Below are 72,089 nucleotides of genomic sequence, written 5' to 3'. Positions count from 1 at the left end.
GTCTTGGTATCGAGCCTGTTTATGTTATATTGAGACCAGTCTATAATACTGAACCCGTACGTGATCACAGGTATTGCAAGCTGGTTTATAGCCGTCATTCTGTTTTTAGGGGTTAGTTCAGAATGCACATATGGATATCTAAATCAGAACTTTTGGCAAATGCTGAGTCATACACTTGACAAGTATAAGATTTTTCACTTTTTCACTTTTTTTGTTTTATTTTACTTCAGTCGAAGTTCTCAAAAATCAAGGGGCCCACTACCTGGGGCTAGCACTTGAACTCTATATGAGATACATAGATATTCGAATGTTCCATTTAAGTTCTTAATTTCTCAAAAACTGAGTTAGTAAAGAAGTTAAGAACATAATTTTCCTCTCCCCATTTAACCATTTTTATACGTTGTAGTATATATTTGCTTTTGGTATCTTGGTCTTACTGGATTCCAGGACAAGAATTTATCTAGTCTGGTGGAGTATCCAACTTCGTGCTATTACTTGAAGTAACATCACTTGGAGAAAGTGCACCCTTCCTCGTAAAAGCTAATGTGGGTTAGCCATAGTGAAGATATCTTATTTGGGCAGCAAATACTATGTGATTTTGAATATTTGGTCAGGGTTTACTTCGAAAGGAGGAAATATAAAGAGAGTATTAAATTCCCGAGTGGTCTGGTATTTCTCCATGAGAGAGTTGAGGTTAGGTTTTGCAGTTATTTCATGGAGGTGTCGAGGTCATCCTTCATACAACTGGTATTCCCGAATTGTCACCGAGCTGTTAGTAACAAGCTTAATGTTGCTTAACTTCAGTGATGCAAATGGATGTTAATGTGATCATGCCATGTTTTTTCGCTTTTTGTCTCATTTTACTTTATTAAAACCCCATAAATATAGGAGCAGTTTTTTGAGGCAATTTTCAATCCTGATTTTCTCTACATCAGAAACATCGAATAAGTAAAGCGCACCAACGTTAATTTGTTTCTTAATTATTTTATAGTTAATTTTTATTGTGGTCTTTGCTTAACATTGGATTCTAGGATACGAATTCATTGACTCTAAGTATTCAATTAAGTATTGTTCCTTGAGCTAACATCGCTAAAAGTTGGACGGTTTTTCATATAAACCAGTGTTTACTGTGTTGAGTGGATCTTATTTGGGTGTCAAATTCAGTGTTAATTTATACATTTGATCAGGATTTATTTTTAGGGAAAATTATCATAATTTCAAGTTGTCCCCAAAACTCTTGTCCATAAAGACCATCGACAATCGATGATAATATCTAGTAATTCATATTTTCTCTTTTTTTGTTTTTTTTCTTGTTATAAGCTGGCTATGGGGCAATCACACCAGATGCTAACACTCATTTTATTGACTGCAGTTAAGATTTCTTTTGAGGATCCCTTACTGTCCCCTTAAGTGCAATTGTCTGGATCTCTCTTGCACTTGGTTCACCAGGAATACTGGTTAGATAGGTTCTTTATAAGCACTCTGGCACCTATATTCACTGAGATTATTGATGTTTCCCTTAGATTCCAGTTTCTCTTCATATTATACATGCCTTCTCGATTTTGGTTTGTTTCTCTCTTTCAGACCTCCATCATTAGGGACACTCACTTCAACCAAGGTTGTCATTCTCTCCCTTATTCTATATTACTTCATCAGGTTTGACAGCAGCATTTTAAGGAAAGTCGCTGTGGGTCATAATTTATGGTGTATACCTCATTTATAACAGTTCTTTCTGGTTGATGTTCCCAAGACTCGCTGCTACATTGGATTGTGTGTTTGGATGTGATATTTTATTAAAAGTTTTGTGAAAATCCTGAGATGCACACTTCACATGCATAATATCTTTTACAAGTGTGTGTTTGTGTTTGTGTGTGTGTGTCTGTGCATGATGGGTTTTTAAAAATAATTTTTGTAAAAGATGTGCTATACATTTCATGAACATAAGGTTTTTCGCCTTTCTGAAAGTGTTTGTATATACCCTACAATTGAATATTGAGTTTATTTCATTATTAATTGTTTACATTAAATGAAAAAACAGAATTTTTATTTCGTATATAAAATCCTTTTGTGTTAATCCATAACCCTGTAAATAAAAAATATATTGATGCATAATATATCAACAAGAATATTACCATTTTATTACATTTGGAAACATTATCATTAATTTTATTCATAAATTCATTATGCTTTTATGTTAATATTTAACACTGACACATGACACTGACACATGAAACTGACACATGAAACTGACACATGACACTGACTAAAATCTGATATTCCGGCTGTTTATACAGGAACTAAACATACATACTAAAGAAATATTATAAAGTCGATATAATATCAAAAATCCTACAAAAAATCTTTCAGAAACTTGTAGAGGACTAGGACATATAAATCCTAATCCCGTTACAAAAGAAAATAATGAAACGAATGGAATTGAAGGAAACAAAAACTCAATTGATGGATAAGATAAATGTGTTGTTTATTTACTGTTGAAAGAATGAATGTTTTAGATATAACATGTGTTCATGTCCGCGCAGGTGTAACCATCGTTTGTTGCAGGACTGGTGGTGTAGAAAGAAAAGGAAATGCGTGTTCATCTCACTATCGTTTGTTCGCGCGTGGGAAGAGAAGTGAGTAATATAGTAGAAATGAGAATGATAGTCCAGCGTGTAGACAAAGACAAAGGATAGAGGGTTGACATCAGTTAGCAGTCAGCTACGCGAAGGTATTCTCAGGGACAAGTTGTATATATAGAAAGAGAAAGAGTGAGAATATCAATCCAGTTCATGGAGAGAGAAAGCGTATAAAGTGTACGTACGGTCTGGTAGCTTTTTGTCCCACATAGTAGCATGTGGCATGAGGCACTCGCGTGCACATGCCTGCCGAAATGGCGGAGGCTAGTGCGCCAACCACTCACCTCGGAAGGCGAGATGGAAAAGGAAGATGCTGCTTATTGCTCTTGCTTTTAAACTTGTTTCCGATGGTCTTTTGCGCATGTGTGGATTTCCTTTGAAAGGGAACTGACGTGTATGTGAGTACATGTGTGTATACACGTGAATGTGAGTACATGTGTGTATACACGTGTGTGGACGTGGGCGTGTATGTTTGTGTGCGCGTATGTATATGATAAGTAATATAGCTTGAGATGTGAACTCGTGTTTTTATGTGAGACTAGAAAAGGCTCGCGCAAACTTAATGACCAAATATTAATATTTTAAAGAAGAATCGTCTATTTCTCTATTTTTAATATTCAACGAAATGTTATTTCCAATTATATATATATATATATAGATATAATTTTTAATCAGGTTTTCAAAACCAAGCTTTTACAGTATAGTAATTAAAAGTATTATGTCACTTGATTAAAAATGGATTTCTAGCAATGTTGAATCTAAAATTGATCCTTACATTTATAAATTATTTTCCAATAATCCACGTCTGTTCGATTCTGTGTGCTACAAATAGATTTCTAAATTGGGGCCCAATGCCAGCAAGTAGAGATTATGTTAACTAGCATGAATTTCGGAAGTGTTATATTAAGGAACAGCTTATAAATGAAGATGGATCCAATGCACATGGTGTGATTAATCAGAGGTCAGCTCCCTAGAAAAAAAACATGCTAGGATCAGTTGCCGACGATTGCATGAGAAATGATCATGGCAAAGTTCACAAGTAGGAAGTGGCCAGACCACACGTGATGACAATGTATAACTGTCTGTCCATCGACCACTTTAAGTTAAGTAGAATATGAAGCAAGAAAAATATTTTTTACCATTCTTTTATAAGGAATTAATTTTAGTCTCTCCCCTAGGAAGGAAGCTCTCAAATTATCAAGAAGTCTCCCTGTGTTTTATTTGTGTGAGTTAAACAGCCAGTAGACGATGAAACCATAAAGATGGATAAATAAAGATGGATAAATAAAGATGGGAAGAATAAAGACTTATGTAAAAAAGACTTTTATTAGTTCGTTTCATTATCACTCACTAGCAATAACCACGAGTGCAGAAATACACATGCATGTGTGTGAAGACAACGCGTTTGTTAAGAACGTATTTTTATTGTCTGTTGACATGTTTAAAAATTAGTAACAATTTAACAAGGTCTATCTTATCACTTTTAATAACCTAAATATATCCAAAGCTATTTTTAGCATAATGCTGCAAAGGAATGTAAAACGTTGTTTTAGTTTAATACACGTGCACGGCTGCATGACATGTAAAAAAGAGACATGAAAAATGAACTCCGTATGATTTTTAATACCAAAATGAACATTTTTATGTTATAAAATGATGTTGCTTTATTGTGTTATTAAAAGAAAAAGAAATTAAGCAGTGACAATGTCAAAGAATGTGATTTACATGACCCTTGAAATAAGAAAAAATGGGTGCAAAAGTCTATAAATGGGCCACAACAAATCTTTTATACAATAAAAATCTGAAAAAAAAACTTTATAATGTACGTACTTATCACTGCATGAAGATGTCATATTCCAAAAATTACGTAAATCGATCAAGTAGTTTTTTTTATTTAAGAAAATCAAATATTATCGGAGGTTTAATTGAAGATTTGGCACGCGCCATCTTGTTTGAGAGATAACGCCACTAACGACCCCTGGCGGAAATATGGGTCAACAAGGGCAGTACATGCAGACCATCGAATATTTTATCAATCAAGTACTTTTTTTTTGTTGAAGAAAATCAAATTTTACGATTTCTAGGGATAATAAATAAATAAATTGACTTCTTTTAATAAAGAATGTGTCTTTTAATAAAGATAATGCGGAGGGCAGACCATCGACTATTTTTTTTAAATTTTTTTTTTTAATGTTGAAAACCCTTTTGGGGGGGGGAGGGAAACAAATTTTACGATTTTTAGGGATAATAAATAAATAAATTGACTTCTTTTAATAAAGAGAATGTGGAAAACACTAGTTTTTTTTTGTTCGTCTGAAAACAGACTTTAATAAACGAAGTACTTTTTTCTTATTTATATTATTCCTTAATTGGAATTCATTTTTGAGATGAGCATTAAATATATTAATTTATTTTTATTTCGGACTATTATTCTCATCTTTATTAGTTGTTGTTTTTCATCTTTTATTGGTTTGTTTATTCACAACGTTTCGGCCAACTATTCCTCTGGTCAAAACGTTGTGAATAAAACAAACCAATAAAAGATGAAAAACAACAACTAATAAAGATGAGAATAATAGTCCGAAATGAAAATAAATTAATATATACTTTTTTCTTTTGATAAAGAGAATGTGTCTTTGGGTTCAGGTGGAATTTATATTTTGTTACGCGGTTCATTATTTCAGATTTTCTTTTGTTTAATTTGTTCGCTTTTCTGTTATGAAAATAATACACTAAAAATTGTTTCATCTTTCTGTTAAATAAATAATTATAAATATATAAAAATGTATATTTTGTTTGTTTACTTTATTTAATCAAGTGCTTGGTTTCAATATTAAAATATTTTTATATTAATTACATATTTTTTACTTGAAAATTTTAATACTTTTTATTTTAAAACTAATAATTCGTAATATTCGTGATTTGACGGTGTAAAATACTGATGTGAGCCTTCTAGAGTTGTCGAACTTTGCCGGGACTTAACTGCAAGACTGCCGAAATGCGAGTATTAATGAAAGTCCATCATTCACTTCTTTGCTCATATTTAATGTAAAAAAATAAAAAATTAAAAGGCTTGTTTGAACTCGAAAAAATCTTATTAGAAAAAGGGTGCTGACTGACTGCTGCTGCTTCAATGTAGAGTTCTCAAATTTTGGCCGCATTTTCGCATCGCGAAAGACTAGCTCTGCTAGACAGCTACGGCTGGTGTCGTACAAAAATATCCCCCTTTTATGGATCGACGAAAACTAATTAACGTTTACTTTTGACAATTTATACAAGTTTTTATTCAAAGCAAAAAAAACAAATACCAAAAAAAAACCCAAAAAAACAAACTAAAAATTCAGAAAAGGGTCACATTGTTTACTCGCAGAAATATTTTTCTTCTTCTAATGAGTAGCAACTTATTAAGGATAAAACACACTCGAGGATAAGGGTCAATGAGGGATTTTTTAAAATAAAGTGCATATTATTGGATAAGTTTGTTTTTTTTGCTCATAATGTTGCAGGGTCAGGTTGAAAGAGGGTTAATGTGTAGCGAGCTGCTACTACGAGACTAGGCTGTATTCTCACCTTAGTTCTCTCTTTCTCCCTACTCTTTTCTCTTTTCCTTCCTTTCTTCTTATACGTCATCAGAGGTTCCAGCCAATGAAAAGCGAGAACGGTTTACGTAGGACATTCGAGTGAAGAAAACGTCCTCACTTCCACCGCGACTAGAGACAGAACACACGCCTCACTCCTCAGCTCCCGTTAGGTAGCCAAGAGGAGCATTGAACATTAATATAGACTTTACAAAATGCACTGTCTTTCTTTGTAACCCGAGTTTCGGGAAAACACACATATATATTGGATATATAAAACCTCATAAATTCATAACAAAGTTGTGTTACACGTCCTCATTTTTATAAGAAGACAATGTCTTCTTTTACCAGTATTTCTTTCTATTTCAGCGCTCCAGTTCTCCCTGTTATCGGAGGCGCCCCGAAGTGGGGAGCCTACCGAAATGGTGACCTCTAATTAGTACCCATGTTAATGTATGGTAATAATACCACAAATGGCTTCAGATTTCACCTTTTATATACTCTGTCACGTGATTGGACAAGCCAGGGAGAAAATGGATTTCAAGTCTCGAAGCCGTGAGAAGTACTTTTGCCTGTTTTTAGTGTCAGTTGCTACACACTTATCGTCGATTGTTTTATTCTTGATTAATTGCGACTCACTCATTAGAAGAAAAAAAAAAACTAATTTTATTTCTACGACGAAACAACGTGCACCTTTTCGGAATAAGTTTTTTTGTTGTTTTGTTATAGAAAAACAAACCAACCTTATCCTCGAGTAACATATTTAAATTAATTTTCAATAAACAATGATTATATTATTTATCTTGCAAAACAAAAGTTACTATTCTGCAAAAAACAGAAAACGGATCAAGTAAAGAATAGATACCCTGTAGCAGACGACGCCACCTGGCGGTGACAAGCGCACATTTCAACTAACACCGGTGATTCGACCTTGACATTGGCACAAGCACATGGTGTCGGTTGTTTGTAAAAACGTCAAATAACAAACATGCTCGAATATTCGCCAACAATTTTTTTTAAAATATATTTACAAAACTCTTGAAGATTTAAAAGAAAAAAATATATATTTATAAAACATTTTTTTTTAAGTAAGTAACAAAACGAACGTATTTAAATAAAAGATATTTAAATAAATGGGTGTCTTTCTGTTTCGGATTTTTTCGACCAAGATTGATTTTTATGTATCGTGTTTTTTTTCGGGGGTGGGGGTCTGTGTGTGTTTTTAAGACAATTTATTATTATTTTTTTATTACATTTTTACTCCAAACAAGGCACATTGCCACTTTCTCGAAAAGAAAACAACTCGTCTTTTTTTTTTTTAATAAAACTTTAATTTTAAAATTTCGATGTTTGAAAAACAGTCCACAATATATATTTCATTATAAAAGTTTTATTTTTGTTTGATAAAAAGAATAAAACAGTTAATAAATAAAAAAAAAAACTTTAAAAAAACAACAACAGTCCATTAAGTTCAAATAAAGACCGTTTGAATAAAACTTATAAAAAAGGTTCATTCTATACGGTTTTGGCCATTTTTTTTTTTTTTTTGTGCGTTTTTAATTCAATATTTATTTACAGTATGTCGGTGGTCAGTGAAGGAGAAATCCTTTTAGGCCGAGGCAATTTTTATGCATAATAAAATCACAAGTATAAACAATCGAGATAAAAAATATATTATTTTATTCACATATCTTTTTATAACTTTTATTTTTATAAAGATGGAATGTAGTATCACAAGATAGAAATCTTTTTATAATTTTTATTTTTATTAAAAAAAACGCACTCAGAAAGACAGTACACCCATTTATTCAAATATCTTTTATTTAAAAAAAAAATCTTGCTTTCGAATATTCGTAAAAATTTAATGTTTCAAAATATTATTTGAAAAATATATTAATTGTCGCTGAAGTTAATGTTTTAAAGAATAATTAAATAAATATTTAATTGTCTTAAAAACGCACACAGAACTCCACTAGCAGTATCAGAATTTTTGTAGGAATTTTTGACACCCCTAACACGAAACTGCGAATACGATATAAAAATCTCGTAATTTCTCTGTTAAAAGTGGGTTATTTATTTTCTTTATGGATTATACTTCCAAAATAAACTATTACAGTTGTTTTAAAAGTAATAAAAATATTTTTATTTTTTTTTAAAACAGTAATGAATTTTCCGAACTCAATATTTTTCAATTTTTAAACTCAATATTTTTAAATTTTAAAAATCTATCAAAATTTTTCTATTGATTCTATTTTTACGATATTTTCAGGGTCAATGTGAAATTTTATGTTCTTTCCAATAAACCGAATATAATATTTTAGACAAACGTTTTTTTTAAATTCACGCCCCCCCATTTTCACGCCCCCCCATTTTCACGCCCCCCCCATTTCAACTTTCTCTTAAAAAGTAAATAATTAATTTATGTTTAATAGGTTTATATATCACAAATTGAAGAGAAAAGGTCAATAAATAATATATTCAAATTTAAAACAAAAAAAAAAATCAGTTTTTTAGAAATTTACCTGTAAAGTCCGAAGTTTAAAACCTTATTTTATAAGAACACATTTTTTCTTTTTGTCTTTTTTTTTTTTTAATGAAACCTTGGTCCTTGCTCCTTTAATTGAAAAAAAAATTAGGGCTTGAATTACATTTTTCGAGGAGTTATAAGCTTAGAAAGATAGGGGGTCGAATAATTTACGCCTCTCATTTTGAAATGTCTATTAAAAAGTAAATAATTAATTTATGTTTAATAGGTTTATATATCACAAATTGAAGAGAAAAGGTCAATAAATAATATATTCAAATTTAAAACAAAAAAAAAATCAGTTTTTTAGAAATTTACCTGTAAAGTCCGAAGTTTAAAACCTTTTTAAAAAAAAAAAAGCACATTGTTTTTTTTTGTTTTTTTTTTAAATAAAACCTTGGTCCTTACTCCTTTAATTGAAAAAAAAAAATTAGGGCTTGAATTACATTTTTCGAGGAGTTATAAGCTTGGAAAGATGGGGTGGAATTATTCACTATTTTCACGAAATTTCTGACACTGCTAGAACTCCACCCCCACAAAACACAGTACATAAAAATCAATCTTGGTCGCAAAAATCCGAAACAGAAAGAGACACCCACTTATTAAAATATCTTTTATTTAAATACGTTCGTTTTGTTACTTACTTAAAAAAAAATGTTTTGTAAATATATACTTTTTCTTTTAAATCTTTAAAAGTTTTCTAAATATATTTAAAAAACAAAAAAATTGCTGGCGAATATTCGAGCATGTTTGCTATTTGACGTGTTTAAAAACAACCGACGCCATGTGCTTGTGCCAATGTCAAGGTCGAATCACCGGTGTTAGTTGAAATGTGCGCCTGGCACCGCCAGGCGTCGTCGTCTGCTACGGGGGTATCTATTCTTTACTTGGTCCCAGAAAACTAACTGATAAAATTTGGCAGGAATTTTGATTGCTAACTGCTTCAATCTAATTCCAAAACTATAGAGAGAGTAAACACAGAATATTTGGTATTTTTTAGGGTAGAAATTTAAAATCTTGTGTTTTTCTTTTTTGAAGATTTTTTGTTTTCAAGTAAGCAGTTTTTGAAAATTTCAGATGGCAAAGTTAAAAATCTAGCGATTGTCTGGAGATTTTATTTCTCTTATCTAGTGATTTTTGAAAATTTCAGATGGCAAAGTTAAAAATCTAGAGATTTTTAGGAGATTTTGTTTCTCTGATCTAGTGATTTTTGAAAATTTCAGCTGACAAAGTAGCGATTGTCTGAAGATTTTATGGTGGATGGTGAAACAAGACCAGTCATGGCAGAACTGTGCTAGATTTTCTAAAATGACGGGTTTAATAGGAATTTTTTCACATTGGACTTGAAAACGACCATGTTATAGTCAGCTGTGAAGTAAACCCAAGGTATTGCATTCTACAGACGAAAAGTTCTAGGAAATAAACTTTTTTCATGGAATTTTCGTTTAATTTTAGGCATAGATAGGGGGTTTGGGAAGTTGTTGGTAGTTTTTGCAACTAAGCATGTATGTGCTGTGAACGTTTTTACAGGAGGGACCATAAATTGAAGTTCAGTCGAGCACCAACCATAAAAATAGTGATAGAGAAGAGACAGACTCACAACGTCTCTTCTGTGAGAGAAAGGAAGCAGAGAGACAGCTAGCTCATGTTAACTTTAAACAAACAATGTGTCGTGGGGGCAAGAAAAACTACCTTCCCCCACTCCACCGTTTTTAAGCACGCATCATCTCTAGCATGAGCGATGGAAGAGAGGAGAATGGACGAATAGCCTCCCCTAAAGGCAAGGTCAGCTGCTGACCTACTTATGCCTCCTTTTCCCCCACATTCCGCGCTGTGAATGGAAATACACATAAAAAATTAATCCTTTACGATTAATAGCTAAATGATTGTCTTTTTGTTTCAGACGGAATGAACTTAGATACAACTCTCTAACTTCTAAACTAAGTTTGATTTGTAAACATTTGGAATTAATGACTTTCATTTATCCATTTTTCGAGACGACCTCACTGGTAACACCCTGTCTCCACAAAGAAAGCGCCTCTCGGCCAAAAAAAGTTAATCCGGCTAGGGAGCTACGAGTCCCCTGAATTGGAGATCCACTCACACTAGCCGACGGATCTCATGCAGTAGCAGCAGCGGTCAGGAAACACCCGAGAACCAGAACCAGTGCCGAAGCAGCGACAGCAGTAATTCAAAGAGCCCTTTTCAGGGCTAGGTTCCTACGAAAGACCTACCACTTTGTTTACTCTGTTAGCCCTCCTCAGAACCACTCCAGGACCAGCGCCGATGCAGCTACAGCAGTATTCAAAGAGTCCTTTTCAGGGCTAGGTTCCTACGAAAGACCTACCCCTTTGTTTACTCTGTTAGCACCTCCTGCCTGCAGCCTCCAGCTTCCTGCATCTCCTGCCTGCAGCCTCAGCTTCCTGCACTGCACCTGCATCTCCTGCCTGCAGCCTCAGCCTCAGCTTCCTGCACTGCACCTGCATCTCCTGCCTGCAGCCTCAGCTTCCTGCACTGCACCTGCATCTCCTGCCTCAGCTTCCTGCACTGCACCCGCATCTCCTGCCTGCAGCCTCAGCTTCCTGCACCGCTCCCTCGCACCTCTGGTCCGCTACCTCACTCGCACCTCTGGTCCGCTACCTCGCTCGCACCTCTGGTCCGCTACCTCGCACCTCTGGTCCGCTACCTTGCGCCTCTGCACCGCTACCTCGCTCGCACCTCTGGTCCGCTGCCTCGCTCGCACCTCTGGTCCGCTACCTCCTTTGCACCTCTGGTCCGCTACCTCGCTTGCACCTCTGGTCCACTACCTCGCACCTCTGGTCCGCTACCTCGCTTGCACCTCTGGTCCGCTACCTGGCTCCCTACCGGTCGTCCGTTCCTAGACACTGATCCCTCCATTCTCAGTGTCGTCCGTTCCAAACACTGACCCTCGAGCTTTCAGTGTTCACCCTGCGCTCCGGATCGCCCTGACGCCCAGCTGACCATTCCATACCCAGCGAGCATCCTTTGAACCACACTACGTTCAGAATACCAGTCCGGACCTCCAGACCTTGCCTCCAGTGACGTGCGACCTTCCAGGCGACCAGCACCCGGATTGAACAATTTTTGTTTCTATTCAAAATAAAAGGCGAACCCTCGTCTTTAACCAAACAACCTGTGTCTGTCATTCTTCTTTGCCTTTTTGCTGTTTACCTTTTGCCTGTGTCTATTTTGTTAGTTGTTCGGTCGATTGTCTCTGGACGACCGGCCCCCGCAACAAATGATTGGGATCACGTTATAGCCAATCCATGCGATCCTTAATAAAATAGACAACTTCATTGATCAATTGACATATTTTATCATGATTTTCAATGTATTTTTATAGTAGTTAGAGTGCGGGTCGAAACGGGGGTAGTTATTAGTAGTGGGATGATTTCAAAAATTTTCTTGATTCCGATTCTGTTCTTAATTTCTGATTCCGATTCGATTCCGATTTTGTTTAATATTTATAAAATTTTTTTTTTTTTTTCGTAAATTTTAAAATTATTACATAAACCCTCGGGTAATTTCCGGGTATATTTTTTTCTCAAATGTTTTCCTTGTAATGTATTGCAAATTGAAAGACAACAAAAGGTTTATTTTGATTTTAAACAAAGCCAAAATTTATCAGTTCGTCATTAATATACAACATGCTACTTGAAAGTTTTCGTAAACAGTTAAAAAATAGTCAGCAATTGCTAGGTAAAATGAGAAAACGATGTAAGAACAAAATATTAACGCTCCCTGTTTGTGTTACGAACGAATATCTAAATAATAATGTTACTACTTGGAAAACCATTTTTAACATGGAGAGGGTGTTGGGCTTCGTTAACTATTATGTCTCTTCCTTCTATGAAAGCTTAAATTTTATTTTAATTCTATAAATTTGGTGAGTTGATTTGCTTTGCTGTAATAAAACAAAAACGAAAACGAGATGCAAACAATAACAATTAGCGGGACCTGTGGAAATTCCACAGGGAACTCATTCATATGTAATATATTGATGTTGGCATTCATGGCGTAAATAGAGATGTTCTTATATTATTGTAACTCTTGTTAAAACTGCAAAAGTATTTATCTAAGCTAGCAAGGACGCTCGGCATAGCCCGGTCGTAAAGTATGCTTAAATATGATATTTTAATTCTTGCAGATTTTGTATATATTATTATAGAGTTAATGTTCTATCGATTTTTATATATTATAAAGTTGCGATTTCAAAAAAAATAAAAAATATATCCGTATGACTTTGGTGCATCAGCTTGAGTTCCTTCAGTTATAATCGAAACTGAAACCAAAATTTATGAAGAATTCTTGGTAAAATTATTTATTAAAAAAAAATCACTGGAGTTCCATCAGCTATAATCGAAATCGAAACCAAAACTTATGAAGAATTCTTGGTAAAATTATTTATAAGAAATGAGAATCCATAATTAAACAATAGTCACTCAGATGTAATCGTGACACACAAAATAAATAACACACACGCTATCGTATTAATATATAGTATTGTTAAAAGTCACAAAAACAATGCTCTTTTTCTACTACTAACCCTAAGTACGGGTGGCAATACAAAAATATAGCAATTACATGTGATTTTATGATTTTGCTGATCAGCCTTTGAATTAGTTTTAATAATTACTTAACTGCTTAAAAAGTTATAATGTACCGAAATGGGATGAGTTTACATTATATTTATATGCACAACTGAACCCCCATTCTAAATTCTAAAATAACGTTTCAGTTTGCTCACACATAAGCTGTGATATTGAATAGACAAGTGACCTCTAGAATATTTATTTGCTTACAATAAAAACTAATAAAAACGAATTAAATTAGGTTTGGAGAGTCTGAGGATTTCCTTGTGTCAAAAAAGGTGCCATAATACTTTAATCATTTCAGAAGAAGCCGATGTACATCCTAATGTACAGCTGGCGCCAAGAAAATTAAAATCTCCTACCCCGCCCAGAGCATTTAAAATTTGTTAATAATCATATGAACTCCCTTGGATGAGGGCAAAGACATTTTAGCGAATAGATGCAAAACGATTACAAAAGCAATAGGGAAGTTATAAATGACCAATAAATAAAATAAATTAAACTCTGCTAATCAATGTTAAATCTGTAGATGATATTTGCATTCTGAAAGTCAGCGTGATAATAATGTTTGGGAATAGCAAAATGAGGTGAGGTATACAATACATGTGACATAGCGAGTCTAAAATTGCCTGCATGACCAGAAATATCATTGGAATGGACCAGTTCTCAGTGAAAAACTCACCAGGCAGGTGAAGAGAAGTTTAAAACACCATTTTACCTTGGGTAGCATTCAAGTCTTCTTTAATAATGAACCAACATCATAAAAGAACAAGTGGTAAATGTTCACTCCATCTATGTTGTTTTGGTTGGGTGACTAGAACAGACTTAAGCTGGTGATGAAAACGTTCTACTATGCAGCTAGTTGAAGGATGGTAGTCAGTAGTCACGATATGCAAAATTCCAAACAATTGACAAAGATTCTTAGAGGAATATGAGGAACATTGTGACCCCCCCCCTGTATGTTGTAACAGTGATGAGCATAAGGAAAATAGAGATCTGATTCTCTAGGAATGAACTACAGATTTCAATGAAATGTTCTGCAAGGGAACAGCTACTGGCCAATGAGTAAAACAATCTACAATAGTGAGGATGTAATGGTGACGAGTGGAAACAGATAGAGGATCTAACATGTCAAGATGAATATGTGCACAACAAGCATCGGGACTCGTAAAATTTCCAGGGTTGGACTTAGTGTGACGATGTATTTTGGTAGTCTGACAGGAAATACATGTCTGTGTCCATTGGCATATGTCTGTATTCAGATTCATAGGACCCAAAACAATAGCCATTATCAATTTGACTGTTGCACGTTTTCCAGGGTATATCAAATTGTGAAAATGCAGGAAAATTCTCTTCCAGCAAGAAAGAGACGAGTAAGTTCTCAGATGTGCAACAAACATTTCGCACCAGATAAGTTTGTCCAAAAATAGAATTGGTACTTTTTCAGTGGAATAGTAGAAGTTCATAGATATGAAGTTGAACAGTGATGAAATTCATGTTCAACTTCATGTCACTGTTCAACTTCATATCACTGTTCAACTTATGAATCACTATCCTGTGCGAGGCAACGTAATCATAGTCCAGTTATTGATTTAAGCTGTTGAAATCACAAAAAAGGTAGAGTGCATCAGCTACAACATTAAAATCACTGGTAAATATTGAATATCCACAGAATATTGCATAACAAAATCCATCTGCTGTAATTCTCTCAGAATATGTTTCTCCGAAAAAAATGATGTAAGGGAAGCAATCAAAGATTCGTGAAAAAAGTGAATTGTCTTCCTTGCAACATTTACTGCTAAATAATGCAAGTAATTCAAGTATTTTTTACACTGTAATACCCTTGAAATTTCTAGACTTAGCAGAAAAAAAGGATAATGGTCGCATTAGACGATCCACTAGCTGACGGAGTAGAGCTACAACAGCAACATCAAAAGCATTGGTTGAAAAAAGAAACTAAGATGTTGGGTTAGAATTGATGAATGAAAGTTAGGTAAAATGTGCCAGAGCCATTTTGGAAGCATGAAAAGATATCAGGACTTTGTCTGCGAGAGACAAAATTTTTGTGTGTGTGTCCATTGAGTCGGTATGCTCAGACTGGTGATGTGAACAGTTAGGAATAAAACTATGGTAGTAGTTCACAAGTCCAACGTTACGACATAGTTAACACAAAGAGCAATTGCTTTGCACAATGAATTTTCGTAAATTTGCGATAAATTAATATTCTCGACATGAGGACACATTTTTTGTTTTTTTGCTTAATATGTCTTTTGCTTATAACAACATTTTTTTGCTTAAAACAACGTATTTTTTTAAAACAACATATTTTTTGCTTAAATCAACATATTTTTTTGCTTAAAACAACATATTTTTTGCTTAAAACAACATATATTTTTGCTTAAAACAACATATTTTTGCTTAAAACAACATATTTTTTGGCTTAAAACAACACATTTTTTTGCTTAAAACATATTTTTTCATTTAAATAACATATTCTTTGCTTATAACATTTTTTTGCTTAAAAACCCTTTTTGTTTACCTAAAACAACATATTTTTTGCTTAAAAGAAAGTATTTTTTGCTTAAAAGAAAGTATTTTTGCTTAAAACAACATTTTTTTCCTTAAAACAACATTTTTTTGCTTAAAACAACACATTTTTTAATAAAACAACATTCTTTTGCTTAACAACATATTTTTAAAAATCGATCTATCTGTAAAAGTATTACAGTTACTTTTTGTTGTGAATCACCTGAAACCAGATGTAACCCTTTTGGACGTTGACTTTCTCTGAAATAAAACTGCTTGAACCTTCACTCATATCATTCAGCTCTGATTCCTTAACCAAATACAAACAACCATCATGGTGGCAGTGGTGTTTCCTTTATCTATCATTTTCCAGGAATTAAGATTATGCACATGAATTGATTGAAAAATATGTACAGGATTACAAGTACAATATAAAATAATGGACCATGCAGAAAAAAATACACGCAACGCCATTTTGTTTTTGTACAGTAAATTTTATTCATATATCGATTGCATTATCTTTATCACACATCTTTCAAATTGTCTCTATCGAACATTTAACTTAAATTTATTAAAAAAAAGGGGAAAAAACAACAAAAAAAAAATATCTTATTGCACATCTTCTGCTAACAATGAACTGGTCTGACCCAGATCTTAGTGAAGCCATGGCACTTTTTAAGCAAAGAATGACTTTATATATAGAAAATGAAATGATAGTAGGAGAGACAAAACAAACCAGAAAAATATGCCATGGCATAGAGGACCTACTGAAGATGCAAGGCTACTTATATCGGGTAATATACAGACCAGGTAGCGAAATGATCCTCGCTGACATTCTAAGTCGATTGCCAACCCCCAAAACAGCAAATCAGTTGAGCTAGATGAGAAAATGAATATCATAAACGCTGGCGTCAATGAGAATCAGACCACCTGAACCATCAACTTCTCATTGGAAAAGCAGAAAAGGCTCCAAAATGAAACGGCGAAGATCCAACTATTCATCCTAATTTGATATTTTATCCCTTTGAAGTCTTAGAAATTCTTGTGATTAGTCTCGTCTTTTTCCCAATAAAACCAACCACATCTACTGCTTCTTTTTTCTTTTCTTCTTTCTCTCCGAGTCCTCACATATCGACAACAGACAGAGCAGACCTTCTGTCTTTGGGAGGTGAGTACGTTAGAAGAATTACTACTACACTCCTCCCTGATCCTGTAATCACACATGGAACACTCAGGGGGGAGAGGAGGCTTTTGCACTTTTTTGCGACAGCCCAATCATTGTGTTTTCATCAGGAATAGTACTCACACTGTCATCGGATGAGCTATCATCTTCATCTACACTGGGTGTCTGCTCGCCCAACGTCTCATTGATGGTTAGAAATGTCTCACTTTCTTATGAACTTGAAATGGCTAGGTCAATTTTTATGAAATTTCACACAAGATACTGTATGTACCTGGTAGTGACTTAGATAGGTTTTGTATCGGAACGTCTTTGATAAGTATTGATAATCAAAATAATCCAATGAAAGTCGATTTTGACCAAAGTTAACACCTTACACAGCCTAACATCACAATTTGAAAAGTTTTACTACCACACAAAAGGTCTGACATAAAATCAACAGTCGGGTTCGTTCATATGACAGGGGTTCATCTGAAATGACTGTTTCTGTTTAAAGCCCAATTTCACAATGATACTTGACTTTTTTGTTTTAAACATAAATTCAAACCATTATCACCGCACAACAGTAATGCCAGGTGTTATATTGGTTTTGTAGGTTAACTTTGTTGTTACTGTGACATTTTCATACTTCGCTAGCGAGCATTTTCATATTTGTTTATGATTGGAGACTGGCGGGAAACAAGCTCAGCATCGGTGCAGACATATGGGTGTCTCGCTTTCATTACTTTACCTCACTATTTATTCATTGTTGTATATGTACATTGTTCATATGTCACCGTCTTTACAATATGTCTCAGGAGCGTTATGTTCTTTTGTATTGCAGGCTGTACCTTGGGTTTAAGTTGAGTAACGTTTGGTCTGCACAACCAAGTTTCCTTACCCTACAACAATTTACTCAACTTACGACCAACCATGGAGAAAGTGCTCCAGCCCATGCGGTTAGACATCGACCCCAGCGCTCCGTCAGCAGCGAAGGAGTGGCGCCACTGGTACAGAACCTTCAAGAACTTCATTGAGGAGTGCGGGGACAAGGCTGCAGATACGTTCCGGACGTTGGTCAACTGTGTGACCCATAATGTATTTGAGTACATTGAAGACTGTGAAGACTATGATTCTGCCATCTCTACTCTGCAAAAATTATATGTAAAAACTCCCAATGAAATCTTTGCTAGACACCTCTTAGCAACTAAGCAGCAGAAGCCGGGTGAATCCCTTGACGAGTTTCTCAGAGAACTCCGTAAGTTAAGCAAGGATTGTAACTTTAAGGCTGTGAGTGCGGAAAAGTACCGTGAGGAATCAACCTGCGATGCTTTTATCAATGGCATTGCCTCAGCCCTGATACGCCAACGCCTCCTTGAAAGTGACACTCTTGATCTGCAGGCTGCTTACAACAGAGCCTACACACTAGACCTGGCTCAGCGTAATGCTCCATGGACTGCTCACACTGCTGCTGTAATTGCTTCACGGACCTCGGAAGGTTCTTCGGTGACTACTACTGAGGAGGGTGGAGCTCAGGAAGTGCTGGCATCTGAGAAATCAGCAGTGGCTGCAACCTGTAGTAATACCAAAAGGTGCTTCTTTTGTGGTGGTTCTTACTATGGACAGAATCGTGTGAGGCTACTTGTAACGAATGTGCCAAAAAGGGGCATTTTGCCCGGGTGTGTAAGTCAGGCAAGTTCAAGTCAAGGGTGTCCTTAGGCTTAATGGCCACAACTTTCGGCTCCACCTCTCATATTTTGGCCACTAATGTTCCCCAGGGTCTCTCGAAGGCTGCTGCCTCGGCAACCATTGGTGGTCGGAGGGTGAGTGCTCTCGTGGATTCTTACAGCATGGACAGCTACATTGATGAGCGGGTTGCCCGGGAGTTAGGGCTGAAAGTGCACAAAACAAGTAGGGGTATCTGTTTGGCCCAGAAATCTCTGACAACTAGTTCTCCAGGATTTGTAATAGCAGACCTTCAACTCAACCCTAATAATCAATACTATTCAGGTATACGACTAGGAATAATGAAAGATCTTTGTTCAGACTTGATCCTTGGTCAGGATTTCCAGCAGATGCATTTGAGTGTAAAGTTCGAGTATGTAGGACCCAGGCCTGAGTTGACTCTGAAGGGAGACAATGCATACTGTGCTCTTGATACAGCATCATTAGATGAGCCCTCTCTGTTCCCTAATTTATCACCTAATTGCAAGCCGATTGCTTCCAGGTCAAGACGCTTCTGTAAGGAAGAGCAAGAATTTATTGGGGAAGAAGTAAACAAATTACTCAAAGAAGACATAATTGAGACTAGTTTGTCCCCTTGGAGAGCTCAAGTTGTAGTCGTGAAGGATCCCACATACAGACACAAGAAACGAATGTGTATTGACTACTCACAGACAATCAGTACACAGAACTGGATGCGTACCCCCTTCCAAGAATTGACGAGATGGTCAACAACTTGGCAAAATACAGTGTATTCTCTACTTTCGACCTGAAAAGTGCTTACCATCAGATACCATTAAAGGAGGCCGAGAGGAAATACACTGCCTTTGAAGCCAATGGTTGCCTATACCAGTTTTGCAGGTGCCGTTTGGAGTCACAAATAGGTGTAGCCATTTTTCAGCGGGCTATGGACAAGTTAATCAAGGATGAACACTTGCAAGATACCTTCCCATACCTTGATAATATTACTATTGCTGGTCACAAGCAAGAGGAGCACGGCCAAAATGGGCAACGCTTTTTGAAGGTTGTCAGTCAGAGGAACATAATCCTTAATGAGTCAAAAACTATAAAATCTATGAACTCCATCAATGTTCTTGGGTACTGTGTGGGGGAGGGAGTCATAAGGCCAGATTCTGAGAGACTTCGTCCTTTACAGGAGCTTCCAGCACCATCAAATGCTGGATCTTTAAAAAAGGACACTAGGAATGTTTGCCTAGTATGCTAAATGGATTCAAAGCTTCTCGCAGAAAATACAACCGTTTTCCACTTGATGAAAAAGCACTACAAGCATTTAATGAGCTCAAAGGTGAACTAGAGGCGGCCACTCTTCACTCTGTGGATGAAAACCTGTCACCGGGCTAGTTATATTTATAGACAATAATGAAAAGAATAAGTAGGAATTATTATCAGAGGTGTGGAGAAATGCGTGACTTACCTGGATAGACCACGTGCAGGTCGGTCACCAAAAATAAATGAAAAGAAAGAAAAGAAATGGTCAAGACTCTTATTTATAGAGTAGTGATCACGTGAGTTAGAAGAATATGCAAATAGAGGTGAACGATTTTGCGATATAAAAAGCCTGTGTTGTTAAGAGGAGGGGCAGACTGTTGGCAGAAGTCAGTGCTGTCAGACGTGCTTTAGAGTTTTGTTATTATATGCTGTGTTCGATTGTTGGGAGAGAGAAAAGAGAAGAGGAGGAACCAAGAAGACATTCTGCAGATACTTGACTTTGTGTTGGTTTTAAGCTATTTCGGCGCTTGGTGTGCGGTTACTAACAATGGACAGATTCGACATTCGCTTAATACCCGAGTTCGACGGATCTACCACTGGACCGGCTGTCGTTGAATGGATTGAAAAGGCAGAGAAAATCTGTAAACTGTGCAAAATTAAAGAACCAGCCACAGTTATCCCTTTGAGGCTAACCGGAGGGGCCTATGCAGTCTACCAACAACTCGGGGATGAACCAGACTGGGATGAAATCAAGCAGAGCCTGTATACAGCGTTTGGTACAGATCCATTTGTTGCGTGGCAACAGTTCACGAGCCGGACACTTCAACCCAAGGAAACAGTCGACGTGTACCTAGCCGACCTGCGAAAATTATCTGTACCGTTTGGTGGGGTCAACGATAAAATATTAAGCTGTGCTTTTTTGGTAGGCCTACCCGAGGAGGTCAGTAAACTGTTGCGGGCATCATCAAGAATCGATGAATTGTCAACTGATGAGTTATTGGCCCGAGCTCGAAACATCTGTAAGGAACAGGAACCAATTGCAGCAGCAGCTCGTTTTCGACATGGAGGCAATGTGGACTCTCTTCCAGATAGTAATAAGCATGCCACCCCAGTGTGCTATAAATGTGGGGAGGCCAATCATTTTGCTAAAGAGTGCCGGAGTGATAGGAGAGGTGTATATCCACAATCAAAGAGACCAGTGCAATGCTATCGCTGCAATAAGTTTGGGCACATATCTCGCAACTGTTCGGGAAACGAAGTTGGGGGCAAGGTACTATCGCTACCCTTGCCCCCTGCCAACCAATAAACACAGGATTGCCTGTCATTAGCGTTAAACTTGATGATGTGCAGTGTTCAGCACTTATAGACACGGGGTGTTCCCAGTCTATAGTTAGTGCCCATTGCTGTCCGGTGTGGCGGAGGAACCCAGTTGGCGTTATGACCATCAATGGCTTATCACGGGTATGTTGTGGTGAAGGGACAGTCACAATCTGCACTGAGAAGGGTGACACAGCTAAAGTTGACGTTCTGGTGATGCAGGAGAAACCCCTTGGCTACGACATGTTGCTTGGAATTGATGCAATACAAGCACTAGGAGGCGTTACAATCACAGCAGCTAGAGGTATCAGGCTTGGAGAAGGGAAAGACGTCTGTGCAGCCATGTCGATTGAAGAAAAGGACTTCTGTGCTACATTTGATGACAACGAAAGGGTGTGGACTGCAAAGTGGAAATGGGCCATGGGCCAGGAACCAGATCGGCTGTGCAACACGATTCCAGAGTATGCAGTTTCTACCAAGAATAGGGCCGCATATGAAGAAGAACTTCAGATGTGGATTGACAACGGTTGGTTAATACCATACCCCCAGGAACGTCTGGGACCACCCAAGGGATTAATTCCGTTCATGGCTGTTGAACAACCTACCAAAGAAAAAATTCGTCCCGTAATGGATTACCGAGAGTTGAATCGGCATGTTGATGCGTTTACCGGAAACGCAGATGTGTGCGCTGCTAAACTGAGAGAGTGGCGTCAAAAAGGGAGCAATGTAGCACTTCTGGATCTAAAGAGGGCCTACCTGCAGATACGTGTCCATGAGTCATTATGGCCGTTTCAGACAGTACTACTCAAGGGAAAACTATATTGTTTGATACGTTTGGGTTTTGGCCTAAATGTAGCACCCTTGATTATGACAACCATTATTAAAACTGTTTTGATGCAGGATGAGACCACAGCAAAAGCTGCTTCAGCCTACATAGATGACATCTATGTTAATGAGGACATAATGTCTGCGGATGCAGTTCGAATAAAACTGAAAGCGTTTGGGTTAATAAGCAAAGACCCTAAGCGCCTAAAGGATGGAGTGCCCGTGCTAGGCCTCGAGGTCTGGGAGGAGGGCAATACGTTGCGATGGAAACGAGGGAGCCCACTTCCAAAGTTACCCAATGTATTAACAAGACGTACCGTGTTTTCTATCTGTGGTAAATTGGTAGGACATCTACCTGTCTGTGGATGGCTCCAATCGGCAACAGGAGTGGTGAAAAGACGAGTGACTACAGTAACAAAAGGATGGGACGATGTTGCGGATGATGATTCTCTCCAACAAATGATGGCTGAAATGTTGTCCAGAGTGCATAGGAATGACCCTGCCCGGGGTGAGTGGCAAGTGTCTGGAAACGAACTAAATGCATGGGTTGACGCAAGTTCGTTGGCTACAGGTGTCGTGTTGGAGCAACTAGGTGTTGTTGTGGAAGATGCATGCTGGCTTCGTCCGAAAAATGATGCCCAACATATAAATTTGGCAGAACTTGATGCCACGTTAAAAGGTCTTAATCTCGCATTGCAATGGCAGACGAATGTTGTGCATCTCCACACTGACTCATTGTGTGTTTACGATTGGTTAACCGACACCTTGACTGGAAAGGCTCGAGTTAAGACTAGAGCTGCAAGTGAAATGCTAGTACGAAGGAGACTAGCAATAATTAAGCGTCTAGTTGACGAATACAGCTTGCAGGTAGACATTACGTTAGTCTCGTCGATGCAGAATTTGGCTGATAGCTTGACTCGAGTACCAAAGAGGTGGATCGATGCAATGAGGCAGGGATCCGATCTTCAACAACAAACATGCGCGACTGTAACGGATCAATTAACACCTGACCAGATCCGTATGATACACCAGCAGATTGGACATCCTGGAATTCAGAGGACTGCATATTTTGTCCGAAGAGTATGCCCTGCAACTACAAAAGCATCAGTGAAAGCAGCCATACGTTCGTGTGAAGAGTGTCAGAGAATTGATCCGGCACCATCCCAATGGCAAAAAGGGAAGCTCGAGGTGGAGGGCAACTGGCAGCGAGTAGGGATGGACATAACACATTATGGGGGCAAACATTTTTTGACCATGACGGATTGTGGCCCGACGCGTTTCACAATATGGCGCCTGTTGACACGACAGGATGCAGCCAGCATTATACAACAGTTGAGAGCCGTCTTTTTTGAACGTGGTGCCCCGATTGAAATTCTGACTGATAATGCCGCCACATTTCGATGTCAAGAATTTCAGAAATTCGTGCACGAATGGGGGATTAAAATGCATTATCGGTGTGCATATTATCCCGAGGGTAATGGTATAGCAGAACGGTGTCACCGCACCATCAAAAGAATTGCAGCCAGGACGCAGTGCTCTATTCCAGAAGCTGTGTACTGGTATAATATAACACCCAAGGACAATGCAACACCAGCAACTGCACCAGCCAATGGGATTTACCAATATGAACAGCGTGTGAAAGGAGTTGATGCCATACCATCAGTGGTGAGTGTTGTCAATACACCATATCAGGTGGGAGACCTTGTTTGGATAAAACCCCCAAATGCTGGGTGCACTACGAAATTTTTCCGGGGAAAAATAGATGAAATCATAAGTCCTCAGACCATGTTGATTGGTGGCATACCACGTCACGTAAAAGATATCCGCCCTTGTTATACCTCTTCTGATTCTGAGGACGATGAGGAGGATCACACACCGTTCAGAGATGATCCTGATCACTTACTGCCCCTTCAGGTGAGCATAGAAACACCACCAACAGAACCAGATGAGGGAATGATGGGACATACTGATGACAATAGTGAGGAGAGCGATGGACACAAGGAAGTAATGCCTCATCGAAATACTCGACAGAGACGAATACTGCCCACCCCCCGTGATTGCGAAACCCAGCGAGAAGGGATGATGGAGCATACCGAGGAGATGACGCCTCCGATTCTTCGGAGAAGTACCCGACAAAGACGGATACTGCCCCCCTGCCCTGATTGTGAGACACCGCCTATGGAACCACGAGACGGGATAATGGAACAGACTGGTAGTAATGATGGTGGTAATGAAGAAAACAGCAATGAGGAAGTGCTTCTTCGAAGGAGTACCCGCCAACGACGATTGCCCGCATGTCCTGTTTGTGATCATGAGATCAGGGGGGAGTGTGGAGAAATGCGTGACTTACCTGGATAGACCACATGCGGGTCGGTCACCAAAAATAAATGAAAAGAAAGAAAAGAAATGGTCAAGACTCTTATTTATAGAGTAGTGATCACGTGAGTTAGAAGAATATGCAAATAGAGGTGAACGATTTTGCGATATAAAAAGCCTGTGTTGTTAAGAGGAGGGGCAGACTGTTGGCAGAAGTCAGTGCTGTCAGACGTGCTTTAGAGTTTTGTTATTATATGCTGTGTTCGATTGTTGGGAGAGAGAAAAGAGAAGAGGAGGAACCAAGAAGACATTCTGCAGATACTTGACTTTGTGTTGGTTTTAAGAGGGGACGAAAATCATTTAGTCACCGCGTCGTTTGCCTTTTTGATCTTCATAAATAAAGAGTTAAGTTAAGATTCAAGATTAGCTTTTTATGAGTTGAGAGCTTGGGAAATGAATTATTTATTTTGGAGAATAAATACATTACATAAATACATAAACACACATTGTTATTTGACTTTTTAATTTCTATAATATAACTCTAATTAATAAACATTTTTATACTCTATAATGTTTGTTTAAATAGAATCGTTGGGTTATCTCCCCTTGTTTTCGAGCGCGAATCTCTTCAATTCACAAAGAATTTCATTTTACAAGTCTGAAAAAAATTTAAAGTTAATAACAGATTTCGTTTATTTGATTTATTTAATTTTTCTTCCTCTTTTCTTTTAAAGAAACTTGATTTAAAAACAAAAAAGAAAAATATAAAAAACGGAAATTCAAAGTAAGTATAATCCACGAGAAGTGCTTTCCTTCTTTTTTGGGTGGGGGTAAGGGGTTAGGTGTATCAGAATTTTGGGGGAATTGTTGACACCCCTAACAGAAAACTGCGAATAAAATATAGAAAACTCGTAATTTCTCTTTCTAAAGTGGGTTATTTATTTTCATTTATAGAATATACTTCCGAAATAAACTATTTAAGTTGTTTAAAAAATAATAGAAATATTATTTTTCATTTTTTAAAAAACAGTGTTTACAAAGTGCGTGCGTGTGTTCACTGTTCAGGCAGCCATTTTTTTACGTAACGAAATCAATTGATTTCGAGCTGAATATTTTTCAATTTTTAAAATTTAAAAATCTATCCAAATTTTTCTATTGGTTCAATTTTTACGGTTTTTTCAGGGTGAATGTGAAATTTTATGCTCTTTCCAATAAACTGAATATAATATTTTAGACAAACGTTGTTTTATAAATGCCCCCCCATTTTGAAATGTCTATGAGAATTTTAATAATTAATTTTTGTGCGGAAGTTTTATATATCACAAATTGAAGATAAAACATCAATAAATAAAATAATCAAATTTAAAACAAAAAAAAAAGAAGTTATGTGCAAATTTACCTGTAAAGTCCAAAGTGTAAATCCTTTTTTTTTTTTTTCGATAACCACGTTGTTTTTTTTGTTTTTTTTTTAAGTGGAAGCTTATTTTTTGTTTAGAATTTTCCAGTCAATATTTTTCGGTCAGTGTATATTTTTATATTTAATTCCTGCTTTCCTTTTTTTCGATATAAAAAAAAGACGATACCGAATAATGCAGATTTATAGTATAATAAATAAAAAATTCAGGTATTTCTTTGAGATATTAAAAAAAAAAATACATTTACTATGCTCGTTAATCTGTAATCCGTGTAAATCCAAAAATAAAAGATACGTTTTCACGTATGGTAGCATAAAAACGCCACAAGTAAAAAAAAAAAAAGGGGGCGATAAGTTAACTTATCGTCCTTTTAAAGGGAGATAACTGTTATCTCCCTTTGGTATTTATAAGTCGAACAGAAAATCCATAAGGATTCTTTTAAACTGGTCGACACTGTCGCTAACCCATGTCCACGTTCTGGGTTAAGAATTTCAGTCTCTGGTTTCTTTTTGCAATTATTACAAATTTTATCGGTATTTTCATTCATTATATATTGACTTCTGTCACGACTACACAACTGTTTAGTGTTACGTTTTATTTATATAGTTTTTGCATACCTCAGACTTATTTACTTGTCTTTAAAGAATTACGGCCAAATTGTGTTCATTGCCCACCCCCAATGTGGCCACAAAGTGGGTTCGCATTTGACGTTACATTATTATAGAAAAGTGACCCCCACTTTCTGACCACTAAAATTTCTTATCTTGGAAACTACGAGTTTCATTTGCCGTATATATAAATGGTTATTTCCGTTTTCAGCGCCCCCGAAAACCTTTAAAAGTGGAAAATTTGAAGGAATATAATCCCATATCGAGATTACTAACGTTTCTGAATTAGTGTGTTTTTACACTTATAGGCTTCCGTAGATATAACAAAGGGAGAATCTTAACATCCGGTTTCTTTAATGGACGATGTCGGTACGATGTATCGTGACATGTGGTTGAAAAATCCTTCCATTTAAAAAATACATGGATTATAATACATAAATATGAATAAATTCTCATACAGGAAGAAAGCATATCTTAGTCATAGGGAACAGGTAAGTGATGTTTTGCCAGTTAAATAAATATCATAAGATTCAACTCGTGTTATTTGTTCGACATTCCGTGAAATGTTAAGTGAAGAAATCCAAGGAAAAAATAAATAAAATTGTTTATTTCTCTATTAAAGCTTTTATGATATTAAAATTTGGTCTTTGCTCGTTTTATTAGAATAAAATTTACGGGTTTAAATTACATTTTCATATTATTAAAATCTGATAGACGTATAGGTGTCTATTCAAGCAAATGTTTGTTATGGCGACTTGGCCAAAAATTCTGATACACCTAGTGAGGGGTTTATTCAAATTGGCACATGGCGTCAATTAAAAATAAAGAAAATGCAGAAAAATCTGTATGATGTACGTACCAGTCACGGAATGAAGATGAAATATTCCAAAAATCATGTAATCAAGTAAGTTTTTATTTTAAGGTACGTACAAAATGAATATTGAATAGCCGATGCTCAAAATGTATAAAAATTTTGGGTAATATCCAAGATCAATGCTCCAAAAAATCAAGCTACTGGAAGTGGATATGGTCAATTATGGAACGGAATGGAGTCATGGAGCTAAAACACGAAAAACGAAACCATATACATATATGTATTTATTTAAAATAAAAACAAAAACATTTTTTTTTTTAAATAATAGTTATTTACTTGTCTCCCCACGCGAGAAGTTAGACACAGATGTTTTAAATGTGGGGAAAACTAGTTCTTCTAAAAGCAGCACATGAGATTGGAAACATTGCTTCTTCAGTCTTCACGGATTTATTCTACTTTTAAAAAAGATTTTCTAGTGTTACGTTGCTATTGTGCTACAAAATTCAAATTTTCAAAAAGTTCACTTGTAAAATTTAATTTGAAAAAATAAACACACTCTCAGCTGAAAGTTGTGACTGACTAAATTCGTTTTATTTTTATTGCAATAATAAAGAAATAAACTTGTTTATTTCATTATTTTACAAAGATTAAAAAAATTTTAAAAATGGCACACTGGGTCGAAAAAGATCCCAGTCTTTAAAAATTTGCCCAAAATAATTGTGACTTAATAAAGTTTTATTGCTTATTTTAATAACATTTTTTGCACTGACAGACTCAGTAGATCGCTAGCAGTGTCAGAAATCGCCATTAAAAATGCATGATAAAAACTTGAATAATTCTACCTCCTATCTTTCGAAGCTTATAACTACTTAAAAATGTAATTTAAACCCTAATCTTATTTCAATTAAAGGGGCAAAGACCAAATTTTAATAAATAACAGGTTTAATAGCAAATTATGTAATATTTATTTTTTTTAAATCGGTTTCCTTTAAAAAGGATTTAAAGAAAATCAAGAAATTTTAACTTCGAATATAAAAATATATATAAATTCAAAAAAATCACTTACCTATAAAAAGTACTATTCAATGGGTACTTCAATTATTTATTGGTAAAAATGTATTCATATTTATATTTTATATGCAATGTCCTTTTTAATAAAATACTTTTTAAAACTAGTATTAAAAAATACTGCGACATGAGATGTTTCATAACTGGAATAAAGGGAAACAAATGCAGCCTTTTCTTCAAGTTGAGAACTCTTCAATTTGTGATATATAAATTTGAGGTGATAAAATTATTTTCATTTTAATAGACATTTCAAAATGGGGCAGGGTTAATTTAAAAAAGAAACGTTTGTCTAGAATATTATATTCGGTTTATTGGAAAGAACATAAAATTTCACATTGAACCTGAAAATATCTTAATAATTGGACCAACAGAAAAATTTTGATGGAGTTTTAAAGTTCAAAAATTGAAAAAAATTTAACTCGTAAAATTCACTTGATTTCATTACGTAAACAAAATGGCTGCATGAACACGCACAGTCACTTTGTAAACATTGATTTTTAAAAAATAAAAAATAATAGACATATTATTTTTTAAACAACTTCAAAGAAATATATTCCATAAAGAAAATAAACAACCCACTTTACAAAGAGAAATTATGATTTTTTTTATATTTTATTCGCAGTTTTGTGTTAGGTGTATCAAAAATTCCCCCAAATTTTTGATACACCTAGTAGATCGCTCGTGTAAGTGGGAATATTTTATAAAAACAGGAGTTTTCTTTAGTAAATATCTTTTTAGGTATGGACTTAAATAACCTCTCAAAACTTCTGAGTAAATTCGTTATTATTGTTTATTCCAAGATTGTTTTACGATATTTTATGGTAATGGACCCAGTTGATTGCTTACACCAAAGTTGCTTTAATCAGCAGCAGTGGCAATTAGTCGTACATCATTTTTAGTCGTACAAAAAGCGTTTTTTTGTTGTTTAAAAGTCATTTTTTTTTGTTTCATGATAACGCAAGAGGTGTTAACACTAAAGTAATTTTGGTATTTTTTATGACTTACCTCAGCGTAGTATAAACACACGACACCTATGTTAAGAAAAGCTTTTGAAATAAAGACCCCCTAACCTTGAAAGCCGTTCTTAACATGGAGAGATTGGGGGTGTTTACCTGGGTTAGGTCATAAAAATACCATGATTTAAAAAAAAAAGATATATGATATTGTTTTTCATATCTTGACTCCGTGACTCTGTTCTGTTCCATAATCAACCATATCCACTTTCAGTAGCTTGATTTTTCCGAGCACTCATCTTGCACACATTTTGACTCCCCCCTTTACTTAAAAATTCACCAAAAATCAGAAAATTAACCAATTTTTATGAAATTTTTAGAATTTATCAAATAATGATCACGTAATATAATGAATCCATTATTTTAATTGGAATCTTAAAAAAAAAATATTGTTTTGTTCAAACAAAAATCACCTTTACTAAATTCTGGTTTTCAGTAGTAAAAAAAAATGAATTTATTTTTGCTTTTTTATGAAAATAATGCATCATAAATTGTAACAATGAAAAGAAATGAATTTTAAATCAGTATTAATGAATTTGATATTTGAAGAAAAATTAATTTCTCGAACTACTGATATTATCATTGTTTATTTAATATTTTCATACAAAAAAATATAATTGCAAAGTTGCATAATTTTAATATGTCAGATTCTAATATTTTCTTTGCTTGAATGATTGTGAAACTTTCGGTGTAACAATTTTTATTTAATCTTTAAAAATAAGAAAATTTTTTAAAATTTTGAAACAGGAACACAGTAGAATAATTAAATTAAAAGAATGGTAAAAATTATACAAACATTCACGATAGGAATTTACAGATGCATGGCTTGAAAAAGAAAGAAAACCAGCACTTCCTCCCTCTAACGATCTGACATCATTTTCAGAAAATCTTTTGACTTTCTGTATAATCATCACTTACGTGACTTTGTTTGTTTATACTTTAGCAAAGCTAGAATCTCTCGCTTTTGGGGGCTAATCAAGCCATTTCTTTTGTACAAACAAACTGTTTTTTTATTTAATATCTTGGGACTTTACTAATTATCTTTGAAGTACACAGAAAACTAATATTTATCTTTCAAAGGATTTTTACAATGAATTTATTTAACTTCAAAATTTAGGTGAATTCGTCAGTTTCCAAATGTCACCGTTGAAAAATACTACCCTGGGTTAAGTTGTAAAAAATACCATAATTTAAAAATTTATATATATTGTTTTTCATATCTTTACTTTTTTTATGTGCACAAATATTTTTTCCTTTTGGAAATAAACTTTATGCTTTAAATACAATTCAAAAGTAGTTGGAAAAAAATTATGACAAAACTATGTCCCTCTATCAGTTTTCCACCATTTTTTTTATTTAAATAAAATTTTATGACTGAACAAATCATCCAGTTTTCGTCAGCAATGATTAAATCCAATGAAATAAAACAGGGAGACAACAACAATCGAAGTGTCAAGGTCACAAATCAGTCTTATGTTTAATTCAGTTTAGTAGTGAACTCGCTAAAAATCGTAAATTTTTGATTTTCTTTTAAATAAAACTACTTGATCAATTTAGTGATTTTGGGAATATGATATCTTTGTTTTGTAACGAGTACGTATGTCATGCAGAAAATGGATCATACTCAAATAATAGCGTTGGCTTTTATTGTTTATTAAATCGGAGCTGTTGGATGCAAAATGAAATGATTTTTTTTTCAAATTGTATTTTTTTAAAATAAGCAAACAAATAAAAAGGCAAATTATCTAATTCATGGCGTGAGTTTATTGTGAGAGAAAAAAGGCATCTAAAATTTTGTGTATTTAGCAAATAAACACCATTTAAAAAAAATAAACAATATTTTAGCAAATAAGCCAAGAAATGAAAAAAAAACAGGCAACAAAAAAACAAAAAACAAAGAAATTAAAAAATGAATATAAAGAAAAATTTCTATGATGCATGAGGCATCTTAAATAAGTTTTCAGACTTTTTTTGTACAGAATTTAAAATTGTTGCAGACTTGAAAATTCAGTTATTGCTGTACATCTTATGGGATTGTTCGTTTCTTTTATTATTTAGAAAGTCTCGTCTGAGTTTATTGCAAGAAAAAATTCTTTGTAGGCATTAGAAATTTGTTTTTAATTTATTATATAAGGAACCTTTTCAAGTTAAAATCTATTGAGAATACACCTTTTGTATTAAGAAACACTTTAAATATGTGTTATATAAAGTTATAAGAGACGGCCATTTTGGATTACTTATTATTTTTTACATATTGAAAGTATTTCTCAATTTTTACTGGGGACAAACAGCTGCAGTAGGGTTGAATGTAATAAGCAAAGAAGAAAGCGTCCACGTGCATGTGCATTATGTGGCTATACGACTTACCTTCAGGTGGGATCTGAGAGAGAGAGAGAGAGAGATTAAAGATGGCAGCCGTGGCTTTATAAGGTGTAGTTTTGTGGAATCGCACGAGATCTCATCGCCCACTGCACACATACAAATGGAATGGAGTCAGTTTTTTAATAAAATGCCTGGTAAAAGAGAGTTGATGGGGAGAACGCATGCTGGAAGTTGAGTGAGAAAGTTGACAGTGACGAATTCTAGTTGAACTTTCGTTTATTTTATTCGTTTATTTTTTTGTTTGCTGCTCATTTAACTGCATAAGCTAAATGGTTGGGCAAAGATTCAAAGAGGAGTAAGACAAACGTGCATAATATTGCCTGACTTATTTTCTTTGTACAGTGAGAACATCCTCTGCCATCTGCATAGCTGCATCGTATATCGGTGGACATCAACTATGTAATTTACGTTGTGTAGATTACATGCTTTTCTTGCAACATCTAAAGACGATCTCTAGAAATAGTAGAAAAACTTGATTTGAACCGGAATGCAAAGAAGACTTTTAGTATGGTGATAATAATGGCAAAGAATCATACCAACGTGTGATTGAACAATTTGAGCTGCATCAGTTACTCAAGTGGATACATCCAGGTATCTTGGATCATGGATTACAGTTACAGGATGATCATGGTGTGATATAAGATATAAGATATATATATATATATATATATATATATATATATATATATATATATATACAGTGATGATCATATTTATTGGCACGGTAAAATAAAAGTTAAATTTTGTCTAATAAATTCTAAAAAAGGGATTAAATTAAAGAAAATAACAAAGTATATTATGTATTTTTAACTGGCCTTTCCGATGCAGCAATCGGATTTTAGAAAAAATAAATAACAAAGGAACAACAAACATAATTGCAAAAAACCCTTGTTCAAAATTTTTGGCACGGCTTTGTTTTTCTTTTAGTATCAGTATAATATCAATCAATTTCCGGTTCACGTGCTTTCTGAACTTTTTTATAGCCATATTATGCTTGTTTAACGCTAATTCAGTGAATAATTTTTTTCAGATAATTTTTAGATAGCGATTTATTTAAACTATTATAAGTGACTAAATTATAATTTTCAATCGCCATGGTTAAAACTAAGGAACACAGCGAAGACGTCAGGAAGCTTGTTGTAGCATGCCATACCAATGGGGAGGGCTATGATAAGATTTCAAAGAAGCTAAACCTTCCCAAATCCACTGTTAGAGCCATAATAAACAAGTTCAAATCGCAAGGCCACGTTATGAGTTTAGAGGGTAGAGGGAGAAAAAGGATTCTTTCCCCAAGAGATGAACGGAAAATTGTTCGACAAGTAAAACAAAACCCAAGGATCTCTGTTGGGGAGATTGTTGATGAACAGAGCACCTCTGGAGTGAATGTATCTCGACATACAGTTGGTAGAGTTTTGAAGAGAGCTGGTTTAAAAGCATGTCGTCCGAGAAAGACTCCCTTATTGAAGCCTATGCACCTGAAAGCAAGGCTAGCCTTTGCAAAACGTCATATTGGTAAAGATGTTGCATTCTGGAAACGTGTTCTATGGACTGACGAAACGAAAATAGAGTTATTTGGCCATAATAAAGTGTCTTATATTTACAGAAAATCTGGCGAAGCTTTCCTGCCTAAGAACACCATACCCACAGTGAAGCACGGTGGAGGCAGTTTGATGTTTTGGGGATCCTTTGCTGCCTCTGGACCAGGGCGACTTGTTAAGGTCACAGGTAGCATAAAAAAGGAAGATTATGTTAAATATTGGATGAAAACCTGAAAAACTCTGCTAAAGAGCTCTCACTTGGTCGTCGTTGGTGGTTCATGCAAGATAATGACCCAAAGCATTCGGCTAAACTGACTAAGAAATGGCTTGAGGATAATCATATTAATGTTTTGGAGTGGCCATCACAAAGCCCAGACCTTAATCCAATTGAAAATTTATGGAGAACATTAAAATTGAGGGTAATGCAAAGGAAGCCTAAGAATCTTATTCAATTGGAGGATTATTGTCAGGAAGAGTGGGCTAATATTACTACTGAAGAGTGCAACAACTTGGTTGTAAACTATGAAAAGCGACTGAGGAAGGTAATCAAGGCCAAAGGCTATACAATTGATTATTAAATAAATCGTGCCAATAATTTTGAACAAGGGTTTTTTGCAATTATGTTTGTTGTTCCTTTGTTATTTATTTTTTCTAAAATCCGATTGCTGCATCGGAAAGGCCAGTTAAAAATACATAATATACTTTGTTATTTTCTTTAATTTAATCCCATTTTTAGAATTTATTAGACAAAATTTAACTTTTATTTTACCGTGCCAATAAATATGATCATCACTATATATATATATATATATAGCTCAGAGTAAACAAGCATTTATCCAACTTAACTCTATATTATGCTCAAATACTATCACCCTCAAGACTGGACAATGCATTCTTTAGTCATATGTTTGGTCTGTATTGTTATATGTTTGTGAAACCTGCACTATCTGCCTCAAAATGCAGAAATGCATTAATAGAGCAGAAGTGCATTAATAGTGCAGAAATGCATTAATATAGCAGAAATTTGATTTGTGAGATAAATGTTAGGAGTCGTTTTGAAAAATCCCATTTCTAATGAGGAAATATGGATTAAATCTGGATGCAAAAAAAATGTATGCTGATGGAAACCATCATTAAAAGACAAATGGTGTTCTTATGATATATTTACCGGCAAAGATGCATAGAACATCTAGTATTATTCTATGTAGAATGCCAAGATCGAAAAAGCAAGGTCGACCCAAGACACACTTTGATGGGCAACTTGATTGATTCGACAGGGTTATCGTGAAACATTGAGCAACAGCTCAATATTTGACAATAATCCGATATTGGAAAGCCATGGTCGACAATGCCATTAAATGGCTGGGTCACTGATGATGATAATAATTTCTCAATACAAAATGTGTATTTCTCAATGGATTTTAACTGAAAAAGATTCTTCATATAAAAATATTTAACAGCAAACAAAAAAGCAAAACAGTTTTAATGCCTACACAATTTTTTTGCACAATAAACTCATGCCATGATTTGGTGATTATGCCTCCAAAAATTGATAACCCAATTTTTTTGTTCGTTTGTTTAATTATTTAGAAAACCATTCTTATTATGAGGTTAGTTGTTTACTATTCTGTACTTTCACCTAACTATATAACTATATTTGAACAAAAGATACTGTAAAAATTGAATTTAACTTGAAAATTCTACCTTAAATAACATGATCCATGTCCTGCATAAGTATTCCCCAAATATCACTAAAATTAAGCAATTAAGATAATCGCTCAAAAATCGAAAGTTATATGAAAGTATTGGTAATAAAGATATGCAGTTTGGTTAGACATTACATTTTTGCACAATTGATGTGGTTTTGTTTAATTTATGATTTTGGAACGATTATCTAGACTCCATGTGACTGTCTAATGTCGACTATTTTTTCTAGCTTATCAGAATTCACACTAGTTTTGTATTGAACTAATGAATAAAACAAACAAACAAAAAATTGATAGCCCAATTTTTTGTTTGTTTTATTATTTAGAAAACAATTCTTAACATGGAAGGGGAGGGATAATTTTTAACTACTGTATTTTCACGTAACAATTTAATATATGAAAGACTGTAAAAATTGAATTCACCTTGAAAATCTTATCTAAAAACATAACATTCTGTATTCTACATAAATATTTTGTTTTCTTGTTTTCATTTTGATGTTTTTTATTGATTATATTGAAGTGGTTAGCTCCTCAAATAACTGCCAAGTTTTATTGACTAATTTTGTCTGCTTTTTTTTCTGCATTTTAACTTTATATACAAAAAAGTTAAAACACAAAACACTTACCTAGGTAAATACAAGAGTAACTTATCTTGCCTTTGGTAACATTTTTAGGTGCTTATTTAGAATTACACTTATTAAAAAAAATCTTTATAATGCATGTACTCACAATGAAATGATGATGTCATATTTTTTTTTTACAAGGAAGTCACCATTTATCAAGGTGCATATGTCACTAATGGATAAGGGTTAATGAGTGGTGGGTGATCACCAGGACAGCAGTGTAATCGTTAATGGTGGGAATTTGGGTAAAATTTGATTATTTAAAGGAATAGCTAAATAAGAACTTGTTTGTATTGGACTTGAAAATGACCATGTTGTAATCAACTGGAAAGCAGGCTAGAATAATAGAGTTTTACAGGCAGGCGAGTAATCTTCAGGTAGGAAGTAATCTTCGTTCATGGAATTTGCATTTAGATTTAAGCAAATAGGGAGAGGAAGAAATTGTTGATAATGGTTGTAGCTAAACGAGTGTTTTACTTAAAGTTTGAAGCTTAGACGAGCACTTTTTATGAAAAAAACGATTGAATGTGGAACAGATAGTATTGAAAATTGTTGATAATGGTTGTAGCTAGATGGGTGTTGTTTGAAAAATCACATAAATTTGATAAAGTATTTTGTTTTAAAATGAAAAATTTACAATATTTAGAGATTTTAATACTAAATTCTATCCTGATTGTATGATTGATTTTTATTTCGATAGTTCAAATTGAGTTGTGTCCCTCTTATTTAATACTAGCCTGGCTGCTCAATATTGCCCGGGTGATTGTAGATGTGTGTTGAGCAAAAAAGAAAGTTGTCGCAGGTAGGCTGTCTCGAACCCGTGACGCGAAGGCAGAAAAGAAAGTGGAGGTGTGTGTAAGGGTGTTAGTTGAGCAAAAAAAAAAAAGGGGCAAATTGCGAGCGAAAAAAAAGTGTTAGTAGGCATGCAGGCTTGAAACCATACCGCAAAGGAGGAAAAGAAAGTGAAAAAAAAGTGTGACACATTAGCTGTTGCACCTATTGCCAAACCGGAAGTGACGTGGGTTTAAATTAAGGCTAAACAATTGAAAAGAGGGGATGACTTTCGAAAATATCGGTGAAAAAGCGACCTCTTCCTGTAGAAAAATGCCCAGGTGAGGTTGAAGCAGTTAATGTTTTTGGTCAATTTTTCGATATTTGTCATCCAAAAGGTCCAGTTTCAAAGTGATACTGATTTCGTGACAATCAGTCACCTATGTCGAAAGTTTTTGCAAAACATACATACATACATACATTTTAACAGACAGGTGAGATTTATATCATAGATGGCTGGTCAAATTCCGTTTTGCTTGTCATAAAATTTGATTTTCTTTAAGTAAGAACAATTTGATCAATTTATGTGATTTTTGAAATATGATCAAGTTATGTGATTTTTGGAATATGGTATCTTTATCTGTGACGAGTACTTCTAAAGACTTTTCTGTATGTTTTATCATTTCTATTATATAAAAGGAACTTTGTGTGTGTGTTTATTTCTTTCTTATTGACTTCTAAACAGCTGCGCTGAGTTTTTTAAGATTTCACACAAATGTATTTTATGTGTTTGGCAGTGTTTTTAGATGAGTTTGTCCGAGTTTTTTTTTTTGTATTTTAACTTTAGAATTATTTAAAAACAAAGAATACAGAAAAATCTTACAATTTATTTGTCATGGAACAAACATGTCATATATTTATTTATTTCTTCACAAAGGAATTACCATTTATCAACGCCTGTAGACCATCCAAGCATAAGAGTGTAAGATGATCACCAGGACAAAAGTGTAATCATTAATGTTAGAAATTGAATTAAATTAACTTGTAGATTTGAGTGTCAATGGATACATTTTAAGTCCTTTATCATGTTTGCTTTAACATCTGTTTTTCATGTGTACATGGTTTATTGCCCGTTTTACACGTGTACATGGTTTAATGTCTGTTTTACATGTGTACATGGTTCAACGTCTGTTTTGCCTGTGTACATGGTTCAACGTCTGTTTTACATGTGTACATGGTTTAACATCTGTTTTACATGTGTACATGGTTTAACGTCTGTTTTACATGTGTACATGGTTTAACATCTGTTTTACATGTGTACATGGTTTATTGCCCGTTTTACATGTGTACATGGTTTAACGTCTGTTTTGCCTGTGTACATGGTTCAACGTCTGTTTTGCCTGTGTACATGGTTCAACGTCTGTTTTACATGTGTACATGGTTTAACATCTGTTTTACATGTGTACATGGTTTAACGTCTGTTTTACATGTGTACATGGTTTAACGTCTGTTTTACATGTGTACATGGTTTAACATCTGTTTTACATGTGTACATGGTTTAACGTCTGTTTTACATGTGTACATAGTTTAGCGCCTGTTTTACATGTGTACATGGTTCAACGTCTGTTTTGCCTGTGTACATGGTTTAATGTCTGTTTTAAATGTGTACATGGTTTAACATCTGTTTTACATGTGTACATGGTTTAACATCTGTTTTACATGTGTACATGGTTTAACGTCTGTTTTACATGTGTACATGGTTCAACGTCTGTTTTGCCTGTGTACATGGTTCAACGTCTGTTTTACATGTGTACATGGTTTAACATCTGTTTTACATGTGTACATGGTTTAACGTCTGTTTTACATGTGTACATGGTTTAACGTCTGTTTTACATGTGTACATGGTTTAACGTCTGTTTTACATGTGTACATAGTTTAGCGCCTGTTTTACATGTGTACATGGTTCAACATCTGTTTTGCCTGTGTACATGGTTTAATGTCTGTTTTAAATGTGTACATGGTTTAACATCTGTTTTACATGTGTACATGGTTTAACATCTGTTTTACATGTGTACATGGTTCAACATCTGTTTTACATGTGTATATGGTTTAACGTCTGTTTTACATGTGCACATGGTTTAATGTCTGTCTTACATGTGCACATGGTTTAACGTCTGTTTTACATGTGCACATGGTTTAACGTCTGTTTTACATGTGCACTTGGTTTAACGTCTGTTTTACATGTGTACATGGTTTAATGTCTGTTTTACATGTGTACATGGTTTAATGTCTGTTTTACATGTGTACACGGTTTAACATCTGTTTTACATGTATACATGGTTTAACGTCTGTTTTACATGTGTACATGGTTTAACATCTGTTTTACATGTGTACATGGTTTAACATCTGCTTTACATGACATGTGCTGGACAGCTTTTAGATATTGGCTTTTTAAACAAATGCTTCACTTTTATCATACTTAAACTACAGTATCACTTGCTTATTTTTTTTCTGTCAAATCATTATTTTCTCCTACGCTTTCTTTGTTTTTCCTTGCCAATTAATCCTATTACAACTGGTTCATCTCTTTTAACGCAAGCACCAATTTTTCCAATGTGACTAAACCAACAAAGTATCCTGTTCTGCATACATCTTTCTATACTGTCTAGGTGTATTCTTTGCAGTCATAAGGTCTAAGGTTATTTTAAAGATTCACTTTACAATGCAATGCAATACAATGATATATATACAGGCCTGTACACCCGAGATTACAGTCTCTTAATACACATCATCTTTAGATTTGTAGTCAAGCAAAGCACATATGTTTGTCATGTCTGGCTTTGAAGGTATTGTGTGACTCTACAAATGCCACTTCTTCTGGCAGGTGGTTCCATACATTCATTACATGTTGGGAGAAGTGTGCTCGACAGACTCAACTGCCCCTTTCCAATGTTGCTGCTTATACAAACACAAGGAATGCGCATCTTAAAAATTTCATGTTGTATTCCCCGTGCAGATATTTGAAGACTTGGATGGCATACCCTCTTATTTAACGAAACCCCAGAGGTGGAAGATCCAGTTGCTCTAGTCGCTGCTCATAGGACAAATCATGCAAAACTAGCTTTTTCCATGCAACACTTTAGTCCTCAAACTTTTAATAAAATATTTTCCTTAGGATAATTCCATGTTAAATCATCCTGAAATTTAACATTTTGACACCCATGTACTCAGATTTTGCTGTAACTTGCACCACAGATGGACATCATAAAAATGAAGAAATCCTGAAAATCTGAGCATGTAACAATCTAAGCGGTTGCAGATTTGGAGTTTTTTCTGCTTTGTATCCTCATGGATCACACAAGCCATTCTGTTGGCTGCAAGTTGTTGATACATAGTTTGTTCCAATAAAATATAAACATTAGAATATGCTGAGAAGTTTGAAAGTTTGATTTTTGGGAAAGATTGTATTAGCTGGGAAAATTTTATATAATCATAAACGACAAAGAGTTTTGTTAATCAAAGGTTTTCATTAAAAGAAAAGTCAAATTAATATATAGGAAATATAAAAAATTAAATATAAAAAGAAAATATAAAAAAAACATAAAAATTAAATATAAAAATAAAATATAATAAAAAATAAAATTAAATATATAATTCCAAATAAAAATTAAATATAAAATAAAATATAAAAATTAAATATAAAAATTAAAATATAAGAATTTAAGATAAAATTAAATATAAAAATTAAATATAAACATAAAATATAAAAATAAAATTTAAAAAGTCAATATAAAAATATAATACAAAATTTCACTATATAATTAAAAATAAAAATTAAAAAGTAAAAAAAAATAAATATAAATATAAAATAAAATATAAAAATAAAAAATTACAATTAAAAATAAAATTAAATATAAAAATTAAAAATTAAAAATAAACATTAAATATAAAAATTAAATATAAAATTAAATGAAAACATTAAATATAAAAATTTAAAATAAATTATATATAAAAATTAAATATAAAAATAAAATATAAAAATTCAATATAAAATTAAATATAAAGTCAATATAAAATTCAATATAAAATAAAAAATAAAAAATGAAAATTAAATATAAAAATAAAATATAAAAATAAAATAAAAATTAAATATCAAAAATTAAAAATATTGATATAATAAAAAAATTACAATATAAAAATTAAAAATAAACATTAAATATAAAAATTAAAAATAATAATGTAATAAAAAATTAAAATATAAAAATTAAAAAAAAAATTAAATAGAAAATTACAATATAAAAATTAAAAATAAACATTAAATATAAAAATTAAAAATAATAATGTAATAAAAAATTTAAAAAAAAATTAAATAGAAAATTAAATATAAAAATTAAAAATAAAACTTAAATATAAAAATTAAAAATGAAAATTAAATATAAAAAATATAAAAATAAAATGTAAACATTAAATATAAAATTAAAAATTAGATATTAAAATTAAAAATTAAATATAAAAATTAATACAAATTAAATATAAAATTAAATATAAAAATTCAATATAAAGTAAAAAATAAAAATTAAAAATTAAAAATAAAATATAAAAATTAAATAAAAAGTAAAAATAAAAATTAAATATAAAAATTGAAAATAAAAATTAAATATATAAAATATAAATATAAAATTAAATACAAAAATTAAAAAAAAAATAAAATATAAAAATAAAAAATAAAAGTTGAATATAACAATTAAATATAAAAAATAAAAATTAAATAAATTGAATATAACAATTAAATATAAAAAGTAAAAATAAAAATTAAATATAAAAATAAAAAATAAAAATTGAATATAACAATTAAATATAAAAAGTAAAAATTAAAATTAAATATAAAAATTAAAAATAATAATTAAATATAAAAATTAACAATAAAAATAAATAATAAAAATTTAATATAAAAATTAAATATAAAAATTAAAAATAAAAATTAAATATTGAATTTAATATAACAAATATAAACATTAAATATAAAAATCGAATATTAAATTAAATATAAAAATCAAATATAGCCATTAAGTATAAAATAAAATATAAAATTAAATCTAAAGTTTAATATAAAAATTTAAAATAAAAATAAAAATTAAATATAATAATCAAATATAGACATTAAATAAAAATTAAAAATAAAATATAAAAAATAAAATTAAAAATAAAATTAAATATAAAAATTAAATATAAAAATTAAATATAAAAATTTTTTAAAAATTAAATATAAAAATAAAATATAAAAATTGAAAATAAGATTAAATATAAAAATTGAAAATACAAATTTAATATAAAAATTGAAAACAAAAATTAAATATAAACATTGAAAATACAAATTAAATATAAAACTATATAAATATAAAATTTAAAATGAAAATGAAATATTAAAATTAAAAATAAAAATCAAATATAAACATTAAAAATAAAATATAAAAATTAAAATTAAATATGAAATTATATATAAAAATAAAAATTAAAATAAATTAAATATAAAATTCAATATAAAAATTTAAAAAAAAATTAAATATAAAAATAAGTATAAAAATGAAAAAATATGAAAAACTAAAACATAAAAATTACATATAAAAAATAAAAATTAATTATAAAAAATAAATAAAAATTGAAAATAAAAATTAAATATAAAATTTAAAATAAAAATTAAATATAAAAATATAAAAGTAAATACAAAAATTTAAAATAAAAATAAGATATAAAAATAAAATATAAAAATAAAAATAAAAATTGAATATAACAATTAAATATAAAAATTAAAAATTAAATATAAATAAAATATAAAAATTAAATATAAAAATTAAAAATAAATATACAAAAATAAAATATAAACATTAAATATAAAAATAGAAATATGAAATTGAATATAAAAATCAAATATAAACATTAAATATAAAATTAAAAATAAAATATAAAAAATAAAATTAAAATTAAATATAAAATTTAATAGAAAAATTAAAAATAAAAATTAAATATAAAAATCAGTATAAAAATGAAAAAAATATATAAAAGTAAAAAATAAAAATTACATATAAAAAATAAAAATAAAATATAAAAATTAAATAAAAATTGAAAATAAAAGTTAAATATAAAATGTAAAATGAAAATTAAATATAAAATATATAAATATAAAATTAAATACAAAAATTTAAAATAAAAATAAGATATAAAAATAAAATATAAAAATTAAAAATAAAAATTGAATATAACAATTAAATATAAAAATAAAAATAAAATATAAAAATATAAATAAAATATAAATATTAAATATAAAAAATAAAATTAAAAATAAAATTAAAAATAAAATATACAAAATAAAATATACAAAAATAAAATATAAACATTAAATATAAAAATAGAATATTAAATTGAATATAAAAATCAAATATAACCATTAAATATGAAATTAAAAATAAAATATACAAAATAAAATTAAAAATTAAAATAAAATATAAAATTTAATATAAAAATTTAAAATTAAAATTAAATATAAAAATAAAAAATAAAAATTAAATATAAAATTAAACATACAAATAAAATATAAAAATTGAAAATAAAAATTAAATATAAAAATTGAAAATAAAAATTAAATATAAAATTAAAAATAAAAATAAAATATAGAATTAAATATAAAAATAAAATATAAACATTAAATATAAAAATAGAATATAAAATTAAATATAAAATCAAATATAAACATTAAATATAAAATTAAAAATAAAATATAAAAATTAAAATTAAATATAAAAATTGAACATAAAATTAAATATAAAAATTAAAAATAAAAATTGAATATAACAATTGAATATAAAAATAAAAATAAAATATAAAAATAAAAATTAAATATAAATAAAATATAAATAATAAATATAAAAATTAAAAATAAAATTAAAAATAAAATATAAAAATTGAAAATAAAAATTAAATATAAAATTTAAAATAAAAATTAAATATAAAATTAAAAATAAAAATAAAATATAAAAATAGAATATGAAATTAAATATAAAATCAAATATAAACATTAAATATAAAATTAAAAATAAAATATAAAAATTAAAATTAAATATAAAAATTAAACATAAAATTAAATATTAAAATTAAAAGTAAAAATTTAATATAAAAGTAAAAAATGAAAATTAGAAATAAAATATTACAATTAAGTATAAAAATAAACGTAAAAAATAAAATATAAACATTAAATAAAAATTGAAAATAATAATTAAATATAAAAATATATAAATACAAAATTAAATATAAAAATTTAAAATAAAAATTAAATATAAAAATTAAAATTAAATATAAAATAAAATATAAAAGTTAAATATAAAAATCAAAAATGAAATATAAAATCCAGAAAAATTAAATTAAAAAATTAAAAATATAAATTAAATATAAAAATTAAATATAAAAATTTTTAATAGGGGAAATTCAACAGCCGAAACTGATTAGCTCGAACGGTTAGTGATGTGGAATGTGAATCATGAAGCAACAATTTGATGCATTTAAATATAATTTAAACAGACAAAATACTAAAATAACAGATAATGCATATATTAATAGCATATTACCTTGAATATTCATGCGCATGCTTTTCGCAGTTTCCAGATAATAAATTATTTGATAGGGAAATACTATTTTTAAAAAGGAGGATAAAAGGTGATAACATGATATAAACACTATATTAGTATAATAATATATACTAGTATAATATATATATTAGTATAATAATATATACTAGTATAATATATATATTAGTATAATACATAATAGTATAATAATATATATTAGTATAATAATATATAATAGTATAATATTTTTTTTTTTTTTTTTTACAAGGGTGTCACCACTTATCAAGGCCCAGAGGCCACTCAAGGATAAGGGTTAATAGGTATACATTAGTCATTGTGATTTTAGCATAGTAAACAGTGGGAATTTTGAAACTTGGATTACTTAGGGGGACGATTCAATTAGAACTTGTTCACATTGGACTTTTTCTTTTTTTTTTTTCATAGGTATCAACTCATTATCAAGGTCAAAGAGGCAACTCAAGGATAAGGGTTAAAGAGTGTACAGTAGAAATTGGACAATATAATAATCATTAGTAATGAAAATTTGTTAAATTTGATAACTTATATGGAACGGCTCATCAAGAACTTATTTACGTTAGACTTGAAGACAACCATATTGTAGCCAGCCGGAAAGCAGGAAATACTTCTGTATTTAACACAGATTCCAGCAACTTACTCATGACGCACAGGAGACGTATCGATATACTGTACGATGAAGAGGTACGTCTGGGGACTTATTACATTTCATTTTTATCTTAATTGATACAACAGAGTGGTCGGAAGATCCAAGAGGCAACAGAACAGAAACTGAACATAGTTCAGGGCAAGTTGTGAGAAAAAGGTCTAGTAGGCTAGCATACTGGCCGTCATTGTCGGGCACACGGGTGGGTTCCTGAACAATCTGAGTGAGGTCATAGGCAATGGAGAAATCATGACAGAACCTCCCCTCATCATCGGTCTTGTTTGAGTGGGTCAACCATTCGACGTTGTGAACATTGAAATCTCCACATATGTGAATGTTAGCTGAAGGATAAGCAGATAGGACTTGGTCAATTTTCTCAGATATGCTTTTAAATATAGTAACTCCGCTGTTGTGGGGGCGATAGAGAGTAAATAAAAATGCCGTAGTGTGAGCTAAAGCAACCCGGAAGCACATATAGGGTAAGTTAGGATCTTCCCTGGAGATGTCCCTACCACATGGAAAGCGATCTTTAATATAGGCACATATTCCATGTCCATGGCGATCTTGGGGGTCAGATTTAGAGGTTAAGTTAGAGTATCCTTTAATTGCGAACTCTTCTAGGGAAATAGCCTGTCCAATGCCAGTTTCACTTAAAAATAAAAGGTCTGGTTTAGTCTCCTGTAATTGGGTTTCAACCTCTGGAAGGTTAGAACGTAGACCCCTGATGTTGGAGAAGGAGACATGGTAGTAGGGGTCTACGTTGGAAGTTGGAGAACCGGGTTTAATCGTGTATTTTTTCTTGAAACTTGTCATGATGAAATTTTGAAATTTGTGGACTAGGTCGTCATATTTACTTAGAGCAGGACAGAGAGGGGAAATTAAGAGAGAAAAAGAAACGAAGAATTTTTTTTTTTTATTTGTAGCTAATGATAAGGTAAAGCCGTAACAATTACCCACTAGTATGGCATCGAGAGGCCCCACCAGAAGCTACTGCATGGTCCAGAATCCATTCACCAAATGGCAATACAGCAGCCCCAGTACTTTGCACCTGCTGATAGGACAGCCTCCTTAGTGGTTAATCCAAGGTTCGGGTCCCTGACTATCAGGCGGATAACGTCAGCCCAGACAAAACGTTTACCTCCAGCACCCTTAGTAGTGACATGGCTACAATGATAGACATAGAAACAGAAAATTTTCGCCATCTCAGCCAACTGTTCGCACAAAATACTGCCAAGCTAGAAAACAGCTTTTTCTTCTCCCTTTGTCAGAAAAATCACTCATTAAAAAATGAGGACTGAGGGACAAATAAGAAGAAGCGAGAGTAACAGGAGCTGTCGATAACGCATCCACAATGCGTTTTCTACTCTCCATAAAATAAAAATAAAATAAAACAAACTATTAAGTATTGTACTTAATAAAAGTCCAACGGACGTGTTTAAGGGAAAGTATGGTGATAGATTCCCCTCACACGAACTAAAAATGAGTACAATTCGTAATCTATTTTTGCAATCAACTCGGTAGATAAATAAACATTTATGTACGAGAAAAAAAAAAAAAAAGCTAGCATTTAATAAAACAGAAATACACAAATTTAAATACTGAAATAAAATGGAGTTATTAATATTTTAAATCTAAAATAAAAAGCGTGATTAAAATTGAAATCACTTATCTCAACAAAAACAGTTCCGTCTCCAAATTGCAAACTGTAGTGAATAAATTGAGTTTTTTTTAAATAAACCGTTAAAAGAAAGCGTGATTTTATTCTGAACTTAAGCTATTCACGTTTTAAGAAGCTTACGATGTAAAAGAAAAGGCGGATTTATATACTAATATATATTATTATAATAATATATATTAGTATAATAATATATATTATTATAATAATATATATTATTATAATAATATATATTAGTATAATAATATATAATAGTATAATAATATATATTAGTATAATAATATATATTAGTATAATAATATATATTATTATACTATTATATATTATTATACTATTATATATTATTATAATAATATATATTAGTATAATAATATATATTATTATAATAATATATATTATTATAATAATATATATTATTATAATAATATATATTATTATAATAATATATATTAGTATAATAATATATAATAGTATAATAATATATAATAGTATAATAATATATATTAGTATAATAATATATATTAGTATAATAATATATATTAGTATAATAATATATATTAGTATATAAATCCGCTTATTTCATAGTATGTTGTCACCTTCTTTTCTATTTTTAAATAAATAGAATCTCCTGATGATAGATGTAATGTAAAAAAATGATAATAATTTAAATAAAAAATCATGTCGCTTTTGCACCATATGTGAAATTAAATATACTCTGTTAGTCTTTTATCTAGGATCCAATGTTGGTATAGGTACTCTTTAAAGATGGTATAATGATATTGTGGTGTTTCCGTTCACACTGGTCGTCCATACAATGGAAATAAGTATCAGATTCCTATAAGGATATTGGAGATAAACCATACTAATCAAATATATTCTGACACTGCAGAGTGGAATGATAGAGTTGTCGCCCTAAAGAAAACAACTTTATTTTAAAATATTGAAAAAATAATTCAATAACTTGATTATGTAGTAGAGCTGACATCTATTCAATGTAGCTGCCTTCAACCTGAATCAACGCCTTGATACGAATCTGGAAATAGGAGTATGCTTCTTCCACAAACACCAGCGAATACTCGGCAGATGGTGATCAGGCTGGCTTTGGTGTTGTTGGGAGGTCATGTTGGTGATGTTCTCGATGTATGACCAAATGAAGTAGTCCAGTGTGTTCAGGTCGGGGAAGGAGGGGGACTAGTGAGAGAAAGGTTACAAAGTTGTAACACTCCTCCTGTAGCCAAGCCTGGGTCTCTTTGGACTTGTGAGCTTGTGCTGGGGCCTGCTGACACACCCACTGTCTGCCAGCAGCCACAAGATCACCACACTCTTCACCGCATCCACAACATGGTGTTGACTTTCAAGACAACTTCGAAGATGTGAGATGGCGTGATGTGGCCCTCAATGGAAACCACACCAAACACCATAACTGTTTCTGGAAATTTTGTTTTCATCACCCTGGGCAGATCTCTGTTATTCGTGGCAATCCAGCAATGCATTTTTAGGATACTGTTGTCGGAACTCTGATTGGTAGAGAGCATGAGTTGTGCTGTGGTGCATCTCCAATCTCGCTCATTTGAACATCGTGTGACTTTCAGACATGATAGAAGGCTCCTATTGCTTTTGGGATTTGTACACAACTGGCCAACTAGTAGATAGTCTGCAACAGAAAAAGAAAATCGGTCTTCATCAAACGGAAATGGAATCATGTTTTCTAGGGCAACAATTTTATCGTTCCACTCTGTAGTATAATTGGTCAAAGGTGTAGTGCACCTTGTTTAGTGTGAAAAAGCATTAAAAAATCCATTTTTGTGATTTCTTCCAAAAACTAATCTGAGTGAAATGTTAGTCACATACTATTCCAAACTAAAAATGTAATCATTTAAATGTTGCGCGGAATTACATGTTCCAAATTTCAGGATTTTGTAGTCTTTATGATGCCCAAAATTTGAGTATGTGAGTGAACGATTTGACATAAATTATCTTTTAAATAAATTGATTTTCTTGCATTTTTGAGTTTTTGGTTTTAATCTTATTTTAGCTTGTTTTTAAACTCCCATCATGCAACCATTATATATTTTTATATAACATTCTTTCTCATATAACACATATCCTCAACTGTTTATTAAAATATCTACATTATTTTTATGCTCGTTTGAAGTGTAATTTGTTAAATAATATTTTTCATCATTTGCAGATACAGAGGCAAAAATTTCGACGATCTCCTTCACCTCATGTTTAATAGAAAGAAAAATTAATATTTTGGATGTTGTTTATTAGCTTTTCCCAAAGTTTTCATCAAAATAATGGATTCATGTGCTGAAAATAGACCTTTTACTTGCATCACATCAGCTGTTACCAGAAAAGAATACGTAAAACACCATGTACAAGCCCATCCTAGAGAAAAACGTTTTACTTGCAAAATGTGTTCATCGTGTTTTTACAAAAAGTCACATTTAACCACGCACATACAAACACACACTGGAGAGAAACGTTTTTCATGTGAAATTTGCAAGATGAAATTTTCTAAGGTTTGCAACCTTAAAACACACATACGAACACACACTGGAGAGAAACCCTATTCCTGTGAAACATGTGGCACTTGTTTCACAACAAAGTTGCATCTAAAAAACCACATGACAGTACACACTGGAGAGAAGGCATACACTTGTGATATATGTCAGGCGTCGTTTTCCTTGAAAGGTACGTTAGTTGATCACATACGAACTCACACTGGAGAAAAACCTCATACCTGTGAAGTGTGTGGTGCTTCTTTTATTAAGAAATCAAACTTGAAAAATCATATGAGAATACATACGGGAGAAAAACCATTTTTATGTGAATTTTGTGACTGTTCATTTTCACTTAAAGGTACTTTAACAGAACATATCCGAACTCACACTGGAGAGAAACCATATTCATGTGAAGTATGTGGCTCATGTTTTACCACAAAGTCACACTTGAAAAACCACATGGCAACACATACTGGATATAAGCGATATGCTTGTGAAATATGCCAGGCTGCATTTGCTATGAAAGGTAGTTTAATTCAGCACAATAGAACACATACCGGTGAGAAACCATTTTCTTGTGAAGTGTGTGGCACTTCTTTCTCACGGAGCACACACTTGACAAATCACATGAGAAGGCACACTGGAGAGAAGCCATATACTTGTAAAATATGTGGCATGTCGTTTTCACTGCAAGGTATTTTAATTGAACATACCAGAACACATACTGGAGAGAAACCACATTGTTGTGAAATGTGTGGTTTAGCATTTTCAAGAAAGTCACACTTGAAAAATCATGTAAGCATACACACAGGAGAAAAGCCATTTCATTGTGAAATATGTGAGTCTTCATTTTCACGCAAAGGAAATCTAATCGATCATGTTCGAACGCATACTGGGGAAAGACCATATTCCTGTGAAGTTTGTGGTTCAACTTTCACAAGGAAATCACACTTGAAAAATCATATAAGAATACATACTCAAGAAAAGCCATTTTCTTGTCAAATATGTGGAAAATTATTTTCTGATAAAAGTAATTTAAATAACCACATTAAAACTCATACTGGAAGATCTAAATCGACATCAATAATGTCCAAAACTTCTGGCTGAAACAATTGACTGTACTCTATCGCCACTACAGTGATTACTTCAGCAGGATGCTGAGAGGTGAAGAAGCAACACCACCCTGGTTTACAAAGGGGTCACCAGCCTCATACCTAACACCAAGGGGACACAACATCCAAATAAATATAGGCCAATACACTGTCTAACAACCACTTACAAGCTTTTCACTGGTTTGGTAGCCGACAATATATATGACCACCTATCTTCTTGAAAAAGAGCAGACAGGTTGCAGGAGAAAATGTCTTGGAACCAAAGACCATCGTAGAAGACTGTAGGAAGGGGTAAAGAAATCTGAGCATGGCATAGATCGATTTCCAGAAGGCATTTGACAGCATGTCACACTCATGGTTACTTCGGTGCCTTGAGTTATACAGGATCCACCTAACAATTAAACAAACACTGGTGGCTCACCTTCAGATGTGGAAAACCATCATATCATTAAGTCACAATGGAGGAAAGACAATCATCCCTGAAGTAAAAATCAAGAAGGGAATATTCCAAGGTGACAGCTTATCTCCCTTACTCTTCTGTATGGCAATAGACCCACTCAGCAAGCTCCTGAATAACAATCAGAGTGCCTATAATTTTAGTCAGGGACACCATCGAGATCAAAGCAAGAGAGTAAACCATCTGCTCTTGATGGATGATCTTAAACTGTATGCTAGCTCTGACACAGATCTGCACCAGCTTCTGCAGGTAGTACACACCTTCTCCAATCATATCTGAATGAAGTTTGGCCTAGATAAAAGTATACACTCAGAGCTGGGAAGAAGACGCACAGAAAATATGCAACTAAATGAAGGCGTCGACATCAGGGATCTAGAAGAGTACGAACCTTGGCATTGAAGAATATGACAACATACAACATGTCAAGATAGGGGAGAAGATTGGCAAAAAGTATGTACGTCGTGTGAGAAAGATCTGCAAAATACAACTTACAAATAAAAATAAAATAACTGCCATCAACCAGCTTGCCATGCCAGTAATAACATATAGTTTTGGTATCATTGACTGGCAACAAAAATACATCAACCAGCTAGATGTAAAGATCAAATGTTACAATCTTCAAAAAAAGGAAAAAAAGATGTAAAGACACAGAACTTACTAACACTGCATAAAATAATATATAGAAATCGGTGTCTAACAAGACTGTATTTGACCAGGGAAGAAGGAGGACTAGGGTTTTCAGAGCTAAACCACCAACATAGTGCAACTATAGTGAGCACAGACCAGTATCTGAGAAGCTCCCAGAACCATACCCTCTCAATATTATATGAACATCAAGATACTAGAGCCAGCAGAACAACATCAGTCACCCAGCTAGCCAAGCATTTTGGTCAGAGCTGTCTCACAGATGAGGCTGAGACACCAAACAAGCTTGCCACAGAAATAGCAAGAGTCAGCAGGAATATACCGAGACCTTTCAAAGGAGGTATCTTGAAGAGTGGGACCAACAACAGTGTGCAAAGTATTTTCTGTGAGAACTCTCTCAGGAATACATAAACAAAGAAAGTTCCTTGGACTGGCTCAAGAGGGGAGCCTTCCACCATGATCAGGAAAGGGTTATAATGGCTGCTCAAGACCAGGGATTGATGACCAATGCATTCAAGAAGATGGCAGGGATCACTAATGACAAATGCAGATTCTGCCACACAGAATTGGAAAGTGTGAGTCATCTGGTATCAAGTTGCAAAATTCTTTTGGGGGATGGCTATTATACAGCAAGACATGATGGAGTTTGTAAGTATATCAACTGGAACATCTGTAAAAAATTAAACATCCAGTGTAGCAGCAAGTCCTGGAACATCAACCTGAAAGAACAGTTATATACTATACATTACGACCATGTAATCCCTACAGCTACCTACCTTGAAAATGCTGCTCTGAAATGTGGCATTATAGTTATATGGAATAAGTCAGAGAGAGTGGCAACCTTGGTTGAAATCAGTATCCCTAATGATGGAGGTCTGTACAGAGCTGAAAGTGAGAAACAGACCAAACATCAAGGTCTCATGTATGATATGAAAAGAAACTGGAATCTTAACGAGATATCAATCATACCAGTTATAGGTGCCACAGGGAACCTGAAATCCTACTTAACTAATTATCCTGGTGAACCAAGAGCAAAAAAGATCCAGACAATTGCACTTAAAGGAATAAGAAGGATACTAAAAAGAGCTCTCGGTTGGTTTCAATAAGAAGCAGGAGAATGTTGGTAACTGATTTGGCTGACCAATACCCAGCATTACAATCTTCAAAGAAAGAAAATGAAAAAAAAGAAGAAAGGCTTGATGACTAATGTTTTGATAAAATGAGTGGTCTCAGCAATGACAACAAAGATTAAGAACAATACAAATACTTTGGTATAAAAGAAAACGACTCAATTAGAAAAATGAGAAACAAATATGTATAAAAAAGTTGCAAAATAAAAACAAAAAATATATAAATAAAAACAAAACTGACATTAAAAGTTTAAGAGTTTGTTAGGACTTGCTGACATGAGGATATTTTTTGTATAAGTAATCTTTAATTAAATATTCTAGTATAGAATTAACAGTCCAAATAAGATCTTTTCAGTATGAATACCCCAAGTAACAACATGGACCTGGATACTCCACTATGCAAGAAGAATTCTTGTCCTTGAATCCAAACATAAGTTCTGCCACAGAAATAAAATATGTGAGCTACCTGTCATCTGAAAGATTCTGCTCTAATATGGCTGCTATAAAATGCAATACAATGAAGTGTGTAAATATCTGTAAAAGTTAAATACTAAATGCAGCATCCAAAGAAACACTCGGGAGAATAGCCGTATTCTTGTTAAATATGTTGTCATTTTTTAAAACATCCTAACTATTCTTTATCACAAACTCACAGCCCAAATAAGATCTCTTAAGTATGGATAACCTATGAGGTATGGTGCACTAGACTAGAGTTTTACTACTACTAATAATAATAATAATTATACTAATAATCTGTTTAAGAATATCTCCATAATTAAATATGTGATAAATGGTTTCAGTTAAAATTATACACTCACCAGAGTATGAAACCACTACACACCAATTAACATGTATATATATATATATATTACATCACAAAGGTTCGCTCAACATACAATAGAATATTAAGAAAACAGAAAAGGATTTCACAAACTTTACTACAAAAACGAACAACTTATACAAACTATGCAAGATCCATAAATAAAACCTGTTAAAAGATGGCATCAACACATAAAACTGAATATATCAACACCAAATTCCAATTACTTATTATTTTGACCAACTTATTCTACAACACACTTAGTAATCTAATAGATATATTATTACAAATTTTCACAGGTCAAGTCAGGAGCTACGTAAGAGATAAAATCCACTTCCTAAATTCCCTACCACAATACTAGGGACAATACTAGCCACATTTGATGTTTGGAGCCTATATAAAAACATATTCTACAACCTAGGAAATGAAGTAATCTCACACTGGATCAATAAGCATATATAAAAACATTCTACAACCTAGGAAATGAATTTGTTATCGATTGAATTTATAATTTAATAATTACATTCAATTTATAATTTAATAATTACATTCAAATTATAATTTAATAATTACATTCAAATTATAATTTAATAATTACATTCAAATTATAATTTAATATTACATTCAAATTATGATTTAATAATTACATTCAAATTATGATTTAATAATTACATTCAAATTATAATTTAATAATTACATTCAAATTATAATTTAATAATTACATTCAAATTATAATTTAATATTACATTCAAATTATGATTTAATAATTACATTCAAATTATGATTTAATAATTACATTCAATTTATAATTTAATAATTACATTCAAATTATAATTTAATAATTACATTCAAATTATAATTTAATAATTACATTCAAATTATAATTTAATAATTACATTCAAATTATAATTTAATAATTACATTCAAATTATAATTTAATAATTACATTCAAATTATTATTTTATAATTACATTCAAATAATAATTTAATAATTACATTCAAATTATAATTTAATAATTACATCCAAATTATAATTTAATAATTACATTCAATTTATAATTTAATAATTACATTCAAATTATAATTGAATAATTACATCCAAGTTATAATTTTATAATTACATCCAAGTTATAATTTAATAATTACATTCAAATTATAATTTAATAATTACATTCAAATTATAATTTAATAATTACATTCAAATTATAATTTAATAATCACATTCAAATTATAATTTAATAATTACATCCAAATTATAATTTAATAATTAAATTCAAATTATAATTTAATAATTACATTCAAATACTAAGCACAGCAGTAGGAACAAAAAGTGCACCAACATATGCCACCCTTACAGTAGCCTAGAAAAGACGCCATATTTTATATAATACCAAAATATTCTTCATTATATTTTATATAATACCAAAATATTCTTCAACGAATTTTAGAAGCATACCTGGATGATAGTTTTATTCTTTGGAAAACCACATAGGGGACATCAAACACGCTATACTATAAAACCTACACCTTAAAATTAAATTCACCATAGAAGCTCTACAGAATTACACTTCTTATACATACTAGTAAAATTAAAGGCAATATCAGACATCTACCGAAAACCCACAGACACTCAACACTATCTCCAATTTAAAAGCCATCACTTCAAAAGCTGCCTAGAATCCATATCCTACTCCCTTTCATGCAGAATCTACACCATAGTGATGATCGAACACCTCTGACCAAATGATTAGACAAAATGAACTGCAATTAACATGAGGAGAAGAGGATATCCATCACGGCTAATACACAAAGGTATCGAACTGGCATAAAAAATACCAGATCAACTAAGAAATCCCCCAAAATGGAATAAAGAACAAATTCTAGCATACACAATACAAGCCAAAACAACAAAAAACAAACCTAAAACACATTCTTAGCTAAACTGCTCAATGCAAAGGGTCATAAAATACAACAAACAGCGATCTGGTGTTTGTGTCATAGTAATAGAGGGAAACACGTACACACTGAAAAACCAAACATTAAAAATAAAAATGACTGCTCCTCCAGCAATGTATGCACTAAAATCCACAGCATGCAACAGATCTTACATAGGTGCCACCAAAAACCTTAGCAATAGAGTGTCCTTATGTGAAAGTAATAAAAAATCACAGAAAACAGACTCCTATATGTTTCGCAAGACTTACATGCATTCAGTGGAAATAACTTATACTTTATCATTCCTGCACATGTGTATGCGTATGTATATCCCCAAAAACATAACAGAATTCTCTTCAGAACAGTATAAATAAAATATCATAATTAGTTTATTTAATTATAATTGTTTTCAATACGAAATATTATGGATGTTTAAAACAAAAGTTAAAGTAGAAATAAATTAAACTTTAAAAATCAAAATTAGATAAAAAAAGGCTTCGCTACCAAAAAAATATATTTCAGAGATGAAGCAACCAATTAAGTTTTAATGAGGTTAATGCAAGAGTGCTCAATACCAAATAGAGCAAGATATACTTTTATTTGTTTTACATAAGCAATTATGTTTTTACTGTAGCTCCTGTTGAGTTCTCTAAAATGCAGGATTTTCGCTCATAAAAAATCAAAATCAACTTCAATACTTCTTTCAATAACATTCAAATTACAAGCAAATGGAATCATCCTTATAATGAAAATCCAAGATCTTCTCAGGCATTTGAAATGGAAGGCATACTTTTTCTTGTAAACTCAAATGATGAAGATTATAAGGATTAACACTTTTTAAAAATAAGTAATCTGCACGATGTGTTGAGCAATTGGATCATTCTGAAGTGGATTACATGATAAGATATGACAGAAAAAATCATTTACAAAAAGGATTAGACGAAATGATCAAATCAATAAAAAATAAAAAACACAGTTTGTAGTTGTATTAATAAGTCTGAATGCACCCTCAAACAAAATTGTCTAACAATCTCTCTTATTTATCAAGCTAACATTAGAGCACAGGAAGATCCTACAATCAATTGGTCAAGCAAGTAATACACTCAAATATATACTGGCCATAAATGCTCCAATCCAGACTATAATGATAAGACACCTGCTTTATATTATAGAAAAATAATAAATAATCTAACACTAATTGTAAACTAGGAAATTTTTTACAAAAACGAAAACCTGTCAATTATTAAATTCTCCCGGCTTTCTTTGTCTAAATGAAAAGCTGTTTTTTATGAAATTTAAGAATAAGGATAATCTCTTAAAAAACAAGAGACATTGATTAATTCTATATTTATATATCTCACCAGAACCTCTGGCATTGATGGAGGGGAGACTAAAACTTACTGCTATGGTTTCAAATCCCCAAATGATCTAAACTAATAGCAAAGGAAAAACTTGATTCCAAATATTTCTAATGATGTTGTCTAACCTGTAACTTTTAATTAACGCATGCACATTATAAAAACTGGTATAATCAACTTGCGCTGAGCCAAAGTCTTCTTTTTTTCAGTTTTGAACCATTAACAGCAATATTAGCGGCCAAAAACAAAACCAAGTGTGCTAAAGGTCTAAATAGCTTATCAAATTTTGTAGACAAAATATTCCGAGCACACACACCAACAAAGTCACTTTTATATACATCCGTGTGTTAGAAGGGTTGCATCTTAAAGTCTATGCATAAATATAATTCTACATAATATGAAATAAATCATTTAAAAAGAAACCATAAAAATAAATAATGCTTATTTTTCCAAGGAGTAGAAATTAGTTCACATTCATGTAGTCGCTTGCATATCCATGGCTGAGTATATTAAGAAGTTTGTTCTAATAATTTTTAAATAGAAAAAGTAGGATTTTAATATCAATGCCAGAATGAGAAAAAACTCAACTTATATAGAAATTTCAATTTATAATATTGAACGATTTGATATGATTATTATTATTATTTGATAAAAATTTGATATAATTGACCAAAATTCCCTCTATATTAAAAAAAAAATATATAAAAAATTTGTATGACGTATGTATCCATGACGAAAAAAATATATTCCTTTTAGAATGTAAATGGATCAAGTAGTTTTATTTTTATAAAGAAAATCCGTTGTTGTCTTGTCTAGCTCAGGTTGTAGGTGGACGACTTTTATTAAATAGTTTACTTAGTGGATCTATCGCCAACCAAAGAGCAAATATGGTAAGCTGTCCCCTTGCAAATTTCATTCCAGAATCTTGTGTAATTTATAAGAGTCAACATAAGTCAGGGTCTGAAATATCATGCTGTCAGGATTTACTTGTAAGGAAAAATATCCTCATGCCAAGTTACCTTGACAAAGCATGCCTATGCAGATAGACAAATATGCAGATAGACAAATATGCAGATAGACTGTAGACACTCGAGAATAGTGTCTGATAGGCATTCAGGTTCTCTCCAGTGGGTATTCAAAGCTTTTTTGTTTCATTTTACTTAAAGTTCTCAGAAATCAAGGGACCCCTTATGTTTTGGTTGGTTGGTTGTTTTTGTTTTACGACATATCAACCCTTTTCGGGTTATTTAATGCTGAATCCAAAGATTTTGATGAAAAATTTTTTTAATAGAATATATTTGTTGTTTTATGTCGGTTTCTATTTAACCCATAGTTGGGACCCTAACAGGTACTACCACTCCGGGTCAGAGTGGACCTGGGAGCAATAGTAATTAAAGGGTGGCTCCACACTCCCCAAAGCCCACAAGCTGGGGCGTCACCACTGGATATAGTTTAAGGTCATATCCAGGACCCTGATTGAGGGACTTTTACCCTCTGCAGGGGGGCAGTCGGCGTATTCTAATGCCCCACCGACAGGGCCACCCTTATGTTTTATTGCTTATAGAATCCATAGATATTCAAGTGTTACATTAAATTCTCTTTTACCTTTCAAATGTTGAGTTGGTAAAACATTAAAGAACATAAATTGGCCTGATTTTTGATTACTTAATCAGGGTTTACGTGTGGGTATCCTCATACCAGGTTTTATTGATATGCCCTTTTTTAATGTTAGACACTTAAGGGCAGTGCGTACATTCAAGTTCTCTCCTCTAGACATTCAAAGTTCCTTATCAGTTTAAGGTGGGGTGGGACATCTTACCAGATGATGGACATTCAATTGCTATTTCATATATTCCAACTGGGAGAAATATACCTGGTGAACCAAGTGCAAGAGAGATACAACTAGCTTATGTATGTTTTGTATAAAAAAGATTCATCAATTTGGGAGGGGGGCACAAATACTGTGTGGTTTTGAATATTTTGTCAAGTTTTTTTCTAAGGAGAAAGTATCCTCATGCAAGGTTGTATTGACAAACTCCGGAGAGACTTTAGAGTATAGTTTCTAATAGGCATTCGTGTTCGCATATGTTTTCTTAAGCTTGAATTAACAGTGCAAAATATACCTGGTGAACCAAGTGCTACAGATACAAGCAACTAGGTTGTGTGTATTTTCATATGTCTCGTCAAATGAGATTTCTCTGAATATCTTCCCCCACAAACTTGACATGTGCTTTTGCATGTGAACTTTGAAACAATCATTTCAAAAAAATTGCCACAAGCAAACGACTTCTCTCTGATGCGCATTCGGATGTGGAATTTAACATTAGAATTCTGCATGAAGTCTTGTCCTCAAACCTTTCATGAATATGATAGATGTGTATTTGAGTGATTTTATTTGCAACATCATTATTGTTTTTTTTTTTTTTGCGAATTAGTTAACCAGGCAAATTATTCCTTGTAATATATAATATTCAATAAAAGATTGATTCCATAATAATGCATATGCAATCAGCATAAATTAAAATATCATGTATACACATATTGTATGCCCGGGCAACACTGGGCTGCCAGCTAGTATATATATATTTCCTCTGAGATATTCCGTCCCGTAAAGACCACGTGCTCCATTGTTTAGAGTGTTTTAAATCTTACGACGGAAAGTATAAACACTTTTCCAAAATTAAGACTCTGAAGACATTTTGTCGTTGAATCAACAGGTTTATTAACAATGAAGAAGGTAAAAACTGAAAAACAGAAAAAAGAATAAAGTAGAATTAGTGTGAAGTTAGTTCAGTGTGAAAGGGGGAAGCAGAAAGTGCTTAAAATACGTCGAAATTGAATAAGTCCAAAATACTAACAAAATAGGAAATGAGAATTAATCAAATGTGGAAAAAAATGACAAGCCCTAAGGGCCATGAACCTCTTTTTGTCTGATTGTCTTTCAACAGCACTACATCCCCTTCCCTAAGATTATATTCCTTTAAGTCCATTTTGTCCATCTTTGGAGTGAAGCCATGTAGGCTTTCTGCCATTTTCCCCAGAATGTCTCTGCCAGATGTTCAATGCATTTCCACTGGCTTTTTATGATATCTTTTGGTCCATATTCAAGTCCATGGATGAAATATTCTCCTGATGATTGAGTTAGGCAGGAGTGAGTATGCAGGGGTCTTTTGGATCTGTAGATACCTCTAGGAGAGGTCTGGCATTCACAGTAGAGGTAACCTCTGCTAAGAAGGTAATAAGCAGTTCATGAGTCAACCTCTATGTTCCAACAACATGGAGTTCAAGATTTTCTTTGTCAACCCGATTATCCTTTCCCAAACCCCTCCCATGTGGGGAGCATGGGGGGGTGTTCAACAACCAGGTGCAGCTTTGTGTGTGTGCAGTCAGCACCATCCCTATTCAGGGTTTAATCGGCTTCCTCCGAAGGAGGAAGTTTCATGGGAGTATGAAATTCACAAGCGGTCCCCAGTCGTATGTATATCCCCATTAGGGGAGATGACGACGTTAAGGTTTTGCAACTTTTTGCAGGGAGGTGTCGACGTCCTCCTACATACAGCACCTGGACTTCCCAAATTGGTCACCCATTTTAGTAATGACCAGGTTCAACGTTGCTTAACTTTGGTAATCTGACAGGAATCTGTGTGTCAACGTGATTATGCCGTATAATTTTTGCTCCCCCAAAAACCTTTGGATGGTGTTAAACCCTAGGTTGGATTCTATAACTAGCTCCCTGCAGGCTCCTATGAAGTTGGTACTGCGATCAGAGCATATGTTCTTAGCTGGTCTCCTGATAAAAACCGCCTGAGTGCATTTATGAAACTTGAGGTGTCTAATGATTCAATCACTTCGATGTGGACACCTCTGGAACCCATGCATATGAATATTACTGCCTAACGTTTGCTGTTGACAAAGCCACCCCTGGTTTGGCGTGCGGAAATTGTCCAGGGGCCAAAAACATCTAGGCCGATGCTAGTAAAAGGTGGGTTGATCAGGAGGCGATCAGCAGGAAGGTCGGCCATCTTCTGGGTTTGGGTAGTGCCCCACAGTTTTCGGCACATAACGCAATGGTTGATGGATTTACTCACACACCTCTTGCCACCGACAATCCAAAATCTGTCTGTGTGAATAGCCCCCTCAGTAAAGAGGCTCCCTTGCTGTTTAATCTGTGCATGGTAGTGTTGCACAAGCAGCAACTCTACATGGTGCTTCCCTGGAATGATGATGGGGTGTTTTTCATCTGAAGGGATTTCTGCTCTGGTTAAGCGTCTTCCAATTCACAGAAAGCCGCGGTCGTCCAAAAAGGGGCTGAGGTCTTTAGGGGGGCTGTCCTTGGAAAGTTCTCTCTTGTTTCTTATTCATGCTAGGTCCTCAGTAAAGACGTCCTCCTACAGGAGCTCTGTAACAGTAGTTGCTCGTTGGCAATGGTGCCACTTAGTGCACCCATCTTCTGTTGTCTCTCACACTCGATGGAAGGTATGGACAATGTGGATGAGTTTGGCTATAGCTCTAGTTAGAGATAACCAGGTAGAGAACCTTCCAAAATACTGGGATCTGAGTCGCATTTTTGTGGAGGAAGCCGTAATCATGAACACCCATGGCCGAATTTCGGTGAATCGGGTTCCTTCCTGAGTTTGCGGATCAGCGTAGTGAGCCGTCTTTCAGCTAGTGCCCTGTTCTATGGAAATTGGCATCTTGGGGTCTTCAGAGGCAATGGAGCAACCCAATTGTTGCTGCTATCCCTTTCGACTTGCTGTTGCATGATGTTGAGAAAGGCAGTATCCTCGATGGAAGAGACTACCTTTTTGTCATCCTTGGTCTGTTAGAAAATATTGTGACACAAATGTCCTTCTTTGTTGTGGGAAGACTTATAACACAAATCTTCTTTATAGACTTCCTTAACTTTAAGCAGGGCTCGAAAAATGTGAGTCGCCCTCCTTCGCTGATGGTGTGAAGGGTGCTTATTGTGGGAGGTTTTTGAGTCCTTCCTAAGCAGACATTACCCACCACAACCCAAGCGAGGTCCAATTTCTGTGCATAGGGTGCATCATGGGGGCCGTTGATTTGCTTACGAACCTTGTGTACCCTTATGATGTTGCGCCCTAACAGGAACATTATTAGAGTCTCTGGTTCCAAGGAAGGGATGAGATGCGCTATCCTTTTTAAATGTGGGTAATGAAGGGCTGTCTCAGGGGTAGGAATATTAGCTCTGTCGTCTGGTATTTCATTACATTCGATGAGGTTGGGGAGTGGAAGGCTTACTTCTCCGTCAACAGATCTCACTTGGAACCCGTTTGACCTCCTTCCACTAGTTTGCACTACTCCAACACATGTTTTCAAGGAATACAGAAGGTTAGGACTGTTCTCTTAAAATGTCTCAAAACAGTCTGAACGCACCAGGGACCTGTTGCTCTGTTTGTTCAGAATGGCGTACATCTTTTTTGCCTTGTCTGGCCTTCCTGTTGGATGAACATAGACAAAGGTGATTTTAGAGCACGATCTTCCTGAAAGATCACCACCACAAATCTGGGTGCACTGTGATAGCACCCCGGTATGTGGCTGGGGTTTCTTCTCGCCGCCGTGCTTCTTATTAGACTCTTGTATTGTTCTCCAAGGTGGTGGCCCTGGGTGTAGGGCAGTATTGTGTTCCTGGCTATTGCACACTTCACATATCATGTCTGTCCTGCAGTGTCTTGCCTTGTGTCCTGTAGACAGACATTATTTGAAACAGATTCCTCTGTCCTGGATGGAAGCTTTTCGCTCCTTCAAAGGCTTCTCCTGAAAGGCACAGCATTCCAAGAGAGAGTGTTGATGGCAAAAACAAACCAAGTCCTTTTGAAGTTTGTAGTCGGATGATATTGGGAAGACCTTGGTCCTATTTACGGATACTGCTCTCATCCTATTTCAATTTGAAAGGAGTCGGCCTGCTACTGAGTCAGTCTTGAAATATGGGTCATTTCTGATTCTAGCCTGCTGCTTGATGAACCCCACGAAGACTTGAAAGGATGGGAAGGAAACCTGGTGTTGGTCTTTATATTTGGATCCAACAGACAGCCATTTTTCCTGTAGTGAGGAAGGTAGCTTGGCTACCAAGGGTTGGAGTCCTCGGGCAGCATCCAAGATAGGTAAGCCGCAAAGGTTCCCATCTTCTCTTGCTGATTCTCTTAGTTTCGAGAGGTCTCGGCTTGTCAGCCTGGGAAAGTCTTCCACGCGTTCAAGTGCCTCCTCAATGACTTCAGGAGCACCATAACACTCCCCGAGTCGTTCCCATATTTTTGACAAGCCTTTTGCCGGGTTGTTTATATGCACCGCCCTTATTCTCTTAGCGTAGCTGCTGGAGTCCTTGCCCAGCCACTTTATCAGAAGGTTCATCTCTTCGTTAGAAGCGAGACCAAGTTCCTTTATAATGTGCCAGAATGACTGTCTCCACACTCAGTAGCTTATCACTATACCGAATTGACCCAGTGGTAAGGAGCTCGCGTCAAGTGAAAAGCTTCATTAGGTCGAAGGAGTGCTGGCAAACGTCCCTCGTTCCATCGCTTAAACCGTAGTTCACTTCAGGATGTGAAGTGGGTGAGTAATAACTTATAATCGGGGTGGGGGCTGTTTGCATAGGTCCTTCTGAGCTCTCTGGCCTATGAGTAGGAAGCTGGTTTCCACATTCAAGCTGACCGTAGAGGTGTCCTTGACCGATTTCTTCATTAAGAGGTGGGTAGGATTCGGTCATCTCTTATTTTGGTTGATTTGCCTGGTCTGCTAGGTATTTTCTAACCTGTATGTTAGGGTCAGCAGGAATACAGTCGAGTTTTGAGCTGGACCGTTCATTTAGCTCAACAGCAGCTTCCTTCAGAGCCTCTGCTTCAGCCACGGTAGCAGCTGTCTCCTTTTCAAGTTGTAGTTTCTCCAATTCCATTTTTATTTTTAACTCTCTTTCTGCTAAGAGGAGTCGTGTTTTGGCTGCTTCGGCTTTAGCTTGGGCAGAAGCAGCTGCAAAGATGGCGGCAGATGCTTTACTCGAAGACCGCAAGTTGTGGGATGAGTTGGACTGGTGGGATTTGTAAGACCGGTTGGGTTTGCTGTCCGCCATGTTTGATAAGATTAGGGGTTGTGCCTGCCTCGCCTTGGTACACTTTAGTAGCTCTAAGAGAGAGTGATGTAAGCGGTGTAAATAGACTGTTCTTCCTCGGGGAGGGGGGTTCTGTGAGAAACTATTCCTCGTTGTCAAAAGGGGCAGTATTCCTTGTAGCGTTGACGAGGTAAAAAGTTCTAGAGCTTGCTTCAATCCTGCTCGGTCGACTCCGCTTTTTTACTGTTCCGTAAAGACCACGTGCTCCATTGTTAGAGTGTGTCAACCCATGGAAAAGCGAGAAAGGCCAGTTCCCTGTGTTAGCGGTGAAGAGTCACAAGTTGTCCCCTCCAAAAAAAGGGAAGGGTGAGGGCAATAAAGAAAGACCGAGTCACGACAATCTCAATCAATTTGTCTTTCATTTTTTGTCAATTTATTGCCTTAAATTCCTTGCTTCTTACTAGTCCACTCTCTTACAATTTTTCAAATTTCGCCATGTCCTTTATGCCATGTCCTTTATGCCATGTCCTTTAGAAGCTTTCCCTCACTGTTGGATGAAGACGTAAACTTATTTTCTTTTTCTTTTATACATCGTTCCACACCTATCAGTCCTTGTCCTCTTTTCTTTTCATATATAAACTATCGACATTTTTGGGTGAAGAGCTGCGTTCATTGTCATTGCTTTTCTTGTCTTCATGTCCATATTTTTCAGCTCATTTTCTTTCCATTGAATACCCCCCCCCCATATTGAAATATAGATACTGACCATATTGTGGATATTTTATTTCTCCCATTCAATCTTGACCTAAGAACCAACCGTACTTTGCTCTTGTATTCTTAGTCTTGTAGTCTTATTTACCTTTCGTAATATGAACAACAAGGGTACCATACTCTAAACAAACAACAATGTCCCACTGAAAAATTCCTCTCTTCACAAGATCTGCATTTTATGTTAATGACACGTTCCATTGTTTCATGCTTCTTTCCAAGAAATCTTGCACATTCGCAACTATTTCAAATATTTCCATACATTCATTAGTCCAGATATGTGGAAGCAGGTCATATGATTTGCGGTAATCTATCCATGACATGCATAGATGTGTGGATCTTCCCTTACACTTCCCAAGTATTGTCCTATATTGATAGGATATGCACTTCCCAAGTATTGTCCTATATTGATAGGATATACACTTCCCAAGTATTGTCCTATGTTAATAGGATATACACTTCCCAAGTATTGTCCTATGTTGATAGTATATACACTTCCCAAGTGTTGTCCTATGTTAATAGGATATACACTTCCCAAGTATTGTCCTATGTTGATAGGATATACACTTCCCAAGTATTGCCCTATGTTAATAGGATATACACTTCCCAAGAATTGTCGTATGTTGATAGGATATACACTTCCAAAGTATTGTCCTATGTTAATAGGATATACACTTCCCAAGTATTGCCTTATGTTCATAGGATATACACTTCCCAAGTATTGTCGTATGTTAATAGGATATACACTTCCCAAGTATTGTCCTATATTGATAGGATATACACTTCCCAAGTATTGTCCTATATTGATAGGATATACACTTCCCAAGTATTGTCCTATGTTAATAGGATATACACTTCCCAAGTATTGTCCTATGTTGATAGTATATACACTTCCCAAGTATTGTCCTATGTTGATAGGATATACACTTCCCAAGTGTTGTCCTATGTTAATAGGATATACACTTCCCAAGTATTGTCCTATGTTGATAGGATATACACTTCCCAAGTATTGCCCTATGTTAATAGGATATACACTTCCCAAGAATTGTCGTATGTTGATAGGATATACACTTCCCAAGTATTGTCCTATGTTGATAGGATATACACTTCCCAAGTATTGTCCTATGTTCATAGGATATACACTTCCCAAGTATTGTCGTATGTTAATAGGATATACACTTCCCAAGTATTGTCCTATATTGATAGGATATACACTTCCCAAGTATTGTCCTATATTGATAGGATATACACTTCCCAAGTATTGTCCTATATTGATAGGATATACACTTCCCAAGTATTGTCCTATGTTAATAGGATATACACTTCCCAGGTATTGTCCTATGTTGATAGGATATACACTTCCCAAGTATTGTCCTATGTTGATAGGATATACACTTCCCAAGTATTGCCCTATGTTAATAGGATATACACTTCCCAAGAATTGTCGTATGTTGATAGGATATACACTTCCCAAGTATTGTCCTATGTTAATAGGATATACACTTCCCAAGTATTGTCCTATATTGATAGGATATACACTTCCCAAGTATTGTCCTATATTGATAGGATATACACTTCCCAAGTATTGTCCTATATTGATAGGATATACACTTCCCAAGTATTGTCCTATATTGATAGGATATACACTTCCCAAGTATTGTCCTATATTGATTGGATATACACTTCCCAAGTATTGTCCTATATTGATTGGATATACACTTCCCAAGTATTGTCCTATATTGATAGGATATACACTTCCCAAGTATTGTCCTATATTGATAGGATATACACTTCCCAAGTATTGTCCTATATTGATAGGATATACAATTCCCAATTATTGTCCTATATTGATAGGATATACACTTCCCAAGTATTGTCCTATATTGATAGGATATACACTTCCCAAGTATTGTCCTGTGTTGATAGGATATACACTTCCCAAGTATTGTCCTATGTTGATAGGATATACACTTCCCAAGTATTGTCGTATGTTAATAGGATATACACTTCCCAATTATTGTCCTATATTGATAGGATATACACTTCCCAAGTATTGTCCTATCAATAAGCAACCGATCCTTGGTCCCTCTATTACCTTGTCTACATCACTTTTGTATCTTTGGTAAGATCTCTTTCTGTCCCAGATATTTGTAAATTTCATCTGCCAAAATGCCAGTCAGCAGTATCCACATCAGTAGAAGGTAGGTGATGGGCTGATAGTTATCATCAGCAGTTCCCTTTAAAATATCCTTCAGGCAGAGCACTGTTCTTTCACACGTGCTCCATTCAGAAATTACATCTCTAGCTAATATTTCATCAATTTGAGATGCAATCCTTACATGCAAGATGATAAACTTTTTTTAACCAATACTCCTGTACACCATCTGGCCAGTGAGTTTTCCAATTGGGAATTTTCATACACTGTTTAATAACTTTCTTCTTGCTCACATTTACTACATCTTGAGATGGCTAAAACGTACTTTGTATTTCGTTCCAACCACAAATCACTTCTATTATGTTTCTTGTTTGCATTCCATATATCACTCCAAAACTTTGTGCATCCTTCTTACATCGGTACTTCATTTACGTAATTTGACCGTATATTAAGTATTTCATAGAACTTCTGGTCCAGATAAAAAAGAACTTCCTGCCCAGATTAAATAGAACTTCCTGCCCAGATTAAATAGAACTTCTGGTCCAGATTAAATAGAACTTCTGGTCCATATTAAATAGAACTTCTTGTCCAGATTAAATAGAACTTCTTGTCCAGATTAAATAGAACTTCTTGTCCAGATTAAATAGAACTTCTTGTCCAGATTAAATAGAACTTCTTGTCCAGATTAAATAGAACTTCTGGTCCAGATTAAATAGAACTTCTGGTCCATATTAAATAGAACTTCTGGTCCAGATTAAATAGAACTTCTGGTCCAGATTAAATAGAACTTCTGGTCCAGATAAAATAGAACTTCTTGTCCAGATTAAATAGAACTTCTAGTCCAGATTAAATAGAACTTCTGGTCCAGATTAAATAGAACGTCTGGTCCAGATTAAATAGAACTTCTGGTCCAGATTAAATAGAACTTCTAGTCCAGATTAAATAGAACTTCTAGTCCAGATTAACTAGAACTTCTGGTCCAGATTAAATAGAACGTCTGGTCCAGATTAAATAGAACGTCTGGTCCAGATTAAATAGAACTTCTAGTTCAGATTAAATAGAACTTCTTATCCAGATTAAATAGCACGTCTGGTCCAGATTAAATAGAACTTCTTGTCCAGATTAAATAGAACTTCTAGTCCAGATTAAATAGAACGTCTGGTCCAGATTAAATAGAACGTCTGGTCCAGATTAAATAGAACTTCTGGTCCAGATTAAATAGAACTTCTAGTCCAGATTAAATAGAACTTCTAGTCCAGATTAACTAGAACTTCTGGTCCAGATTAAATAGAACGTCTGGTCCAGATTAAATAGAACGTCTGGTCCAGATAAAATAGAACTTCTTATCCAGATTAAATAGAACGTCTGGTCCAGATTAAATAGAACTTCTTGTCCAGATTAAATAGAACTTCTTGTCCAGATTAAATAGAACTTCTTGTCCAGATTAAATAGAACTTCTTGTCCAGATTAAATAGAACTTCTTGTCCAGATTAAATAGAACTTCTTGTCCAGATTAAATAGAACTTCTAGTCCAGATTAAATAGAACTTCTTGTCCAGATTAAATAGAACTTCTAGTTAAGATTAAATAGAACTTCTGGTCTAGATTAAATAGAACTTCTTGTCCAGATTAAATAGAACTTCTTGTCCAGATTAAATAGAACTTCTAGTCCAGATTAAATAGAACTTCTGGTCCAGATTAAATAGAACTTCTTATCCAGATTAAATAGAACGTCTGGTCCAGATTAAATAGAACTTCTAGTTCAGATTAAATAGAACTTCTGGTCTAGATTAAATAGAACTTCTGGTCCAGATTAAATAGAACTTCTGGTCCTGATTAAATAGAACTTCTTGTCCAGATTAAATAGAACTTCTTGTCCAGATTAAATAGAACTTCTTGTCCAAATTAAATAGAACTTCTTGTCCAGATTAAATAGAACTTCTTGTCCAGATTACATAGACCTTCTTGTCCAGATTAAATAGAACTTCTGGTCCATATTAAAGAGAACTTCTGGTCCAGATTAAATAGAAATTCTGGTCCAGATTAAATAGAACTTCTTGTCCAGATTAAATAGAACTTCTAGTTCAGATTAAATAGAACTTCTGGTCTAGATAAAATAGAACTTCTTGTCCAGATTAAATAGAACTTCTTGTCCAGATTAAATAGAACTTCTAGTCCATATTAAATAGAACTTCTGCTCCAGATTAAATAGAACTTCTTATCCAGATTAAATAGAACGTCTGGTCCAGATTAAATAGAACTTCTTGTCCAGATTACATAGAACTTCTGGTCCAGATTAAATAGAACTTCTAGTTCAGATTAAATAGAACTTCTGGTCTAGATTAAATAGAACTTCTGGTCCAGATTAAATAGAACTTCTGGTCCTGATTAAATAGAACTTCTTGTCCAGATTAAATAGAACTTCTTTTCCAGATTAAATAGAACTTCTTGTCCAGATTAAATAGAACTTCTTGTCCAGGTTAAATAGAACTTCTGGTCCGGATTAAATAGAACTTCTGGTCCATATTAAATAGAACTTCTGGTCCAGATTAAATAGAACTTCTGGTCCAGATTAAATAGAACTTCTAGTCCAGATTAAATAGAACTTCTAGTCCAGATTAAATAGAACTTCTGGTCCAGATTAAATAGAACTTCTGGTCCAGATTAAATAGAACTTCTGGTCCAGATTAAATAGAACTTCTTATCCAGATTAAATAGAACGTCTGGTCCAGATTAAATAGAACTTCTGGTCCAGATTAAATAGAACGTCTGGTCCAGATTAAATAGAACGTCTGGTCCAGATTAAATAGAACTTCTAGTCCAGATTAAATAGAACTTCTTATCCAGATTAAATAGAACGTCTGGTCCAGATTAAATAGAACTTCTTGTCCAGATTAAATAGAACTTCTAGTCCAGATTAAATAGAACGTCTGGTCCAGATTAAATAGAACTTCTTATCCAGATTAAATAGAACGTCTGGTCCAGATTAAATAGAACTTCTTGTCCAGATAAAATAGAACTTCTAGTCCAGATTAAATAGAACTTCTGGTCCAGATTAAATAGAACTTCTCGTCCAGAATAAATAGAACTTCTGGTCCAGATTAAATAGAACTTCTAGTCCAGATTAAATAGAACTTCTTGTCCAGATTAAATAGAACTTCTTGTCCAGATTAAATAGAACTTGTAGTCCAGATTAAATAGAACTTCTGGTCCAGATTAAATAGAACTTCTTATCCAGATTAAATAGAACGTCTGGTCCAGATTAAATAGAACTTCTTGTCCAGATTAAATAGAACTTCTGGTCCAGATTGAATAGAACTTCTAGTTCAGATTAAATAGAACTTCTGGTCGAGATTAAATAGAACTTCTGGTCCAGATTAAATAGAACTTCTTGTCCTGATTAAATAGAAATTCTTGTCCAGATTAAATAGAACTTCTTGTCCAGATTAAATAGAACTTCTTGTCCAGATTAAATAGAACTTCTTGTCCAGATTAAATAGAACTTCTTGTCCAGATTAAATAGAACTTCTGGTCCAGATTAAATAGAACTTCTGGTCCATATTAAATAGAACTTCTGGTCCAGATTAAATAGAACTTCTGGTCCAGATTAAATAGAACTTCTAGTCCAGATTAAATAGAACTTCTGGTCCAGATTAAATAGAACTTCTAGTTAAGATTAAATAGAACTTCTGGTCTAGATTAAATAGAACTTCTTGTCCAGATTAAATAGAACTTCTTGTCCAGATTAAATAGAACTTCTAGTCCAGATTAAATAGAACTTCTGGTCCAGATTAAATAGAACTTCTTATCCAGATTAAATAGAACGTCTGGTCCAGATTAAATAGAACTTCTAGTTCAGATTAAATAGAACTTCTGGTCTAGATTAAATAGAACTTCTGGTCCAGATTAAATAGAACTTCTGGTCCTGATTAAATAGAACTTCTTGTCCAGATTAAATAGAACTTCTTGTCCAGATTAAATAGAACTTCTTGTCCAAATTAAATAGAACTTCTTGTCCAGATTAAATAGAACTTCTTGTCCAGATTACATAGACCTTCGGGTCCAGATTAAATAGAACTTCTGGTCCATATTAAATAGAACTTCTGGTCCAGATTAAATAGAACTTCTGGTCCAGATTACATAGAACTTCTAGTCCAGATTAAATAGAACTTCTTGTCCAGATTAAATAGAACTTCTTGTCTAGATTAAATAGAACTTCTAGTCCAGATAAAATAGAACTTCTGGTCCAGATTAAATAGAACTTCTTATCCAGATTAAATAGAACGTCTGGTCCAGATTAAATAGAACTTCCGCCCAGATTAAATAGAACTTCTGGTCTAGATTAAATAGAACTTCTGATCCAGATTAAATAGAACTTCTGGTCCTGATTAAATAGAACTTCTTGTCCAGATGAAATAGAACTTCTTGTCCAGATTAAATAGAACTTCTTGTCCAGATTAAATAGAACTTCTGGTCCAGATTAAATAGAACTTCTGGTCCAGATTAAATAAAACTTCTGGTCCATATTAAAGAGAACTTCTGGTCCAGATTAAATAGAACTTCTAGTCCAGATTAAATAGAACTTCTAGTCCAGATTAAATAGAACTTCTGGTCCAGATAAAATAGAACTTCTGGTCCAGATTAAATAGAACTTCTAGTCCAGATTAAATAGAACTTCTGGTCCAGATTAAATAGAACGTCTGGTCCAGATTAAATAGAACGTCTGGTCCAGATTAAATAGAACTTCTAGTCCAGATTAAATAGAACTTCTAGTCCAGATTAAATAGAACTACTGGTCCAGATTAAATAGAACGTCTGGTCCAGATTAAATAGAACGTCTGGTCCAGATTAAATAGAACTTCTAGTTCAGATTAAATAGAACTTCTTATCCAGATTAAATAGAACGTCTGGTCCAGATTAAATAGAACTTCTTGTCCAGATTAAATAGAACTTCTAGTCCAGATTAAATACAACGTCTGGTCCAGATTAAATAGAACTTCTTATCCAGATTAAATAGAACGTCTGGTCCAGATTAAATAGAACTTCTTGTCCAGATTAAATAGAACTTCTAGTCCAGATTAAATAGAACGTCTGGTCCAGATTAAATAGAACTTCTTATCCAGATTTAATAGAACGTCTGGTCCAGATTAAATAGAACTTCTTGTCCAGATTAAATAGAGCTTCTAGTCCAGATTAAATAGAACTTCTTGTCCAGATTAAATAGAACTTCTTGTCCAGATTAAATAGAACTTCTTGTCCAGATTAAATAGAACTTCTGGTCCAGATTAAATAGAACTTCTGGTCCAGATAAAATAGAACTTCTTGTCCAGATTAAATAGAACTTCTAGTCCAGATTAAATAGAACTTCTGGTCCAGATTAAATAGAACGTCTGGTCCAGATTAAATCGAACTTCTGGTCCAGATTAAATAGAACTTCTAGTCCAGATTAAATAGAACTTCTAGTCCAGATTAAATAGAACTACTGGTCCAGATTAAATAGAACTTCTGGTCCAGATTAAATAGAACTTCTGGTCCAGATTAAATAGAACGTCTGGTCCAGATTAAATAGAACGTCTTATCCAGATTAAATAGAACTTCTAGTTCAGATTAAATAGAACTTCTGGTCCAGATTAAATAGAACTTTTAGTTCAGATTAAATAGAACTTCTTGTCCAGATTAAATAGAACTTCTAGTTCAGATTAAATAGAACTTCTTGTCCAGATTAAATAGAACTTCTGGTCCAGATTAAATAGAACGTCTGGTCCAGATTAAATAGA

The 72,089-nt window shown here is 33.3% G+C and overlaps 1 protein-coding gene across 2 annotated transcripts; it reads left to right on the top strand.

Annotated features, from left to right (window-relative positions):
• The first annotated feature begins 25,054 nt into the window (after positions 1-25,054).
• On the top strand, positions 25,055-53,767 carry LOC145269334 (uncharacterized). 2 transcript variants are annotated; one of them, XM_080125034.1, is made up of 2 exons: positions 25,055-25,230; positions 48,552-53,767. In XM_080125034.1, the coding sequence occupies exon 2, from the start codon at positions 51,558-51,560 to the stop codon at positions 52,185-52,187; it is 630 nt and encodes a 209-aa protein (XP_079981160.1). In that variant the 5' UTR covers positions 25,055-25,230; positions 48,552-51,557; the 3' UTR covers positions 52,188-53,767. The 2 variants fall into 2 exon arrangements, with proteins under 2 accessions (XP_079981160.1, XP_079981159.1); XM_080125033.1 differs by having other exon boundaries at positions 25,061-25,230; positions 48,552-50,942.
• The last annotated feature ends 18,322 nt before the right edge of the window (positions 53,768-72,089 follow it).

The sequence above is a fragment of the Euprymna scolopes genome, chromosome 45 (genome assembly GCF_053919585.1).
Source record: "Euprymna scolopes isolate OS-2025 chromosome 45, ASM5391958v1, whole genome shotgun sequence".
Taxonomy (NCBI): Eukaryota; Metazoa; Mollusca; class Cephalopoda; order Sepiida; family Sepiolidae; genus Euprymna; species Euprymna scolopes.
This window is presented reverse-complemented; position numbering and strand designations above follow the sequence as displayed.

Coding starts and splice junctions, on each gene's coding strand:
- LOC145269334 (XM_080125033.1), top strand. CDS start 48,661: ATGGATTCATGTGCTGAAAATAGACCTTTTACTTGCATCACATCAGCT.